Source organism: Ranitomeya variabilis, chromosome 2, assembly GCF_051348905.1.
Source record: "Ranitomeya variabilis isolate aRanVar5 chromosome 2, aRanVar5.hap1, whole genome shotgun sequence".
Lineage (NCBI taxonomy): Eukaryota > Metazoa > Chordata > Amphibia > Anura > Dendrobatidae > Ranitomeya > Ranitomeya variabilis.
In genome coordinates this window covers 175,925,762-175,997,850 of record NC_135233.1, presented here as the reverse complement: position 1 = coordinate 175,997,850, position 72,089 = coordinate 175,925,762, and the positions used below count along the sequence as shown (strand labels likewise).

The following is a 72,089-nucleotide window of genomic DNA, read 5'->3' as shown; positions in this document are numbered from 1 at the left end:
AGCGCGGCCGCACAGGCGCAGCCATCCTGACACCAAATGATGCCAGAAGACGGGCAGCGCTAAGTGTGCCTGGCCACGGGATAACATAACAGCGCAGGCTCCGGGACGGAATGAAACAACGCTGAGGAGGCGGTGCGCGGCGCCGGGGGGGTAGGAATGACGGCTGTGCTGCGTCACATTACGAAGGAAAGTCCCACCTCCGGGATGGTTTTACGGTTGCAGGGGACACATTTTATAAGTGTTTAGTTCTGTGTTTGCAAGGAGCATGATGAAAAGAGCCACCTTTTCCTTTTGCATCTTTTGTGCTGCACAAGCTGGCTCTTTCAGCTACAAACGCCTTGGGGGGGGGGGTTAAAGGTTCCCTTTCGACTTTCTCAGGCTTCGGCCTACATTGTGTTCCTCTGCTTTTCCACCTGTCCCTGGGCTCCAACACCGCCAGTTGCCGTCCAGAAGTGCTGTACGCACAGTCAACAGTCGCTCCTCTGTTATTGGGGTTCAGTAACGTCAGCTGTTCCCCTGCTGTGTGTGTGGCAATCCCTCCTACCTCCTCCAACCTCCTCCAACCTCCTCCTCCTCCACCTGTCCCTGGGCTCCAACACCGCCAGTTGCCGTCCAGAAGTGCTGTACGCACAGTCAACAGTCGCTCCTCTGTTATTGGGGTTCAGTAACGTCAGCTGTTCCCCTGCTGTGTGTGTGGCAATCCCTCCAACCTCCTCCAACCTCCTCCTCCTCCACCTGTCCCTGGGCTCCAACACCGCCAGTTGCCGTCCAGAAGTGCTGTACGCACAGTCAACAGTCCCTCCTCTGTTATTGGGGTTCAGTAACGTCAGCTGTTCCCCTGCTGTGTGTGTGGCAATCCCTCCTACCTCCTCCAACCTCCTCCAACCTCCTCCTCCTCCACCTGTCCCTGGGCTCCAACACCGCCAGTTGCCGTCCAGAAGTGCTGTACGCACAGTCAACAGTCGCTCCTCTGTTATTGGGGTTCAGTAACGTCAGCTGTTCCCCTGCTGTGTGTGTGGCAATCCCTCCAACCTCCTCCAACCTCCTCCTCCTCCACCTGTCCCTGGGCTCCAACACCGCCAGTTGCCGTCCAGAAGTGCTGTACGCACAGTCAACAGTCGCTCCTCTGTTATTGGGGTTCAGTAACGTCAGCTGTTCCCCTGCTGTGTGTGTGGCAATCCCTCCAACCTCCTCCAACCTCCTCCTCCTCCACCTGTCCCTGGGCTCCAACACCGCCAGTTGCCGTCCAGAAGTGCTGTACGCACAGTCAACAGTCGCTCCTCTGTTATTGGGGTTCAGTAACGTCAGCTGTTCCCCTGCTGTGTGTGTGGCAATCCCTCCAACCTCCTCCAACCTCCTCCTCCTCCACCTGTCCCTGGGCTCCAACACCGCCAGTTGCCGTCCAGAAGTGCTGTATGCACAGTCAACAGTCGCTCCTCTGTTATTGGGGTTCAGTAACGTCAGCTGTTCCCCTGCTGTGTGTGTGGCAATCCCTCCTACCTCCTCCAACCTCCTCCAACCTCCTCCTCCTCCACCTGTCCCTGGTGTCATGATCTCCATGGCCAGAGAACTAGCATAAGCCTCAATAGGAACAAGCTCTTGGAAGATGTAACTATACTGACCATGAACTAAACCTACCGCATCATCTAGAAGTAGCCAGGTAGCATGTCCTACTTTTTATCCCTATATGCCCAGCGCCGGCCGGAGAACTAAATAATGCTAGCAGAGGGAAATATAAGACCTGACTCACCTCTAGAGAAATGCCCAAAAAAAAGAAGACAGAAGCCCCCCACATATATTGGCGGTGATATGAGATGAAACAACAAACGCAGCAGGAAAATAGTTTTAGCAAATTTGAGGTCCGCTTTCTAGATAGCAGAAGACAGAAAGCATACTTTCATGGTCAGTAGAAAACCCTAACAAAACACATCCAGAAATTACTTTAGGACTCTGGCATTAACTCATAATACCAGAGTGGCAATTCCTGATCAACAAGAGCTTTCCAGACACAGTAACGAAACTGCAGCTGTGAACTGGAACCAAAATACAAAAACAAAACATGGACGAATGTCCAACTTATCTAGTAGATGTCTGGGAGCAGGAACAAGCACAGAGAGGCTTCTGATAACATTGTTGACCGGCAAGCATCTAACAGAGAAGCCAGGTTATATAGCGACACCCAGATCTAATCAGAACAGGTGAACAGGGAAGATGATGTCACAAGTTCAATTCCACCAGTAGCCACCGGGGGAGCCCAGAATCCAAATTCACAACAGTACCCCCCCCTCAAGGAGGGGGCACCGAACCCTCACCAGAACCACCAGGGCGATCAGGATGGGCCCTATGAAAGGCACGAACCAGATCAGAGGCATGAACATCAGATGCAGTGACCCAAGAATTATCCTCCTGGCCGTATCCCTTCCACTTGACCAGATACTGGAGTCTCCGTCTGGAAACACGGGAGTCTAGGATTTTTTCCACAACGTACTCCAACTCACCCTCAACCAACACCGGAGCAGGAGGCTCAACGGAAGGCACAACCGGTGCCTCATACCTGCGCAATAACGACCGATGAAAAACGTTATGAATAGAAAAGGATGCAGGGAGGTCCAAACGGAAGGAAACAGGGTTAAGAATCTCCAATATTTTATACGGACCGATGAACCGAGGCTTAAACTTAGGAGATGAGACCCTCATAGGGACAAAACGAGAAGACAACCACACCAAATCTCCAACACAAAGCCGAGGACCAACACGACGGTGACGGTTGGCAAAAAGCTGAGTCTTCTCCTGGGACAACTTTAAATTGTCCATCACCTGCCCCCAGATATGATGCAATCTCTCCACCACCGCATCCACTCCAGGACAATCCGAGGATTCCATCTGACCGGAGGAAAATCGAGGGTGGAACCCCGAATTACAGAAAAACGGGGACACCAAAGTGGCAGAGCTGGCCCGATTATTGAGGGCGAACTCCGCCAATGGCAAAAAAGCAACCCAATCATCCTGGTCAGCAGACACAAAACACCTCAGATATGTCTCCAGGGTCTGATTAGTCCGCTCGGTCTGGCCATTAGTCTGAGGGTGAAAAGCAGACGAAAAAGACAAATCTATGCCCATCCTAGCACAGAATGCCCGCCAAAATCTAGACACAAATTGGGTTCCTCTGTCAGAAACGATATTCTCAGGAATACCATGCAAACGAACAACATTTTGAAAAAACAGGGGCACCAACTCGGAAGAAGAAGGCAATTTGGGCAGGGGAACCAAATGGACCATCTTAGAAAAACGGTCACACACCACCCAGATGACAGACATCTTCTGAGAAACAGGCAGATCTGAAATAAAATCCATCGAGATGTGTGTCCAAGGCCTCTTAGGAATAGGCAAGGGCAACAATAATCCACTAGCCCGAGAACAACAAGGCTTGGCCCGAGCACAAACGTCACAAGACTGCACAAAGCCTCGCACATCTCGTGACAGGGAAGGCCACCAGAAGGATCTTGCCACCAAATCCCTGGTACCAAAAATTCCAGGATGACCTGCCAATGCAGAAGAATGTACCTCAGAGATGACTCTACTGGTCCAATCATCAGGAACAAACAACCTATCAGGCGGACAACGATCCGGTCTATCCGCCTGAAACTCCTGCAAGGCCCGCCGCAGGTCTGGAGAAACGGCTGACAAGATAACTCCCTCCTTAAGAATACCTGTGGGGTCAGAGTTGCCGGGTGAATCAGGCTCAAAACTCCTAGAAAGGGCATCCGCCTTAACATTCTTAGAACCCGGTAGGTACGATACCACAAAATTAAACCGAGAGAAAAATAATGACCAGAGCGCCTGTCTAGGATTCAGGCGCCTGGCGGTCTCAAGATAGATCAAATTTTTGTGGTCAGTCAATACCACCACCTGATGTCTGGCCCCCTCGAGCCAATGGCGCCACTCCTCAAACGCCCACTTCATGGCCAAAAGCTCCCGATTCCCAACATCATAATTCCGCTCAGCGGGCGAAAATTTACGGGAAAAGAAGGCACAAGGCCTCATCACGGCGCAGTCAGAACTTTTCTGCGACAACACTGCCCCAGCCCCGATCTCAGAAGCGTCGACCTCAACCTGAAAAGGAAGAGTCACATCAGGCTGACGCAACACAGGGGCAGAAGAAAAACGGCGCTTAAGCTCCTGAAAGGCCTCCACAGCATCAGGGGACCAATTAGCAACATCAGCACCCTGTCTAGTCAAATCGGTCAATGGCTTAACGACATCCGAAAAACCAGAAATAAATCGACGATAAAAGTTGGCAAAGCCCAAAAATTTCTGAAGACTTTTAAGAGAAGAGGGCTGCGTCCAATCACAAATAGCTTGAACCTTGACAGGATCCATCTCAATGGAAGAGGGAGAAAAAATATATCCCAAAAAGGAAATTCTCTGAACCCCAAAAACGCACTTAGAACCCTTGACACACAGAGAATTAGACCGCAAAACCTGAAAAACCCTCTTAACTTGCCGGACATGAGAGTCCCAATCATCCGAAAAAATCAGAATATCATCCAGATACACTATCATAAATTTATCCAAAAAATCGCGGAAAATATCATGCATAAAGGACTGGAAGACTGAAGGGGCATTAGAAAGACCAAAAGGCATCACCAAATACTCAAAGTGGCCCTCGGGCGTATTAAATGCGGTTTTCCACTCATCCCCCTGCCTAATCCGCACCAAATTATACGCCCCACGGAGATCAATCTTAGAGAACCACTTGGCCCCCTTTATGCGAGCAAACAAATCAGTCAGCAACGGCAATGGGTATTGATATTTAACCGTGATTTTATTCAAAAGCCGATAATCAATACATGGTCTCAAAGAGCCGTCTTTTTTTGACACAAAGAAAAAACCGGCTCCTAAGGGAGATGACGATGGACGAATATGTCCCTTTTCCAAGGACTCCTTTATATATTCTCGCATAGCAGTATGTTCAGGCACAGACAGATTAAATAAACGACCCTTTGGGTATTTACTACCCGGAATTAAATCTATAGCACAATCGCACTCACGGTGCGGAGGTAGTGAACCCAGCTTGGGTTCTTCAAAGACGTCACGATAATCAGACAGGAACTCAGGGATTTCAGAGGGAATAGATGATGAAATGGACACCAAAGGTACGTCCCCATGAGTCCCCTTACATCCCCAGCTCAACACAGACATAGCTCTCCAGTCAAGGACTGGGTTGTGAGACTGCAGCCATGGCAATCCCAGCACCAAATCATCATGTAGATTATACAGCACCAGAAAACGAATAGTCTCCTGGTGATCCGGATTAATACACATAGTCACTTGTGTCCAGTATTGTGGTTTATTATTAGCCAATGGGGTGGAGTCAATCCCCTTCAGAGGAATAAGAGTCTCCAAAGGCTCTAAATCATACCCACAACGATTGGCAAAGGACCAATCCATAAGACTCAAAGCGGCGCCAGAGTCGATATAGGCGTCCGTAGTAATAGATGACAAAGAGCAAATCAGGGTCACAGACAAAATAAATTTAGACTGTAAAGTGCCAATGGGAACGGATTTATCAAGCTTTTTAGTACGCTTAAAGCATGCTGATATAACATGAGTAGAATCCCCACAATAGAAACACAACCCATTTTTCCGTCTAAAATTCTGCCGCTCGCTTCTGGACAGAATTCTATCACACTGCATGTTTTCTGGCGTCTTCTCAGTGGACACCGCCAGATGGTGCACTGGTTTGCGCTCCCGCAGACGCCTATCGATCTGAATGGCCATTGTCATGGACTCATTCAGACTTGCAGGCACAGGGAACCCCACCATAACATCCTTAATGGCATCAGAAAGACCCTCTCTGAAAGTAGCCGCCAAGGCGCACTCATTCCACTGAGTAAGCACAGACCATTTACGGAATTTTTGGCAGTAAATTTCAGCTTCATCTTGCCCCTGCGATAGGGACATCAAAGTTTTTTCTGCCTGAAGTTCCAAATGAGGTTCCTCATACAGCAAGCCCAAGGCCAGAAAAAACGCATCCACATTGCGCAACGCAGGATCCCCTGGTGCCAATGCAAAAGCCCAGTCTTGAGGGTCGCCGCGGAGCAAGGAAATCACAATCCCAACCTGCTGTGCAGGGTCTCCAGCAGAACGAGATTTCAGGGACAAAAATAACTTACAATTATTTCTAAAATTCTGAAAGCTAGATCTATTCCCTGAGAAGAATTCCGGCAAAGGAATTCTCGGCTCTGATACCGGAGCATGAACAACAAAATCTTGCAAACTTTGTACTTTCGTGGCGAGATTATTCAAACCTGCAGTTACACTCTGTAGATCCATTATAGACAGGTGAACATAGAGCCATTCAAAGATTAGAAGGAGAGAGAAAAAAAAGAAAGACTGCAGCATAGACAGACTGGCAAGTGATCCAATCAAGAGCACAGAGGAAAAAAAAAAAAAAAAAAAAAAACTCTCAGCAGACTTCTTATTTCTCTCCTTTCTCAGCCAAGGATTTTAACCCTTTAGTGGGCCGGTCAAACTGTCCTGATCTCCATGGCCAGAGAACTAGCATAAGCCTCAATAGGAACAAGCTCTTGGAAGATGTAACTATACTGACCATGAACTAAACCTACCGCATCATCTAGAAGTAGCCAGGTAGCATGTCCTACTTTTTATCCCTATATGCCCAGCGCCGGCCGGAGAACTAAATAATGCTAGCAGAGGGAAATATAAGACCTGACTCACCTCTAGAGAAATGCCCAAAAAAAAGAAGACAGAAGCCCCCCACATATATTGGCGGTGATATGAGATGAAACAACAAACGCAGCAGGAAAATAGTTTTAGCAAATTTGAGGTCCGCTTTCTAGATAGCAGAAGACAGAAAGCATACTTTCATGGTCAGTAGAAAACCCTAACAAAACACATCCAGAAATTACTTTAGGACTCTGGCATTAACTCATAATACCAGAGTGGCAATTCCTGATCAACAAGAGCTTTCCAGACACAGTAACGAAACTGCAGCTGTGAACTGGAACCAAAATACAAAAACAAAACATGGACGAATGTCCAACTTATCTAGTAGATGTCTGGGAGCAGGAACAAGCACAGAGAGGCTTCTGATAACATTGTTGACCGGCAAGCATCTAACAGAGAAGCCAGGTTATATAGCGACACCCAGATCTAATCAGAACAGGTGAACAGGGAAGATGATGTCACAAGTTCAATTCCACCAGTAGCCACCGGGGGAGCCCAGAATCCAAATTCACAACACCCTGGGCTCCAACACCGCCAGTTGCCGTCCAGAAGTGCTGTACGCACAGTCAACAGTCCCTCCTCTGTTATTGGGGTTCAGTAACGTCAGCTGTTCCCCTGCTGTGTGTGTGGCAATCCCTCCTACCTCCTCCAACCTCCTCCAACCTCCTCCTCCTCCACCTGTCCCTGGGCTCCAACACCGCCAGTTGCCGTCCAGAAGTGCTGTACGCACAGTCAACAGTCGCTCCTCTGTTATTGGGGTTCAGTAACGTCAGCTGTTCCCCTGCTGTGTGTGTGGCAATCCCTCCAACCTCCTCCAACCTCCTCCTCCTCCACCTGTCCCTGGGCTCCAACACCGCCAGTTGCCGTCCAGAAGTGCTGTATGCACAGTCAACAGTCGCTCCTCTGTTATTGGGGTTCAGTAACGTCAGCTGTTCCCCTGCTGTGTGTGTGGCAATCCCTCCTACCTCCTCCAACCTCCTCCAACCTCCTCCTCCTCCACCTGTCCCTGGGCTCCAACACCGCCAGTTGCCGTCCAGAAGTGCTGTACGCACAGTCAACAGTCGCTCCTCTGTTATTGGGGTTCAGTAACGTCAGCTGTTCCCCTGCTGTGTGTGTGGCAATCCCTCCAACCTCCTCCAACCTCCTCCTCCTCCACCTGTCCCTGGGCTCCAACACCGCCAGTTGCCGTCCAGAAGTGCTGTACGCACAGTCAACAGTCGCTCCTCTGTTATTGGGGTTCAGTAACGTCAGCTGTTCCCCTGCTGTGTGTGTGGCAATCCCTCCTACCTCCTCCAACCTCCTCCAACCTCCTCCTCCTCCACCTGTCCCTGGGCTCCAACACCGCCAGTTGCCGTCCAGAAGTGCTGTACGCACAGTCAACAGTCGCTCCTCTGTTATTGGGGTTCAGTAACGTCAGCTGTTCCCCTGCTGTGTGTGTGGCAATCCCTCCAACCTCCTCCAACCTCCTCCTCCTCCACCTGTCCCTGGGCTCCAACACCGCCAGTTGCCGTCCAGAAGTGCTGTACGCACAGTCAACAGTCCCTCCTCTGTTATTGGGGTTCAGTAACGTCAGCTGTTCCCCTGCTGTGTGTGTGGCAATCCCTCCTACCTCCTCCAACCTCCTCCAACCTCCTCCTCCTCCACCTGTCCCTGGGCTCCAACACCGCCAGTTGCCATCCAGAAGTGCTGTACGCACAGTCAACAGTCGCTCCTCTGTTATTGGGGTTCAGTAACGTCAGCTGTTCCCCTGCTGTGTGTGTGGCAATCCCTCCAACCTCCTCCAACCTCCTCCTCCTCCACCTGTCCCTGGGCTCCAACACCGCCAGTTGCCGTCCAGAAGTGCTGTACGCACAGTCAACAGTCCCTCCTCTGTTATTGGGGTTCAGTAACGTCAGCTGTTCCCCTGCTGTGTGTGTGGCAATCCCTCCTACCTCCTCCAACCTCCTCCAACCTCCTCCTCCTCCACCTGTCCCTGGGCTCCAACACCGCCAGTTGCCGTCCAGAAGTGCTATACGCACAGTCAACAGTCGCTCCTCTGTTATTGGGGTTCAGTAACGTCAGCTGTTCCCCTGCTGTGTGTGTGGCAATCCCTCCAACCTCCTCCAACCTCCTCCTCCTCCACCTGTCCCTGGGCTCCAACACCGCCAGTTGCCGTCCAGAAGTGCTGTACGCACAGTCAACAGTCCCTCCTCTGTTATTGGGGTTCAGTAACGTCAGCTGTTCCCCTGCTGTGTGTGTGGCAATCCCTCCTACCTCCTCCAACCTCCTCCAACCTCCTCCTCCTCCACCTGTCCCTGGGCTCCAACACCGCCAGTTGCCGTCCAGAAGTGCTGTACGCACAGTCAACAGTCGCTCCTCTGTTATTGGGGTTCAGTAACGTCAGCTGTTCCCCTGCTGTGTGTGTGGCAATCCCTCCAACCTCCTCCTCCTCCACCTGTCCCTGGGCTCCAACACCGCCAGTTGCCGTCCAGAAGTGCTGTACGCACAGTCAACAGTCGCTCCTCTGTTATTGGGGTTCAGTAACGTCAGCTGTTCCCCTGCTGTGTGTGTGGCAATCCCTCCTACCTCCTCCAACCTCCTCCAACCTCCTCCAACCTCCTCCTCCTCCACCTGTCCCTGGGCTCCAACACCGCCAGTTGCCGTCCAGAAGTGCTGTACGCACAGTCAACAGTCGCTCCTCTGTTATTGGGGTTCAGTAACGTCAGCTGTTCCCCTGCTGTGTGTGTGGCAATCCCTCCAACCTCCTCCAACCTCCTCCTCCTCCACCTGTCCCTGGGCTCCAACACCGCCAGTTGCCGTCCAGAAGTGCTGTACGCACAGTCAACAGTCCCTCCTCTGTTATTGGGGTTCAGTAACGTCAGCTGTTCCCCTGCTGTGTGTGTGGCAATCCCTCCTACCTCCTCCAACCTCCTCCAACCTCCTCCTCCTCCACCTGTCCCTGGGCTCCAACACCGCCAGTTGCCGTCCAGAAGTGCTGTACGCACAGAGCCAAACACCTCGCCAATGTGTTAGTGGGGTTCAGCACCGCCAGCTGTTCCCCTGCTGTGTATACGGCAACGTGTACTGCGACCGCCACGCAGGCACAACAAGTTAAATTTAAGGGAACCTGTCCCCCCCCCCCAGGCGTTTGTTACTGAAGGAGCCACCTTGTGCAGCAGTAATGATGCAAAGGGAAAAAGTGCCTCTTTTCGTGGTGCTCCTTGCAGATGCTGAACCTAACACTTATGAAATGTGTCCCCTCACAGCGTTCAACCGTCCGGTAGGTGGAACTTTCCTTTGTCATGTGACGCCGCACAGCCGTCATTTTTACCCCCTTGGCGCCGTACGCCGCCTCCTCAGCGTTGTTTGAATCTGTCCTGGAGCCTGCGCTGTTAGGTTACCCCTTGGCCATGCACACATTTTGCGCTGCCCGTCTTCTGACATCATTTGCTGTCAGGCTGGCTGCGCCTGTGTGGGTGCGCTGTCCGAGATTCAGCCTCGCGGTGTCGTGTAATGTAATCCCACCGCGGGCCTGTGATCCGTGGCCATGCGCAGTGCATATCCTCGCCTCTCACTCCCCTCCCTACGGCTTCTAAAGACTGTTCGTTGTCAGCTGGTCCCTAATAGCATGCCACGGCCGTGACACCGCACAGTCTTAAGAAGCCGTAGGGAGGGGAGTGAGAGGCGAGGATATGCACTGCGCATGGCCACGGATCCCAGGCCCGCGGTGGGATTACATTACACGACACCGCGAGGCTGAATCTCAGACAGCGCACCCACACAGGCGCAGCCAGCCTGACAGCAAATGATGTCAGAAGACGGGCAGCGCAAAATGTGTGCATGGCCAAGGGGTAACCTAACAGCGCAGGCTCCGGGACAGATTCAAACAACGCTGAGGAGGCGGCGCACGGCGCCAAGGGGGTAAAAATTACGGCTGTGCTGCGTCACATGACAAAGGAAAGTTCCACCTACCGGACGGTTGAACGCTGTGAGGGGACACATTTCATAAGTGTTAGGTTCAGCATCTGCAAGGACCATAATTAAAAGAGCTAAGTTTACCTTTTCCAGCATTAGTGCTGTACACAATGGCTCTTCCAGCTACAAACGCCTGGGGGGGGGGGGGTTAAAGGTTTCCTTTCAACTTGCTCCAGTGCAGGCTTCGGCCTACACTCCGCTCCCCCTGCTCCTCCTGCTGACCCTGGGCTCTAACACCGCCAGTTGGGGCCCAGATGTGCTAGCTGCACAGAGAAAAACACCAGCCAATGTGTCAGTGGGGTTCAGCACCGCCAGCTGTTCCCCTGCTGTGCAGCCGGCAACGTGTCCTGCAACTGCCACGCAGGCACAACAGACCCAAAAGCTGCCGCCAGTGCAGGCTTCGGCCTACACTCTGCTCCATCTCCTCCTCCTGCTGACCCCGGGCTCCAACACCGCCAGTTGGGGCCCGGTACTGCTAGCTGCACAGAGAAAAACACCAGCCAATGTGTCAGTGGGGTTCAGCACCGCCAGCTGTTCCCCTGCTGTGCAGCCGGCATCGTGTCCTGCAAAAGCCACGCAGACACAAGAACTGAAATTGAAGGGAACCTGTCCCCCCTCCCCCAGGCGTTTGTACGTTTTAAAGGCCACCTTGTACAGCGGTAATGCTGCATGTGTGCAAGGTGGCTCATAAACGTATTCTCCTCGCACATGTGGAACTGAAAACACGTCTAAAATGTGTCCTCTGTGTGACCATTTAACCGTCCCGGTGGTGTGACTTTCCTTTGTAATGACACGCTGCAACCCCCTTGGTAGCGCTGCCCGTCTTCTGGCATCATTGTTTGGCTGCCTGCGCCTCTGCGGCCGCCCTGACCCACACAACGCCCCTCGTTGTCTTAGTTATTGGGACTGCGAGGGTGTGATTGATGGGCATGATCAGTGCATCAGTTCGCCTGTCCCTCATCTCCTTCCGCCTTCTGCGGACTGTGCGGCTTCATGGCCGTGGCATGCGATAAGGGATCAGATGACGCCGCACAGTCTGAAGCGGGTGTAAGGACCCGAGTGTGAGAGGCGAACATATGTGCTGCGCCAGGCCCTGAATCCCAGCCCCGCAGTGTTTTAACAATGTTAAGACACTGCGGGGCTGGGATTCATGGTCATCGCGAACCGCACCGGCCGACATTAAATGATGCCAGAACATGGGCAGCGCTAACAGCGCTAGGCCAGGGAATAACACGACAGCGCAGACTCCTGTACAGCAAATAACAACGCTCAGGAGGCTGCACCCAGCACCAAGGTGGGATTCTTGACATCTGTGCTGCGTCTCATTACAAAGGGAACTCGCGCCTCCAACACAGCTTGACTGTATAAAGGGCTAAATGTTATACGTGTTTCATTCAGCGTGTGCAAGGAGCGAAATTAAAAGAGCAACCTTTGACTTGTGCAGCACTACTGCTGCATAAGCTGTGGCTCTTCTACTTTGTAACCCCTGAGGGGGGGTTAAAGGTTACCTTTGAAATTGGTTCAATTAGGCTTCGGCCTACACTCTGCTCCCCCTGCAGAGCCCTGGGCTCCAACACCGCCAGTTGGGGCCCGGTACTGCTAGCTGCACAGAGAAAAACACCAGCCAATGTGTCAGTGGGGTTCAGCACCGCCAGCTGTTCCCCTGCTGTGCAGCCGGCAACGTGTCCTGCAACTGCCACGCAGGCACAACAGACCCAAAAGCTGCCGCCAGTGCAGGCTTCGGCCTACACTCTGCTCCATCTCCTCCTCCTGCTGACCCCGGGCTCCAACACCGCCAGTTGGGGCCCGGTACTGCTAGCTGCACAGAGAAAAACGCCAGCCAATGTGTCAGTGGGGTTCAGCACCGCCAGCTGTTCCCCTGCTGTGCAGCCGGCATCGTGTCCTGCAAAAGCCACGCAGACACAAGAACTGAAATTGAAGGGAACCTGTCCCCCCTCCCCCAGGCGTTTGTACGTTTTAAAGGCCACCTTTTACAGCGGTAATGCTGCATGTGTGCAAGGTGGCTCATAAACGTATTCTCCTCGCACATGTGGAACTGAAAACACGTCTAAAATGTGTCCTCTGTGTGACCATTTAACCGTCCCGGTGGTGCGACTTTCCTTTGTAATGACACGCTGCAACCCCCTTGGTAGCGCTGCCCGTCTTCTGGCATCATTGTTTGGCTGCCTGCGCCTCTGCGGCCGCCCTGACCCACACAACGCCCCTCGTTGTCTTAGTTATTGGGACTGCGAGGGTGTGATTGATGGGCATGATCAGTGCATCAGTTCGCCTGTCCCTCATCTCCTTCCGCCTTCTGCGGACTGTGCGGCTTCATGGCCGTGGCATGCGATAAGGGATCAGATGACGCCGCACAGTCTGAAGCGGGTGTAAGGACCCGAGTGTGAGAGGCGAACATATGTGCTGCGCCAGGCCCTGAATCCCAGCCCCGCAGTGTTTTAACAATGTTAAGACACTGCGGGGCTGGGATTCATGGTCATCGCGAACCGCACCGGCCGACATTAAATGATGCCAGAACATGGGCAGCGCTAACAGCGCTAGGCCAGGGGATAACGCGACAGCGCAGACTCCTGTACAGCAAATAACAACGCTCAGGAGGCTGCACCCAGCACCAAGGTGGGATTCTTGACATCTGTGCTGCGTCTCATTACAAAGGGAACTCGCGCCTCCAACACAGTTTGACTGTATAAAGGGCTAAATGTTATACGTGTTTCATTCAGCATGTGCAAGGAGCGAAATTAAAAGAGCAACCTTTGACTTGTGCAGCACTACTGCTGCATAAGCTGTGGCTCTTCTACTTTGTAACCCCTGAGGGGGGGTTAAAGGTTACCTTTGAAATTGGTTCAATTAGGCTTCGGCCTACACTCTGCTCCCCCTGCAGAGCCCTGGGCTCCAACACCGCCAGTTGGGGCCCGGTACTGCTAGCTGCACAGAGAAAAACACCAGCCAATGTGTCAGTGGGGTTCAGCACCGCCAGCTGTTCCCCTGCTGTGCAGCCGGCAACGTGTCCTGCAACTGCCACGCAGGCACAACAGACCCAAAAGCTGCCGCCAGTGCAGGCTTCGGCCTACACTCTGCTCCATCTCCTCCTCCTGCTGACCCCGGGCTCCAACACCGCCAGTTGGGGCCCGGTACTGCTAGCTGCACAGAGAAAAACACCAGCCAATGTGTCAGTGGGGTTCAGCACCGCCAGCTGTTCCCCTGCTGTGCAGCCGGCATCGTGTCCTGCAAAAGCCACGCAGACACAAGAACTGAAATTGAAGGGAACCTGTCCCCCCTCCCCCAGGCGTTTGTACGTTTTAAAGGCCACCTTGTACAGCGGTAATGCTGCATGTGTGCAAGGTGGCTCATAAACGTATTCTCCTCGCACATGTGGAACTGAAAACACGTCTAAAATGTGTCCTCTGTGTGACCATTTAACCGTCCCGGTGGTGTGACTTTCCTTTGTAATGACACGCTGCAACCCCCTTGGTAGCGCTGCCCGTCTTCTGGCATCATTGTTTGGCTGCCTGCGCCTCTGCGGCCGCCCTGACCCACACAACGCCCCTCGTTGTCTTAGCTATTGGGACTGCGAGGGTGTGATTGATGGGCATGATCAGTGCATCAGTTCGACTGTCCCTCATCTCCTTCCGCCTTCTGCGGACTGTGCGGCTTCATGGCCGTGGCATGCGATAAGGGATCAGATGACGCCGCACAGTCTGAAGCGGGTGTAAGGACCCGAGTGTGAGAGGCGAACATATGTGCTGCGCCAGGCCCTGAATCCCAGCCCCGCAGTGTTTTAACAATGTTAAGACACTGCGGGGCTGGGATTCATGGTCATCGCGAACCGCACCGGCCGACATTAAATGATGCCAGAACATGGGCAGCGCTAACAGCGCTAGGCCAGGGGATAACACGACAGCGCAGACTCCTGTACAGCAAATAACAACGCTCAGGAGGCTGCACCCAGCACCAAGGTGGGATTCTTGACATCTGTGCTGCGTCTCATTACAAAGGGACCTCGCGCCTCCAACACAGTTTGACTGTATAAAGGGCTAAATGTTATACGTGTTTCATTCAGCGTGTGCAAGGAGCGAAATTAAAAGAGCAACCTTTGACTTGTGCAGCACTACTGCTGCATAAGCTGTGGCTCTTCTACTTTGCAACCCCTGAGGGGGGGTTAAAGGTTACCTTTGAAATTGGTTCAATTAGGCTTCGGCCTACACTCTGCTCCCCCTGCAGAGCCCTGGGCTCCAACACCGCCAGTTGGGGCCCGGTACTGCTAGCTGCACAGAGAAAAACACCAGCCAATGTGTCAGTGGGGTTCAGCACCGCCAGCTGTTCCCCTGCTGTGCAGCCGGCAACGTGTCCTGCAACTGCCACGCAGGCACAACAGACCCAAAAGCTGCCGCCAGTGCAGGCTTCGGCCTACACTCTGCTCCATCTCCTCCTCCTGCTGACCCCGGGCTCCAACACCGCCAGTTGGGGCCCGGTACTGCTAGCTGCACAGAGAAAAACACCAGCCAATGTGTCAGTGGGGTTCAGCACCGCCAGCTGTTCCCCTGCTGTGCAGCCGGCATCGTGTCCTGCAAAAGCCACGCAGACACAAGAACTGAAATTGAAGGGAACCTGTCCCCCCTCCCCCAGGCGTTTGTACGTTTTAAAGGCCACCTTGTACAGCGGTAATGCTGCATGTGTGCAAGGTGGCTCATAAACGTATTCTCCTCGCACATGTGGAACTGAAAACACGTCTAAAATGTGTCCTCTGTGTGACCATTTAACCGTCCCGGTGGTGTGACTTTCCTTTGTAATGACACGCTGCAACCCCCTTGGTAGCGCTGCCCGTCTTCTGGCATCATTGTTTGGCTGCCTGCGCCTCTGCGGCCGCCCTGACCCACACAACGCCCCTCGTTGTCTTAGTTATTGGGACTGCGAGGGTGTGATTGATGGGCATGATCAGTGCATCAGTTCGCCTGTCCCTCATCTCCTTCCGCCTTCTGCGGACTGTGCGGCTTCATGGCCGTGGCATGCGATAAGGGATCAGATGACGCCGCACAGTCTGAAGCGGGTGTAAGGACCCGAGTGTGAGAGGCGAACATATGTGCTGCGCCAGGCCCTGAATCCCAGCCCCGCAGTGTTTTAACAATGTTAAGACACTGCGGGGCTGGGATTCATGGTCATCGCGAACCGCACCGGCCGACATTAAATGATGCCAGAACATGGGCAGCGCTAACAGCGCTAGGCCAGGGGATAACACGACAGCGCAGACTCCTGTACAGCAAATAACAATGCTCAGGAGGCTGCACCCAGCACCAAGGTGGGATTCTTGACATCTGTGCTGCGTCTCATTACAAAGGGAACTCGCGCCTCCAACACAGTTTGACTGTATAAAGGGCTAAATGTTATACGTGTTTCATTCAGCGTGTGCAAGGAGCGAAATTAAAAGAGCAACCTTTGACTTGTGCAGCACTACTGCTGCATAAGCTGTGGCTCTTCTACTTTGTAACCCCTGAGGGGGGGTTAAAGGTTACCTTTGAAATTGGTTCAATTAGGCTTCGGCCTACACTCTGCTCCCCCTGCAGAGCCCTGGGCTCCAACACCGCCAGTTGGGGCCCGGTACTGCTAGCTGCACAGAGAAAAACACCAGCCAATGTGTCAGTGGGGTTCAGCACCGCCAGCTGTTCCCCTGCTGTGCAGCCGGCAACGTGTCCTGCAACTGCCACGCAGGCACAACAGACCCAAAAGCTGCCGCCAGTGCAGGCTTCGGCCTACACTCTGCTCCATCTCCTCCTCCTGCTGACCCCGGGCTCCAACACCGCCAGTTGGGGCCCGGTACTGCTAGCTGCACAGAGAAAAACGCCAGCCAATGTGTCAGTGGGGTTCAGCACCGCCAGCTGTTCCCCTGCTGTGCAGCCGGCATCGTGTCCTGCAAAAGCCACGCAGACACAAGAACTGAAATTGAAGGGAACCTGTCCCCCCTCCCCCAGGCGTTTGTACGTTTTAAAGGCCACCTTGTACAGCGGTAATGCTGCATGTGTGCAAGGTGGCTCATAAACGTATTCTCCTCGCACATGTGGAACTGAAAACACGTCTAAAATGTGTCCTCTGTGTGACCATTTAACCGTCCCGGTGGTGCGACTTTCCTTTGTAATGACACGCTGCAACCCCCTTGGTAGCGCTGCCCGTCTTCTGGCATCATTGTTTGGCTGCCTGCGCCTCTGCGGCCGCCCTGACCCACACAACGCCCCTCGTTGTCTTAGTTATTGGGACTGCGAGGGTTTGATTGATGGGCATGATCAGTGCATCAGTTCGCCTGTCCCTCATCTCCTTCCGCCTTCTGCGGACTGTGCGGCTTCATGGCCGTGGCATGCGATAAGGGATCAGATGACGCCGCACAGTCTGAAGCGGGTGTAAGGACCCGAGTGTGAGAGGCGAACATATGTGCTGCGCCAGGCCCTGAATCCCAGCCCCGCAGTGTTTTAACAATGTTAAGACACTGCGGGGCTGGGATTCATGGTCATCGCGAACCGCACCGGCCGACATTAAATGATGCCAGAACATGGGCAGCGCTAACAGCGCTAGGCCAGGGGATAACACGACAGCGCAGACTCCTGTACAGCAAATAACAACGCTCAGGAGGCTGCACCCAGCACCAAGGTGGGATTCTTGACATCTGTGCTGCGTCTCATTACAAAGGGAACTCGCGCCTCCAACACAGTTTGACTGTATAAAGGGCTAAATGTTATACGTGTTTCATTCAGCGTGTGCAAGGAGCGAAATTAAAAGAGCAACCTTTGACTTGTGCAGCACTACTGCTGCATAAGCTGTGGCTCTTCTACTTTGTAACCCCTGAGGGGGGGTTAAAGGTTACCTTTGAAATTGGTTCAATTAGGCTTCGGCCTACACTCTGCTCCCCCTGTAGAGCCCTGGGCTCCAACACCGCCAGTTGGGGCCCGGTACTGCTAGCTGCACAGAGAAAAACACCAGCCAATGTGTCAGTGGGGTTCAGCACCGCCAGCTGTTCCCCTGCTGTGCAGCCGGCAACGTGTCCTGCAACTGCCACGCAGGCACAACAGACCCAAAAGCTGCCGCCAGTGCAGGCTTCGGCCTACACTCTGCTCCATCTCCTCCTCCTGCTGACCCCGGGCTCCAACACCGCCAGTTGGGGCCCGGTACTGCTAGCTGCACAGAGAAAAACACCAGCCAATGTGTCAGTGGGGTTCAGCACCGCCAGCTGTTCCCCTGCTGTGCAGCCGGCATCGTGTCCTGCAAAAGCCACGCAGACACTTGCTCTTGTACCTTCTGCTCCCCTTCCTGGTTCCAGTACCGTCAGCTGGTTCCGGGCAGAGCCTTTGGCTTAGGTGCCTCCCTCTGGGTATCCGAGTTCCACCAACGTCAGGTGGTCCTTGGTAGTGCTTTCAGGCACGGGTACCTCCTGCTTAGTAACCGGGTTCCAGTAACGTCAGCTGGTCCTCGGTAGTTCCATTGGCTCTTGGACCTTCGGCTACCCATCCGGGTTCCAGCACCGTCAGCTGGTTCTCGGCACTGTCTTTTGCTCTTGTACCTTCTGCTCCCCATCCTGGTTCCAGTACCGTCAGCTGGTTCCGGGCAGAGCCTTTGGCTTAGGTGCCTCCCTCTGGGTATCCGAGTTCCACCAACGTCAGGTGGTCCTTGGTAGTGCTTTCAGGCACGGGTACCTCCTGCTTAGTAACCGGGTTCCAGTAACGTCAGCTGGTCCTCGGTAGTTCCATTGGCTCTTGGACCTTCGGGTAGCCATCCGAGTTCCAGTTCCATCAGCTGGTTCTCGGCATTTTCTCAGCCTTCTTGTACCTTCTGCTACATTTCCAAGTTCAAGAGACTAAACACGATGACCCGGAAGAACACCCCTAAGATGACGACGACACCAGAGACGACAACCACCGTGATGACGACGACCCTGGAGACGATGACCCTGAAGACCACCGTGATGACGACGACCCCGGAGACGACGACCCTGAAGACCACCCCGATGACGACGACCCCGGAGACGACGACCCTGGAGACGACGACGACCTGGAAGACCGAGAAGCAGAAGAACAAGAGGCTGCAGAACAAAGAGCAGAAGAACATGAAGCATAACACTAAATATCAGAGCAAAAAATATTATCTAAATTATAAGCAGAAGAAGACTAAGCAGTGTATGGGGGTGAGTCCGTTCCTCCTCGTGGTGCCCCTGGATAAAGCCTGATGCTGCAGGCCAAACTGAACGCGGACAAATGTAACTGTTTTGTGACAGGCAGAACGGAAGGTGTAATCTTCAAACTTTTATAGATAACAACTACGGGAATGCCTGTCACTAGAGTTGAGCGACTTTCATTTTTTTAAGATCGAGGAGGGTTTTGGGAAACCCGATTTTGTCCAGGGTCGAGTCGAGTGCAGTCGGCCGATTATCGCTAAAAGTCGGGATCGACCGAAACACGAAACCCAATGCAAGTCAATGGGGAAGCATAGCCGGCAGTGAGTGGAGGGCAGGAAAACACCTACAGTGCCCATTTTACTGCCAAAAACATCCATTCTTGTTTCTCAAGCTTGTAATTCTTAATTAACGTTGTAATAATAGTTGGGCATAGGAAATTGGGGGTCATTTGGCTAAAGTTGTGGGGGGTAGGGCTGGTTCAAGCCTTTAGTGGGCCCAGGAAACGTGGACTACGTCACGGCGGTGGAGCAGGGAGAGGTAAGTATTTCAACGTTGCAAGTGCTGTGATCCTGAGCAAGCAGGGGGGGCCCACTCGTTCGCATTGGCACTGGCACAGGGCCCCTCAAAGTACGGCGGTGTGTTTGCATGGCGGGGGCGCCTCCCACCAGCAGCGACACTTTTGCGTACTCCGAGGGACCCTGTGCCAGTGACGTCTCCAACGAGTATGCCCCCCCCACCTGATGAAGGAACCTGCACTTTCATCTGCACCTTCCTCTTTGTCCCTGTGTAAGGTGGTATAACATGCGGGAAGGGGAACCTTACTTTCAGCAGGGTCAGATTCTGGCTGTGTAGAGTGCAAGGGGAATGTAGTGGTCTAGGTCAATGTACCGGCAGACTCATCTAGCAGTGGCTGGGCAATGGGCAGGATGAGGAGGAAACACAGATATAGGGCCAAAGAATAAAGTAGGCTAAATGCAGTTCTAAATTGGTAACAGGACTAAACAGGCGGCATTGCTTTGTTCATTGGAGTAGCAAACCCAGGAGCAGCAGACACTGTTTTAAGGGCCTAACCACACTAGTAGGCCAAATGCAGTTTAATATCTGCTACTATAGGCCAAAAGCCTAAAGACTGAAGCTCAGCTGTATTCGGTTGAGGGCAACACCAGGGAGGGGCAGACAGCGTTAGTAGGCCGGAACCACCATTTTGTTTTTAAAATAACACCAGTTAATGAGAGGCAGAAGGTTGAAGCTCAGCTGTATTCGGTTGAGGGCAACACCAGGGAGGGGCAGACAGCGTTAGTAGGCCGGAACCACCATTTTGTTTTTAAAATAACACCAGTTAATGAGAGGCAGAAGTTTGAAGCTCAGCTGTATTCAGTTGAGGGCAACACCAGGGAGGGGCAGACAGCGTTAGTAGGCCGGAACCACCATTTTGTTTTTAAAATAACACCAGTTAATGAGAGGCAGAAGGTTGAAGCTCAGCTGTATTCAGTTGAGGGCAACACCAGGGAGGGGCAGACAGCGTTAGTAGGCCGGAACCACCATTTTGTTTTTAAAATAACACCAGTTAATGAGAGGCAGAAGGTTGAAGCTCAGCTGTATTCCGTTGAGGGCAACACCAGGGAGGGGCAGACAGCGTTAGTAGGCCGGAACCACCATTTTGTTTTTAAAATAACACCAGTTAATGAGAGGCAGAAGGTTGAAGCTCAGCTGTATTCAGTTGAGGGCAACACCAGGGAGGGGCAGACAGCGTTAGTAGGCCGGAACCACCATTTTGTTTTTAAAATAACACCAGTTAATGAGAGGCAGAAGGTTGAAGCTCAGCTGTATTCGGTTGAGGGCAACACCAGGGAGGGGCAGACAGCGTTAGTAGGCCGGAACCACCATTTTGTTTTTAAAATAACACCAGTTAATGAGAGGCAGAAGGTTGAAGCTCAGCTGTATTCGGTTGAGGGCAACACCAGGGAGGGGCAGACAGCGTTAGTAGGCCGGAACCACCATTTTGTTTTTAAAATAACACCAGTTAATGAGAGGCAGAAGGTTGAAGCTCAGCTGTATTCCGTTGAGGGCAACACCAGGGAGGGGCAGACAGCGTTAGTAGGCCGGAACCACCATTTTGTTTTTAAAATAACACCAGTTAATGAGAGGCAGAAGGTTGAAGCTCAGCTGTATTCAGTTGCAGCTTCTTGGCAATAATATAAAGAAGACGCGACAGGACAACACTCGGTGGATGCCATATCTGAGTTTTCAATGGGAAAAAAAACTTTCAGTTAACTACTTGCAGTAGAAAGTTTTTGTAGCTGGTGGCCAATTTTGGTACAGTATCAGTTTTTGGTTGTATGTGTTTCTGTTTTAAATATTAAAATGTCTGCATTTGATATCTCTCCAGTATTTTCTTTTTTATAAGCAAAATTTTTTTTTTTTTTATATTTTCTAATGTTTTATACCGGAGTGTTCCTCGGGACACGCTTAGAAAGTGTCTTATAGGCGCATGCGTGGGACTTAGCTGAGTCGGACATGACTGACTGAGCTCCGCAACCCGATAAGCCGAAATAACCCCACACAGCACCGGGATCGCAGCGAAAACAACGGCTGCAGCGAGGGCTCACCACAGAACACTGCGGGAGTGATTATGCCGAAGAAAGGAGCCGGAGGTCAGTCGGCAAACCGCACAATAGAGGAGCTCCTCCTCAACAACAGCGCGGGCAAGATGGCCGCCGCAGTAGCTCCTTCACCAACCCCCATCACAGCGGTAAGCGCGGACATGGAAATAGAGGATCCAAACGCAGCAGGGGAGGCAGTAATTCCCACGGCAGCCTTAGTAAGAACATTACAAGAGACATTTCGCTCTGAACTGAAGGCTGCTATGCACAATGTCACCTCACAGATCCAGGAGATAGTGCAGCGCACCTCCAATCTTGAAAATAAATTGGAGGCAGCAGTAGAAGCCTTAGAGGAAGATCAGGAAAACATTAAACTCCACACAGAGCGCATAATGGAACTGGAATTAAAATGTGAGGACTTTGAGAACAGGTCCCGCAGAGGCAACATACGCATCAGAGGCCTCCCAGAGTCTATTCTAGCACTTAAAGACACGGCTGCAGCATTATTTAAAGCATTACTCCCAGATATAGATCCAACACTACTTCACATCACAAGGATTCATAGAGCCTTAGGCAGACCGAGAGCACCTGACGCCCCTAGGGATGTAGTGCTTAAAATGCATTATGAAGAATCAAGGGACCTAATCTTGTCAGCAACCAGGGAAATGTCATCCCTACCTGGACTGCCAAATTCAGTGAAACTTTTTGCGGATTTATCACCCTCTACGCTGGCGAGGAGAAGGTCACTTAAACCAATCACTGTGGCACTCCAGGCAGTAAACACCAAGTACCGATGGGGGTTTCCATTTGCTTTATTTTTTACCTATGGAGGTGAATCGTTTATTTGCCGATCCTTAGAAGAAGGAACAAAAGCCCTTGAACGTGCAGGAATACCAATCTCAGAAACCATGCCTCCCCAACCGAAGAGGAAACCACGCCCGCAAAAAGAATGGATGCAGGCTCCCAGAACCAGGAGCCAAAATGTGCGGATCACTTGAAACACCCCTGGGTCTCCATGATGATCTCCTTCATGAGGAAAACTGTATTGCTGCAGTCCGGAGGCCCTGGCCCTGAGATGGGCATCTGTAAACAGTTAATAGCAGAGTTAACCTGCTATAGTTGAAAGTTAGAATTGCAATTGATTGTAACCTAAGTATATGATCCTTCCATATTAGCTTTATAATTAGCAAGGGTTAGGCTGTTGGGTACCATTGCTTGCTGCCTGATCAGGCCGACTTCTAGGATCCCTTTTATTGTGGGACCCTGGTACTCTGCCTTCTACGGGTAATTTACCCGCATGTCTAATTGTTCATTGTTTAGTGTCTTTGTTTCCCCCTGTATCGTCCTTTCCCTCTGGTTTCTCTACAGGTTTCAATATACTCCCTTACTGCACCTATCTTGGGTACGAATGTATGGCGGATTGAAGAATTCGGGTACTGGATACTGGTGGATCATTAGCGGTAAAAATTTTTTACAACCATGTGTAGAGTAATGTCCCATAATGTACATGGGTTTAACTCGCCCATGAAGCGTAAAAAAGCCTTCCTAGACTATCACAAACACAAGCCTGACATTATATGTCTACAGGAAACCCACTTCTCTAAAACTTCTAGTCCTAAATACTTTGATTCCAACTACTCTCGTTTTTACTTAGCGACGTGGGAACATAAGACTAGAGGGGTCGCCATATTACTCAAAAATAGCCTCCCATTTCAAGTGGAGGGAACTATTGGGGATCCGGGGGGTAGATTTATCATTATATATGGAAACCTGCAAGGACAAAGCATCTGCATTATCAATAGCTACATGCCCACTGTAATTCAGACACTAACATTTAAATTAATATTGTCTAAGATATTGAGAATCTCATATCAGCATTTGATCTGGTGTGGAGATTTCAATTTTACTCTGAACCCCACCCTAGACTCTACTGCAACGAAGCGGTCAGACATGTCCAAGAGAGATAGACGAAGAATAATTAAATTGATGAGTGAAAATAGATTGGTCGATGTATGGAGGGAGATGAATGGTACCACAAGGGGATACACCTTTCTGTCTAATGTACATAAAACTTATTCAAGAATAGATTTACACATAACCACAGCAAATACACTGCCGGGGGTCCTCTTCTCCCGTCATGTACCGTCCTCGTGGTCGGACCACGACGCAGTCCTATCTGTATTTAAGTTTGATGTCAACACATCTAAACTATTCAGATGGCGATTAAATAACTCCTTATTGACAGACCCTGAAATAAAGACAGCCATAAGCAACGACCTTAAACTTTATTTTCAAATGAACGTTAATGAAGAAACATCCCCGGGAATCATATGGCTAGCGCACAAGAAGTATATTACGGGTACCATAATTAAACTAGCGACAGCTAAGAAAAAAAACAGATTGGAGCTACAAATCAAACTAGAAAATAAACTACAGAATCTTGAGCTAGCAAACCAGCAATCCCCTTCACGGTACCTAATTAAGCAGATACAAGATGTCAAACTCCAGCTAAATACCGTCCTTACACATAGAACAGAACGTGCCATGGCGTGGACAAAGGCCTCCTTTTATAGATTAGCAAATAAGCCGAGCTCGCTACTAGCACGACAACTGCGCCAGAAAGAGTCCTTAAATACTATCCACTCAATTAAAAAATGTAACGGACATATCTCTGCTCACCCTGAAGATATTTATAAAGAGTTCCATAATTTTTATCAAAAATTATATTCATCACCTAAGTCGCCTCCTCCACATCATATACAAACCTTCCTGCAACACCTATCACTCCCAAAACTTAATGAATCCTCTTCTCAGGCACTGCAGACTGAAATAACAGATGAGGATGTGGACCAAATAATCCAAAAGCTAAAGGCTGATAAAGCCCCTGGACCTGACGGACTTACTGCCCCATACTACAAAAAATTCAAAGAAATTCTCACGCCACACATCACAAAATTTTGTAATGCACTTTTAAATGGTACCCAGATGCCGCCAGAGTTCTATATAGCCCATGTTGCGGTGATTCCCAAGCCCAAAAAAGATCATCAATTAACTGAAAACTACCGCCCCATATCGTTACTTAATGTTGACCTAAAGATATTCACATCTATTATTACAGATAGAATTAATAAGATACTCCCATCCCTTATACATAGAGATCAAGTAGGTTTTATACCAAGGAGACAAGGGCCGGATAATATAAGGCGTAACCTGGATATCATAGACTCAGCAACCAAATCTCAGCGGCCTACTTTGCTTCTAGCTTTAGATATCGAAAAGGCTTTTGACTCTGTGTCATGGTCATACCTTTTCAAGATACTATCTTTATTCGGACTGCCTCACAGACTAATCAATTGTTTAACTTTACTATATGACAAGCCAACAGCATATTTGAAACTCCCATCATTGCATCCTATTCCGATAAATATAATGAGAGGAACTAGACAGGGATGCCCCCTTTCACCAGCTCTGTTTGCATTGGCAATGGAGCCTCTCGCCGCAGCCATAAGAAAGAACCCCGATATCTTAGGACCTGCCGATCTGGGAGACCAATATAAAGTCAGCTTGTTCGCAGATGATCTGCTCCTAACCCTCACCAATCCCCATACCACCCTCCCAAATTTATTTTCACTACTTCACGATTTTGAATTGATATCAGGACTTAAAATAAATATCGATAAGTCAGAAGCCCTTTTCCTGAACACATCTGAAAAAGAGCAAGAATATCTAGTGTCACAATTTGGGTTTGAAAAAAAAGAACACTATCTAACCTATCTGGGAATTAACCTTACATCTAACAGGTCTACACTATATAAATGGAATTATGCTCCCCTTATAAAGAACTTCCAGCAAGATCTAGCTAGGTGGTCGTCGCTGACACTCTCATGGCTGGGCAGAATACATGCCATAAAAATGGTTTCTCTCCCAAGATTTCTATACCTCTTCCGCTCCCTCCCCATTCCGGTCCCCACCAGAATATTTCGCGATATGCATTCCATGGTTTCTAAATTTATTTGGAAAGGGAAAAAGCCAAGAATCAAACAGCAGATTATGTTCATTCACCAAAAAAAGGGTGGACTCTCCTTACCTAATTTTATAAATTATTTTAAGGCAGCGCAAATTGCCCAGCTAACTGGAGTATGTTCGAGTGTGGATAAACCTAGATGGGTCCAACTAGAGTCATTTCTATTAAAACCCTACTCTTTGATGGGCTTGTTGTGGACTGAAGCTAAGCTTCCTAAACATATCACCAACATCTCGCCTTATGCGGCCCAATCTCTGCTCCTTTGGAGAAAAGAAAGGTTTAAGAGGGAACTGCAAACTAGGAATTCGCCGCTGAATTCACTGTTCTGCAACCCAGCTTTCCCCCCGGGTCTTGACCCACAACCCTACTCCTGGTGGATCCTGAAGGGTATAACTACAATACGGCATCTCTGTTCTCCGTTTAATATAGTCCTATCTAAACAGGAATTTATACAAAAGTATGAACCGCCAATTCGAGAAACCTTTAGTATTAATCAAATTTTTGATTTTATTAGAAAGAGTGTACAAAGTAGGAGACCTTTCCGAGTCACTGGATTTGAGCAAAAATGTTCAAGTGACCCATTAGGCAGAGGGGTTATTTCTTATTTATACTCTACCTTTGCCATTGTACGGGAGGAGAAAAAACTTCCATTTATGCAACAGTGGGAGGAAGACCTGGGGTTCGATATCTCGCTGGGGGACTGGCATAGCAGTTGTAACGTATTATCAAAAGGCTCACACCAGGTAGCCTTAGTAGAATCCTCCCTCAGAGTATTACATAGAACGTACCTGGTCCCTACGAGGTTGCATACCATATACCCTCAGATCTCCGAAAAATGTTTTAGAGGCTGCGATACTCCTGGAAACATGGGCCATATTTGGTGGAAGTGCCCGGTAGCAGCTGGTTTGTGGCGGGAAGTGGGGAATTTGGCCGATAGGTTATGCGGAAAAGAAATACCAGGAAGCCATCTGACTTTTCTTCTGGGATTAAAACCGCAGGGACTATCCAGAAACTTACACAGACTGGTGGTACTATTGGGAATGGCGACTAAAATACACATAGCGTCAAATTGGAAGTCTCCATCGCTCTTAATATCTACTGTCATAGATAGAATGAACACTATCTTGATATATGAGCGTATCCAAGCGACGAGAACTGATAGCTGGAACTCCTTTTTCCAAATTTGGTCGCCATGGCTGGACTTATTCCCGAATGACCAGATAAAGTTGGCTCTCACCCTCTCTCCGTGAGTGTTGACTCACTTCTTGTTCCATGGTGAACAGAAAGGGCCTGACCCGACCGGTGTTGGTGCCCGAATGATATTTGCTGATATAAGTAGAATCTTTCTTTTTGTAAATGTGTAGAATGGTTTTACATTGTATCTAATCTGAAATTTGTCCCCCTTTGTGTCTGTCCTGTCTCTGTCTTGTCTCAAACTGAAGTTCCCCCATACAAATTCATGTTAATGTTGATATTATTGTGACTTAAGTACACTTAACATTCCCAGAATGGGAAATGTTTGTATTATCTTTCAAATTAAAATTATTGAAACAAAAAAAAAGAAAGTGTCTTATATATGTGTTTCTAATGAGTCACATTATATTTTTTTTTTAATTGTGGCTCTAAGAGATCTCAAAGATTTCATGGTTTGGAAATTATTGTTATGCCTTGACTGTTATATATACTAAAAACTGAATGGAGTAGGCCTTAAACCAAAAATGTGGCTCACTGCAGTTTAAAAAAGCTTACAGGGGTACACAGGCAGCATTGTTCTGGTCAGTGGAGGACAATTTCAATAGTGTACCGCAGACAGACTTTGTGCGCCTACAATTAAAAAAGGATGCGCTAGGCAATTAAAAATAGGTTCCAGGGGTACACGGGCAGCAGTGGTCTGGTCAGTGGAGGCCTAGTGGAAGGAGGAACCCCAGACAGGCTTCGAAGGCATAAAATAATTAAATTGGGCTGGCTGTAGGCACTTTATAATAGGTTCCAGGGGTACACGGGCAGCAGTGGTCTGGTCAGTGGAGGCCTAGTGGAAGGAGGGACCGCAGACAGGCTTCGAAGGCCTAACATAAAAATATGGGCTGGCTGTAGGCACTTTATAATTGGTTCCAGGGGTACACGGGCAGCAGTGGTCTGGTCAGTGGAGGACTAGTGGAAGTAGGGACCGCAGACAGGCTTCGAAGGCCTAACATAAAAATATGGGCTGGCTGTAGGCACTTTATAATTGGTTCCAGGGGTACACGGGCAGCAGTGGTCTGGTCAGTGGAGGACTAGTGGAAGGAGGGACCGCAGACAGGCTTCGAAGGCCTAACATAAAAATATGGGCTGGCTGTAGGCACTTTATAATTGGTTCCAGGGGTACACGGGCAGCAGTGGTCTGGTCAGTGGAGGACTAGTGGAAGGAGGGACCGCAGACAGGCTTCGAAGGCCTAACATAAAAATATGGGCTGGCTGTAGGCACTTTATAATTGGTTCCAGGGGTACAAGGGCAGCAGTGGTCTGGTCAGTGGAGGCCTAGTGGAAGGAGGGAGCGCAGAAAGGCTTCAAAGGCCTAAAATAACAAACAGTAGGCAGTCATGGCAGTTTGACAGCGGTTACATGGATACACGGGCAGGCAGCTTGGTGGTCAGTGGAGGAGTAGGGACCGCAGACAGGCTCACAAAGGCCTAAAATAACAAACAATAGGCTCGTGGCAGTTTTACAGCGGTTACATGGATACACGGGCAGCTAGGTGGTGAGTGGAGGAGTATTTAAAGGAGGGACCGCAGACAGGCTATCAAAGGCCTAACATAACAAACAATAGGCTCATGGCAGTTTTACAGCTGTTACATGGATACACGGGCAGGCAGCTTGGTGGTCAGTGGAGGAGTAGGGACCGCAGACAGGCTATCAAAGGCCTAAAATAACAAACAATAGGCTCATGTCAGTTTTACAGCGGTTACATGGATACACAGGCAGCTAGGTGGTGAGTGGAGGAGTATTTAAAGGAGGGACCGCAGACAGGCTATCAAAGGCCTAACATAACAAACAATAGGCTCATGTCAGTTTTACAGCGGTTACATGGATATACAGGCAGCTTGGTGGTGAGTGGAGGAGTATTTAAAGTAGGGACCGCAGACAGGCTATCAAAGGCCTAAAATAACAAACAATAGGCTCATGGCAGTTTTACAGCGGTTACATGGATACACGGGCAGGCAGCTGGTGATGAGTGGAGGAGTATTTAAAGTAGGGACCGCAGACAGGCTATCAAAGGCCTAAAATACCAAACAATAGGCTCATGGCAGTTTTACAGCGGTTACATGGATACACGGGCAGGCAGCTTGGTGGTGAGTGGAGGAGTATTTAAAGTAGGGACCGCAGACAGGCTATCAAAGGCCTAAAATAACAAACAATAGGCTCATGGCAGCTTTACAGCGGTTACATGGATACACAGGCAGCTTGGTGGTGAGTGGAGGAGTAGTGCAAGCAGTGTCTGTCCCAGTACTCCCAAAATATAAATAGATGTTAATGTCTCGCAAAACAACCAAAACAAAAAAAAAGGTGGCATACTTAGGTACAGGGGTGGGCTCATCTGCTGAGTTTCTGACATAGTAATTTGGCAGTAACTATTTAATGGTGCCAATATAGGACACAGACACAGACTACTTTAAGTTGCATCATAGATGTGTACAAATTTGTATTGTCAGTGCCAGACATTGAATGATGTCAGCGAATAGACTAAAGATTGGTGGAGCTGTGCGACATAATTTTGCACGCGGTAGAGCACATTTTGAGCTGGGGTAGGGGGGAACTCTCTAGAGGCCGGCGGGACCGCCCCAGGGCCCCTCATGTTACAACGGTGTGTCTGACGTTGGGTGCGCACCACCACCGCCAGAGACACTACATTGTACTATGAGGGACCCAGTAGCAATGCCGTCAACCAAAAGCGAGCACACCCACCTCTTCAGACAAACAGCAGTCTCACGGGTGCTTGCGCCAAGTCGCGATACCACGGCCCCGTGTGGGGAGTTTGGCCATTTAGGGAGGTGTAAACATGTCGTATGCTGTACAATCAGCTGCAGCAAATTAGACATTAGAAAAGTAATTCACAGGCAAGAGCGTTTCATAGGAAAGCTAGGTGTCGGCCGGGCAAGGTGGGGCAAAAGATTTCGAAATCCAGTTGTGGTTCATTTTAATGAATGTTAGATCGTCAACATTTTGGGTAGCCAGACGAGTCCTTTTTTCGGTTAATATTGAACCTGCAGCACTGAATACTCTTTCTGATAGGACACTTGCTGCCGGGCAAGCAAGCTCCTGCAATGCATATTCTGCCAATTCTGGCCAGGTGTCTAATTTGGAGGCCCAGTAATCAAATGGGAATGACGGTTGAGGGAGAACATCGATAAGGGATGAAAAATAGTTAGTAACCATACTGGACAAATGTTGTCTCCTGTCACTTTCAATTGACGCAGCAGTACCTGTCCTGTCTGCGGTCATAGCAAAATCACTCCACAACCTGGTCAGAAAACCCCTCTGTCCAACGCCACTTCTGATGTGTGCACCCCTAACACTCCTAGTCTGCTGCCCCCTGGAGCTCGTGTGAGAACGATCACGTGCGCTGTGTGCTGGGAATGCCTGAAGCAAACGGTCAACAAGAGTTGATTGTTTGGTTGCTAATATTAGTTCCAAGTTCTCATGTGGCATAATATTTTGCAATTTGCCTTTATAGCGTGGATCAAGGAGGCAGGCCAACCAGTAATCGTCATCGTTCATCATTTTCGTAATGCGTGTGTCCCTTTTTAGGATACGTAAGGCATAATCCGCCATGTGGGCCAAAGTTCCAGTTGTCAAATCTCCGGGTGTGATTGTTTGAGGGGCAGTTGCAGGCAAATCTACGTCACTTGTGTCCCTCCAAAAACCAGAACCCGGCCGTGACACGCAACCAATTTCCTGTGCCCCCGGGAAAGTTTCCGCATTAAAAATATACTCATCCCCATCATCCTCCTCGTCCTCCACCTCCTCTTCGCCCGCTACCTCGTCCTGTACACTGCCCTGACCAGACAATGGCTGACTGTCATCAAGGCTTTCCTCTTCCTCTGGTGCAGACGCCTGCTCCTTTATGTGCGTCAAACTTTGCATCAGCAGACGCATTAGGGGGATGCTCATGCTTATTACGGCGTTGTCTGCACTAACCAGCCGTGTGCATTCCTCAAAACACTGAAGGACTTGACACATGTCTTGTATCTTAGACCACTGCACAACGGACAACTCCATGTCTGCCATCCTACTGCCTGCCCGTGTATCCTCCCACAAATAAATAACAGCACGCCTCTGTTCGCACAGTCTCTGAAGCATGTGCAGTGTTGAGTTCCACCTTGTTGCAACGTCTATGATTAGGCGATGCTGGGGAAGGTTCAAAGACCGCTGATAGGTCTGCATACGGCTGGCGTGTACAGGCGAACGTCGGATATGTGAGCAAAGTGCACGCACTTTGAGGAGCAGGTCGGAGAACCCAGGATAAGTTTTCAATAAGCACTGCACCACCAGGTTTAAGGTGTGAGCCAGGCAAGGAATGTGTTTCAGTTGGGAAAGGGAGATGGCAGCCATGAAATTCCTTCCGTTATCACTCACTACCTTGCCTGCCTCAAGATCTACTGTGCCCAGCCACGACTGCGTTTCTTGTTGCAAGAACTCAGACAGAACTTCCGCGGTGTGTCTGTTGTCGCCCAAACACTTCATAGCCAATACAGCCTGCTGACGCTTGGCAGTAGCTGGCCCATAATGGGACAACTGGTGTGCAACAGTGTCATCTGCCGATGGAGTGGTAGGCCGACTGCGTTCTGTGGAAGAGCTGTAGCTTCTGCAGGAGGACGAGGAGGAGGAGGAGGGGGTGCGAACGCCTACAGCCAACTGTTTCCTAGACCGTGGGCTAGGCACAACTGTCCCTAAATTGATGTCGCCTGTGGACCCTGCATCCACCACATTCACCCAGTGTGCAGTGATGGACACATAACGTCCCTGGCCATGCCTACTGGTCCATGCATCTGTAGTCAGGTGCACCTTTGTACTCACAGATTGCCTAAGTGCATGGACAATGCGCTGTTTAACATGCTGGTGCAGGGCTGGGATGGCTTTTCTGGAAAAAAAGTGTCGACTGGGTAGCTCGTATCGTGGTTCAGCGTACTCCATCAGGGCTTTGAAAGCTTCGCTTTCAACTAACCGGTAGGGCATCATCTCTAACGAGATTTGTCATGATCTCTACAGGCAGAGATCATAGCAAGCCTATAGAGGGACAAGCTCTCGGAAGATGGAACTATACTGACCATGAACTAAGCCTGCCGCGCAACTAGAAATAGCCAGGTAGCATTTCCTATTTATCGCTAGATGCCCAGCTCTGGCCTAAGACCTAAATAGCTAGCAGAGGGAAATATAAGACCTGGCTCACCTCTAGAGAAATATTCCAAAGAAGACAGTAGCCCCCCACATATAATGACGGTGAGTTCAGATGAAACAACAAACGCAGCAGGAAAATAGTCTTAGCAAATTTGAGGTCCGCTTACTAGATAGCAGAAGACAGATAGTATACTTTCATGGTCAGCAGAAAAACACTAACAAAACACCATCCAGAGATTACCTTAAACTCTGGCATTAACTCATAACGCCAGAGTAGCAATCCCTGATCAACGAGAGCTTTCCAGACACAGTAACAAAACTTCAGCTGTGAACTGGAACAAATAGGCAAAACGAAACATGGACAAAAGTCCAACTTATCTAGTAGTTGTCTAGAAGCAGGAACAAGCACTGAGAGGCATCAGATAACATTGTTGACCGGCAAGAAACCACCAGAGAAATGAGCTTAAATAGCGACACCCACTACTGATGGAACCAGGTGAAACAGGAAAGAGGATGACAAGTCCAATTCCACAAGCGGCCACCGGGGGAGCCCAGAATCCAAATTCACAACAGTACCCCCCCCTCAAGGAGGGGGCACCGAACCCTCACCAGATCCACCAGGGCGACCAGGATGAGCCCTATGGAAGGCACGAACAAGATCAGAAGCATGAACATCAGATGCATTGACCCAAGAATTATCCTCCTGGCCGTAACCCTTCCAGTTGACCAGATACTGGAGTCTCCGTCTGGAAACACGAGAGTCCAAAATTTTCTCCACAACGTACTCCAACTCACCCTCAACCAACACCGGAGCAGGAGGCTCAACTGAAGGTACAACAGGTACCTCATACCTGCGCAATAACGACCGATGAAAAACGTTATGAATGGAAAAGGACGCAGGGAGGTCCAAACGGAAAGAAACAGGATTAAGAATCTCCAATATTCTATAAGGGCCGATGAACCGAGGTTTAAACTTAGGAGAAGAGACCCTCATAGGGACAAAACGAGAAGACAACCACACCAAATCTCCAACACAAAGCCGAGAACCAACACGACGATGACGGTTGGCAAAACGCTGAGTCTTCTCCTGGGACAACTTCAAATTGTCCATAACCTGCCCCCAGATGTGATGCAATCTCTCCACCACCGCATCCACTCCAGGACAATCCGAGGATTCCACCTGACCGGAGGAAAATCGAGGGTGAAACCCCGAATTACAGAAAAACGGGGACACCAAGGTGGAAGAGCTGGCCCGATTATTGAGGGCGAACTCTGCCAATGGCAAAAAAGCAACCCAATCATCCTGGTCAGCAGAGACAAAACACCTCAGATATGTCTCCAGGGTCTGATTAGTCCGCTCGGTCTGGCCATTAGTCTGAGGGTGAAAAGCAGATGAAAAAGACAAATCTATGCCCATCCTAGCACAGAATGCCCGCCAAAATCTAGACACAAATTGGGTACCTCTGTCAGAAACAATATTCTCAGGAATACCGTGCAATCGGACAACATTCTGAAAAAACAGAGGAACCAACTCAGAAGAAGAAGGCAACTTGGGCAGAGGAACCAAATGGACCATTTTAGAGAAACGGTCACAGACCACCCAGATGACAGACATCTTCTGGGAAACAGGCAGATCTGAAATAAAATCCATCGAGATGTGTGTCCAAGGCCTCTTAGGAATAGGCAAGGGCAACAGCAGTCCGCTAGCCCGAGAACTACAAGACTTGGCCCGAGCACAAACGTCACATGACTGCACAAAGACTCGCACATCTCGTGACAGGGAAGGCCACCAGAAGGATCTTGCCACCAAATCCCTGGTACCAAAAATTCCGGGATGACCTGCCAATGCAGAAGAATGTACCTCAGAGATGACTCTGCTGGTCCAATCATCCGGAACAAACAGTCTATCAGGCGGACAACGATCCGGTCTATCCGCCTGAAACTCTTGCAAGGACCGCCGCAGATCAGGAGAAACGGCCGACAAAATTACTCCCTCCCTAAGGATACCTGTGGGTTCAGAATTACCAGGAGAGTCCGGGTCAAAACTCCTAGAAAGGGCATCTGCCTTAACATTCTTAGAACCCGGTAGGTATGACACCACAAAATTAAAGCGAGAAAAAAATAAAGACCAGCGCGCCTGTCTAGGATTCAGGCGTCTGGCAGTCTCAAGATAAATCAAATTTTTGTGGTCAGTCAATACCACCACCTGATGCCTAGCCCCCTCGAGCCAATGGCGCCACTCCTCAAACGCCCACTTCATGGCCAAAAGCTCCCGATTCCCAACATCATAATTCCGCTCTGCGGGCGAAAATTTGCGAGAAAAGAAGGCACAAGGCCTAATGACGGAGCAGTCGGAACCTTTCTGCGACAACACTGCCCCAGCTCCGATCTCCGAAGCGTCAACCTCAACCTGAAAAGGCAGATTAACATCAGGCTGACGCAACACAGGGGCAGAGGCAAAACGGCGCTTAAGCTCCTGAAAGGCCTCTACAGCATGAGGGGACCAATTAGCAACATCAGCGCCTTGTCTGGTCAAATCAGTCAGTGGTTTAACGACATCCGAAAAACCAGCAATAAATCGGCGGTAAAAGTTGGCAAAGCCCAAAAATCTCTGAAGACCCTTAAGAGAGGAGGGCTGAGTCCAGTCACAAATAGCTTGCACCTTGACGGGATCCATCTCAATGGAAGAGGGAGAAAAAATATACCCCAAAAAGGAAATTTTCTGGACCCCAAAAACGCACTTAGACCCCTTCACACATAAAGAATTAGACCGCAGAACCTGAAAAACTCTCCTGACTTGCTGGACATGAGAGTCCCAGTCATCAGAAAAAATCAGAATATCATCCAGATATATTATCATAAATTTATCCAGAAAATCGCGGAAAATATCATGCATAAAAGACTGGAAAACTGAAGGGGCATTAGAAAGACCAAAAGGCATGACCAAATACTCAAAGTGGCCCTCGGGCGTATTAAATGCGGTCTTCCACTCATCCCCCTGCCTGATCCGCACCAAATTATACGCCCCACGAAGATCAATTTTAGAGAACCACTTAGCACCCTCTATACGAGCAAACAAATCAGTAAGCAATGGCAATGGGTATTGATACTTAACAGTGATCTTATTCAGAAGCCGATAATCAATACATGGTCTCAAAGAGCCGTCTTTTTTTGAGACAAAGAAAAACCCAGCTCCCAAGGGAGAAGAAGATGGACGAATATGTCCCTTTTCCAAAGACTCCTTTATATATTCCCGCATAGCAGCATGTTCCGGCACAGACAGATTAAACAAACGACCCTTTGGATATTTACAACCCGGTATCAAATCTATGGCACAATCGCACTCACGGTGCGGAGGTAACGACCCAAGCTTGGGTTCGTCAAAGACGTCTTGATAATCAGAGAGGAACTCAGGGACTTCAGAGGGAATGGACGACGAAATAGAAACCAAAGGTAAGTCCCCATGAATACCCTTACATCCCCAGCTCAACACAGACATTGCTCTCCAGTCCAAGACTGGGTTGTGAGACTGCAACCATGGCAATCCCAGTACCAAATCGTCATGTAAATTATACAGCACCAGGAAACGAATAATCTCCTGGTGATCCGGATTGATACGCATGGTTACTTGTGTCCAGTATTGTGGTTTATTATTAGCCAATGGGGTGGAGTCAATCCCCTTCAGAGGAATAAGAGTCTCCAAAGGCTCTAAATCAAAACCACAACGATTGGCAAAGGACCAATCCATAAGACTCAGAGCGGCGCCAGAGTCAACATAGGCGTCCGTAGCAATGGATGACAAAGAGCAAATCAGGGTTACAGACAAAATAAACTTAGACTGAATGGTGCCAATGGAAACAGACTTATCAAGCTTCTTTGTACGCCTAGAGCATGCTGATATAACATGAGTAGAATCCCCACAATAGAAACACAATCCATTCTTCCGTCTAAAATTCTGTCGCTCGCTCCTGGACAGAATTCTATCACACTGCATACTTTCTGGCGTCTTTTCCATAGACACCGCCAGATGGTGCACCGGTTTGCGCTCCCGCAGACGCCTATCAATCTGAATAGCCATTGTCATGGACTCATTTAGACCTGCAGGCACAGGGAACCCCACCATAACATCCTTAACGGCATCAGAGAGACCTTCTCTGAAAGTTGCCGCCAAGGCGCACTCATTCCACTGAGTAAGCACAGACCATTTACGGAATCTTTGGCAGAAAACTTCAGCTTCGTCTTGCCCCTGAGATAGTGCCATCAAAGTTTTTTCTGCCTGAAGTTCCAAATGAGGTTCCTCATAAAGCAAGCCCAAGGCCAGAAAAAACGCATCCACATCGCGTAACGCAGGATCCCCTGCTGGCAATGAGAAGGCCCAATCTTGAGGGTCACCCCTGAGCAAGGAAATCACAATCCTAACCTGCTGAGCAGGGTCTCCAGCTGAACGAGACTTCAGGGACAAATAAAGCTTACAATTATTTCGGAAATTCTGGAAGCTAGCTCTATTCCCTGTGAAGAACTCCGGCAAAGGAATTCTCGGGTCAGATACCGGAGCATGTACCACAAAATCTTGTAAATTTTGTACTTTAGTGATGAGATTATTCAAACCCGCAGTTACACTCTGGAGATCCATTATTGTCAGGTGCACACAGAGCCATACAGAGATTAGGAGGAGAGAGAGAAAAAAGACTGCAGCAAGGCAGACTGGAGGGAAAGAAAAAAAAAAAAAAAAATTTCCAGCAGACTTCTTATAACTCTCCTTTCTCAACCTGGGTCTTTAACACTTTATAGGCCGGTCAAACTGTCATGATCTCTACAGGCAGAGATCATAGCAAGCCTATAGAGGGACAAGCTCTCGGAAGATGGAACTATACTGACCATGAACTAAGCCTGCCGCGCAACTAGAAATAGCCAGGTAGCATTTCCTATTTATCGCTAGATGCCCAGCTCTGGCCTAAGACCTAAATAGCTAGCAGAGGGAAATATAAGACCTGGCTCACCTCTAGAGAAATATTCCAAAGAAGACAGTAGCCCCCCACATATAATGACGGTGAGTTCAGATGAAACAACAAACGCAGCAGGAAAATAGTCTTAGCAAATTTGAGGTCCGCTTACTAGATAGCAGAAGACAGATAGTATACTTTCATGGTCAGCAGAAAAACACTAACAAAACACCATCCAGAGATTACCTTAAACTCTGGCATTAACTCATAACGCCAGAGTAGCAATCCCTGATCAACGAGAGCTTTCCAGACACAGTAACAAAACTTCAGCTGTGAACTGGAACAAATAGGCAAAACGAAACATGGACAAAAGTCCAACTTATCTAGTAGTTGTCTAGAAGCAGGAACAAGCACTGAGAGGCATCAGATAACATTGTTGACCGGCAAGAAACCACCAGAGAAATGAGCTTAAATAGCGACACCCACTACTGATGGAACCAGGTGAAACAGGAAAGAGGATGACAAGTCCAATTCCACAAGCGGCCACCGGGGGAGCCCAGAATCCAAATTCACAACAGAGATTAGTCTAGCTATGTGGGCGTTAAAACCCTGTGTACGCGGATGCGAGGATAAGTACTTCCTTTTTCTAACCAGAGTCTCATGTAGGGTGAGCTGGACTGGAGAGCAGGAGATCGTGGAACTTTCGGGTGTGCCGGTGTACATGGCAGACTGAGAGACGGTTGGAGACGGTATTGTTTCTGCCGGTGCCCTAGATGCAATATTTCCTCCTACAAAACTGGTGATTCCCTGACCCTGACTGCTTTTGGCTGGCAAAGAAACCTGCACAGATACTGCCGGTGGTGCGGAAAATGGTGGCCTTACAGTGACGGAAGGGATGTTGCGTTGCTGACTAGCTTCATTGGCCGAGGGTGCTACAACCTTAAGGGACGTTTGGTAGTTAGTCCACGCTTGAGAATGCATGGTGGTTAAGTGTCTATGCATGCAACTAGTATTTAGACTTTTCAGATTCTGACCTCTGCTTAAGCTAGTTGAACATTTTTGACAGATGACTTTGCGCTGATCTGTTGGATGTTGTTTAAAAAAATGCCAGACTGCACTCTTCCTAGACTCGGATCCCTTTTCAGGGATTGCAGACTGAGCTTTAACCGGATGGCCACGCTGTCCTCCAACAGGTTTTGGCTTTGACACGCGTTTTGGGCCAGATACGGGCCCGGCAGATGGAACCTGTTGCGATGTTGATGCCTGCTGCGGACCCTCCTCCACCTCCGCTTCTGAACTACTGCCGCCTGCACCCTGTTCCCCCAATGGCTGCCAATCGGGGTCAATAACTGGGTCATCTATTACCTCCTCTTCGAGCTCGTGTGCAACTTCGTCTGTGTCACTGTGTCGGTCGGTGGTATAGCGTTCGTGGCGGGGCAACATAGTCTCATCAGGGTCTGATTGTGGATCTGTACCCTGAGAGGGCAATGTGGTGGTCTGAGTCAAAGGAGCAGCATAGTACTCTGGCTGTGGCTGTGCATCAGTGCACTCCATGTCAGAATCTACTTGTAATGGGCATGGCCTGTTAAATGTTTCACTTTCTAACCCAGGGACGGTATGTGTAAAGAGCTCCATGGAGTGACCCGTTGTGTCGCCTGCTGCATCCTTCTCTCTTGTTGTAGTTTTTGCTGAGGAGGACAAGGAAGCGACTTGTCCCTGACCGTGAACATCCACAAGCGACGCGCTGCTTTTACATTTACCAGTTTCTGAAGAGGAGGCAAAAGAGCTAGAGGCTGAGTCTGCAATGTAAGCCAAAACTTGCTGTTGCTGCTCCGCCTTTAAAAGCGGTTTTCCTACTCCCAGAAAAGAGAGCGTTCGAGGCCTTGTGTAGCCTGACGACGAAACTGGCTCCACAGCTCCAGACTTAGGTAGAATATTTTTATCCCCACGACCACCTGATGCTCCACTACCACTACCATCATTACCAGCTGACAATGAACGCCCACGACGACCTCTTGCACCAGACTTCCTCATTGTTTTAAAATCTTAACCAAAGTAACTTTATTTCTTGCTGTCAAACAACTTACACGGTGAGCTATAACTTCAGTATGATTTCTATATCCCTTAACAGGTTGGTGAGACCACAAGGAAAATCAGGCACAATGTTACACACTCTGTTTTCTGTGGCACCAAATCACAGAGATGACACACACGCAGGACTGTAACTCAAGCACTAATGTCAATATTAATCTCCCATCTAATTAATTTATTTTTTTTTCTCAGAGAGACTTTAGAAACCAAATAATATTAAAAAAAAAAATAAAAAATAAATAGCCTTTCTATGGCCCACTGAATGAGAGAGAGAGGTGGGCACACCCAGGAGTCAAGACTGGCACACAAGCTGAAAGGGCAATATTACTCTCCCACTGTTTTTTTAGGTATTTTTTTTTTTTTGGCAGGGACACTTTAGAAACCAAATAATATTAAAAACAAAAAAAAAAATAAATAGCCTTTCTATGGCCCACTGAATGAGAGAGAGAGGTGGGCACACCCAGGAGTCAAGACTGGCACACAAGCTGAAAGGGCAATATTACTCTCCCACTGTTTTTTTAGGTATTTTTTTTTTTTTGGCAGGGACACTTTAGAAACCAAATAATATTAAAAACAAAAAAAATAAATAAATAGGCTTTCTATAGCCCACTGAATGAGAGATAGCACACACAGCAGTGGCACACAAGTCCTGACTGAGGCCAATATTTTTCTCCCACTGATTGATGTAGTGTTTTTGTGTTGAGGTAGAATTTAGAACACAAATCACGGAAAAAATAAATAGGCTTTCTCTGGCCCACAATTAGAGAGAGAGAGGTGGCACACCCAGGAGTCAAGACTGGCACACAAGCTGAAAGGGCAATATTACTCTCCCACTGTTTTTTTAGGTATTTTTTTTTTTTTGGCAGGGACACTTTAGAAACCAAATAATATTAAAAACAAAAAAAATAAATAAATAGGCTTTCTATAGCCCACTGAATGAGAGATAGCACACACAGCAGTGGCACACAAGTCCTGACTGAGGCCAATATTTTTCTCCCACTGATTGATGTAGTGTTTTTGTGTTGAGGTAGAATTTAGAACACAAATCACGGAAAAAATAAATAGGCTTTCTCTGGCCCACAATTAGAGAGAGAGAGGTGGCACACCCAGGAGTCAAGACTGGCACACAAGCTGAAAGGGCAATATTACTCTCCCACTGGTTTTTTATGTTTTTTTTTTTTTTTCAGGGAGACTTTAGAAACCAAATAATATTAAAAACAAAAAAAAAAAATAAATAGGCTTTCTATGGCCCACTGAATGAGAGGGAGAGAGGTGGCACACCCAGGAGTCAAGACTGGCACACAAGCTGAAAGGGCAATATTACTCTCCCACTGTTTTTTTAGGTATTTTTTTTTTTTGGCAGGGACACTTTAGAAACCAAATAATATTAAAAACAAAAAAAAAAATAAATAGGCTTTCTATAGCCCACTGAATGAGAGATAGCACACACAGCAGTGGCACACAAGCCCTGACTGAGGCCAATATTTTTCTCCCACTGATTGATGTAGTGCTTTTGTGTTGAGGTAGAATTTAGAACACAAATCACAGAAAAAATAAATAGGCTTTCTATGGCCCACTCACTGAGAGATGGCACACACAGGGATGGCACTGTAGCAGAAATGCCAATCTTAATCTCCCACAAAAAAAAAAAAAAAAAAAAAACAGGGACTGTCCTACAATTACTATCTCCCTGCAGTAATCTAAGCCAGGTATGGCAGGCAGCAATAGGAGTGGACTGATGCACAAATTAAATAAAAAGTGTGGACAAACAAAAAAGATAGCTGTGCAGAAAGGAAAGAACAAGAGGATATGTGCTTTGAAAAAAGCAGTTGGTTTCCACAGTGGCGTACACACATCAATACAGCTATCACGGAGCCTTCTAGGGCAGCCCAATGAGCTACAGCGCTGAGGGGAAAAAAAAAAAAAAATAGCTTCCACAGTCCCTGCACACCGAAGGTGGTGTTGGACAGTGGAAATCGCTGCAGCACAAGCGGTTTGGTGGTTAGTGGACCCTGCCTAACGCTCTCCCTGCTTCTGACGAAGCGGCAGCAACCTCTCCCTAAGCTCAGAGCAGCAGCAGTAACATGGCGGTCGGCGGGAACGCCCCTTTATAGCCCCTGTGACGCCGCAGACAGCAAGCCAATCACTGCAATGCCCTTCTCTAAGATGGTGGGGACCAGGATCTATGTCATCACGCTGCCCACACTCTGCGTTCACCTTCATTGGCCGAGAAATGGCGCTTTTCGCGTCATTGAAACGCGACTTTGGCGCGAAAGTCGTGTACCGCATGGCCGACAAGCACAGGGGTCGGATCGGGTTTCATGAGACGCCGACTTAGCCAAAAGTCGGCGACTTTTGAAATTGATCGACCCGTTTCGCTCAACCCTACCTGTCACAAATAAGAATATGATGAAGAAGTAGAATATGATGAAGATAATAGTAAAATAAAAAGAATATGAACAATGTAACCCAAAAAATAATAGGTAGAAGATGAAGAAGAAGATGAATAAGGTGAAGAAGTTGATGTCAAAGAAGCTGATGATGAGGATAATGAAGAAGAAAGCGTGGGAGAAGTAAAAAAGAAGGTGAAGGGCGTTGAAGTAGTGAAACATCAATATGTGACATAAAAAAAAAAAAAATTAACATAGTCAAATTCTTTCTAACGCCGAACGTCATAAAAAAAAAAAAAAATCCTGCTATTCTATTACATTGGGCTAAACCTCTGTGCCTTTAATGTCTCCGCCACGTCCCCCAATACATCCTACATTATTCTTAGTTGTTTTCCTTCATGTAGAATGAACCTACAAGTGTATAAAGGGTTTATTTTAATTCCGATATTTTCGTCCCATTGACTTGCATTGGGATCGGGTATCGGTATCGGATTGGATCCGATATTTTGACGGTATCGGCCGATACTTTCCGATACCGATACTTTCCGATATCGGAAAGTATCGCTCAACACTAGTCATAAATACTCTTAGGTCACCAGAGCGTGCTCGAGAAAACCCGAGCAACGAGTATACTCGCTCATGACTAGTAAAGACTGAATTCCTTTGCCTCCTTGCTTCTTTCTGCTGCACTGCTCACTACACCTTCCATCACTACCCCAGGGGTATGCTCCTGCTGAGGGGCATGATCCATCTTGCTGCATTACCATCTATCCCCTGGGGACCCCACTTGCTGCGCTAGCCATCCCTGGCTAGATACCTCAGCTGGCATCACGATACAACCATAAACTATTATTCCCTGTAAATATTCCCCTTTTATTTGTCAATCGCCACTGTGAAATCCCTGATAGACTGCCTGCCTGGCTACCGAGTACCCCAGCCCGCCCGACCGCAGCACAACCAATTTTAATCAAAGTCAGCAACAGTCAGTCACAGTTTGGTAAATCATCGCATTTCCACTATGACTTTGGCTAGCATAGTGGTGCTGTATGATGAGCGGGGTGGACGGGGGACGTGTTTGAGGGGAGATGATGTGGAGATGATAAAGGAGGGTCTTAAGAGATTACAGGAGTGGGGCGCCCTTTTTTTTCTGCTTAACTTTGTGTGTTGATTCCAGCAACCAATCAGGGCACAGAAACCATCCGAAACGTCATGACACAAGATCTTCTGTGATTGGTTGCCAAAGTCACATGTTCCTGGCCATATAAAAAGCAGACCTCTTGTTTTGCTGGCAGTGTACTTGTCCTGTGTGAAACTGATCTTCCAGCATGGATATAGATTGTGCAAAAACTGTGTGGCAGTCTCCAGAAGCCCCATTAGCTACTCCAAATTGTTTGTGCTAAAACTTTGTTACAGTGGCAATTCAAAAGGCCAGATTTCAACTTAAAAATCATTAGGCCTAACATTGTGTTGCAGCCACGAGGCGCAATTAGCTACTCCAAATCGTTTGTGTTAAAGCGGTGTTTCAATGGCAATCCAGAAAGCCAGACTTCCATGTAAAAATCATTAGGCCTATACATAGTATCATAGTTTTTAAGGTTGAAGGAAGACTTTAAGTCCATCTAGTTCAACCCATATCCTAAGGCTTCTTTCACACTTCCGTTTTTACAATCTGCACAGGATCCATCAAAATATTGAAATGACGGATCCTGTGCAGATTGTAAAAAACGGGTGCACTGGGCCCGTTTTTCTGATGGACCCATAGAGGCTATGTGCACCTGTTGTGTATGCATCTTTGCAGCAGTTTTCCGCTGCGACAACGCATACACTACACAACCCAGGTTTAAAAATAATTAAAAAAATTAAAAATCATAATATTCTTACCTTCCAGCATCCCGCACAGTGTTACCGATGCTCCCGGCAGCTAGCTTTCTCAGTAATGCCTTGCGTGCAATGACCTCTGATGACGTAGCGGTCTCGTGAGACTACGACATCATCGAGTCATTTTGCAATGCATTACTGGGAACGCTAGCCGACGGGAGCATCGGTAACGCTACGCTGGACGCAAGAATGTAAGAATATTGCGATTTTTTATCATTTTTTTAATTTTTAACATTATATCTTGTTACTATTGATGCAGCATCAATAGTAAAAAGAGAGAGAAAGCAAGCGAGAGAGAATTTCCCTTATGGGAAATTCTTCCACGCATGCTCAGTTTCAAAAGACGGAACCGTTGCTGGATTCCTGCTTTTCACAGTCAGCGACGGATCCTGCGCCCATAGGCTTCCATTATAGCCAACGACGGGCAGCACAAGACCCGTCGCTCAGCGATTTTCCGACATGCAAAAAAAATGTTCCTCTGAACGTTTTCTCCACCCGACGGACAGCAGTTTTCCGACGGATCCAGTTTACGACAGCAGAAAAATTAGCTGGATCCTGTTTTTTTAGAGTTCGACTGGAGCTATAAGATGGAAGTGTGAAAGAGGCCTAACCTAACATGCCCTAACATGTTGATTCAGATCTATAGTTCAGCGAATGACACGTGACAGATCAGAAAGAGCTAATTATTGTACCACGTCTGGAAAAGGAGCCAGCAGAAAGAAGTTCCTCTCTCATAGTCCTAAGATTATATCTGGATGTGAGAGTGCAGAATAAGTTTTGTTCTTGTATATGAATTCCAGAAACTGAACATTTACATACATATACAGTAAAAGTCAATATTACTTGTTTGTAGGAAAAAGATAACATCATGCAATCCATCTGAGTGTCTGGTGCTCATGTAAAGAAATTCAATGGTGCATGTTAAGAAATATGAATTCTCCTCACATGTAAACTTTCAATTTTATCTAATTGGTCCTTTGTGTTATGGATGTTTGATGTAAACCTTCCAGTAAAGGTTTGAGCATCAACGTATTTACTGACATTCTCCATTAGGCTTCTCTACCTGAAATGATATGTCTTACTGGAGGCACGTTTGAATTCTTATGGATTTTCTTTTAAGTAGGTATGAGGTTAGGTCTGTTGGTTCAGTACTGATCAATGCATCCAGTAGAGCTTTTATAAGGATTTCATTACTGTAGGCCACTTGGAGGATCTTTAGCAATTCAGAACTGAAAGATAATAAAGGGTTATACATTTTTTATAACGTGTTTTGTCTTTAAGTTGATGATAGGTTTATGATTCATGCATCTGTCTGGGCCGAAAAATAATTTTGTCTCCAGGCTTGTATACTACATTCTACTGACCTTTCAGTTTGTTAAGACAAGGACGTTCTTAATGGGTAAAGTTGTCATACGGGACACCTGGCATTATCTGCTCGAGTTCTTTTGTGACCAATTGTACAAAAAGCTCAACATTAGGACAGGTGGATAATGGAGGAAATTATTTAGAATATGGAAGTATAGTTGAAGGAATCTTGCCTATATTACCTATACTGGATGGGTATAGGGAAATTTTATTCACATTGCATTTATTCTTCTCAAATTGAATATCCCACAATTTGAGACCCCAGAGAATAATAAAAATAAGCAGTATGAAAAAATGAAACTCACCTCCATGGCTCAGTGTTCCCCAAACGGGCTTCAGGGCCTCTTCTTACATTCGCCAAGTGCTGAAACCCCAGGCATCTTCAAGCTATGCTAGGATTTCCACCCATATTAGGCATGGGACGTCCCTGTGCATGCTAGAATACTCATTGTAATGGCAAGGCATCATGACCTTGCTGAGATATTATGTTGCGCACGCACTGTTAGATGAGGGATTTCTAACCTATTCAGGTGTTCTGTCTTAGGTAAACACTTGTCAGGCTTAATAAAGCCCAAAGTCCTGGCCTACATTGCATGTTATAAGGTCACATTACACGTGAGTGCATTACAAAAAAATTACTTTCTGGAAAATTCAAGTAAAATTCAAGTAAATTAGCCCAACTTTACCAGCTACATTCATAATGCCTCTTGTTCAGTTGCTGTAGGAAATAAATTATGCAACTCCTTGGTATGATTTTTTTTTTTCAAATTTAATGATGTAGCAAAAATGTTAAGATCTTCAAAAAGCAGTTAAAACATCAAAATTGACACTCGGGAAAAATGTAAGACCCTTTTCTAGAACAGACAGTTCAGTTTGTGATATATGTCGATTAGGGTTGAGCGACTTTCATTTTTTTAAGATCGAGTCTGGTTTTGTGAAACCCGATTTAGTCCAGAGTCGAGTCGAGTGAAGTCGGCCGATTATCGCTAAAAGTCGGGGATCGACCGAAACACGAAACCCAATGCAAGTCAATGGGGAAGCATAGCCGGCAGTGAGTGGAGGCCAGGAAAACACCTACAGTGCACATTTTACTGCCAAAAACATCCATTCTTGTTTTCTGAAGCTTGTCAATCTTAATTAACTTTATAATAATAGTTGGGCACTGGAAATTGGGGGTCATTTGGCAAAAGTTGTGGGGGTAGGGCTGGTTCAAGGTTTTAGTGGGCCCAGGAAACATGGACTACGTCATGGCGGTGGAGCAGGGAGAGGTAAGTATTTCAACGTTGCAAGTGCTGTGATCCTGAGCAAGCAGGGGGGGCCCACTCGTTCGCATTGGCACTGGCACAGGGCCCCTCAAAGTACGGCGGTGTGTTTGCATGGCGGGGGCGCCTCCCACCAGCAGCGACACTTTTGCGTACTCTGAGTGGCCCTGTGCCAGTGACGTCGCCAACGAGTATGCCCCCCCACCTGATGAAGGAACCTGCACTTTCATCTGCACCTTCCTCTTTGTCCCTGTGTAAGGTGGTATAATATGCGGGAAGGGGAACCTTACTTTCAGCAGGGTCAGATTCTGGCTGTGTAGAGTACAAGGGGAATGTAGTGGTCTAGGTCAATGTACCAGCAGACTCATCTAGCAGTGGCTGGGCAATGGGCAGGATGATGAGGAAACAGATATAGGGCCAAAGAATAAAGTAGGCTAAATGCAGATCAAAATTGGTAACAGGACTAAACAGGCGGCATTGCTTTGTTCAGTGGAGTAGCAAACCCAAGAGCAGCAGACACTGTTTCAAGGGCCTAACCACACTAGTAGGCCAAATGCAGTTTAATATCTGATAGTATAGGCCGAAAGCCAGAATGTGGAAGCTCAGCTTTGTTCAGTTGAGGACAACACCAGGGAGGGGCAGACACCGTTAGTAGGCCCTAACCACCATTTTGTTTTTCAAAAAACACTTAATGAGAGCCAGAAGGTTGAAGCTCAGCTTTATTCAGTTGAGGGCAACACCAGGCAGGGGCAGACACCGTTAGTAGGCCGGAACCACCATTTTGTTTTTTAAAAAACACTTAATGAGAGCCAGAAGGTTGAAGCTCAGCTTTATTCAGTTGAGGGCAACACCAGGCAGGGGCAGACACCGTTAGTAGGCCGGAACCAGCAATGTGTTTAAAAACAGCAGTTAATCAGAGCCGGAAGGTAGAAGCTCAGCTTTATTCAGTTGAGGGCAACACCAGGGAGGGGCAGAAGCCGTTAGTAGGCCCTAACCACCATTTTGTTTTTTAAAAAACACTTAATGAGAGCCAGAAGGTTGAAGCTCAGCTTTATTCAGTTGAGGGCAACACCAGGCAGGGGCAGACACCGTTAGTAGGCCGGAACCACCATTTTGTTTTTTAAAAAACACTTAATGAGAGCCAGAAGGTTGAAGCTCAGCTTTATTCAGTTGAGGGCAACACCAGGCAGGGGCAGACACCGTTAGTAGGCCGGAACCAGCAATGTGTTTAAAAACAGCAGTTAATCAGAGCCGGAAGGTAGAAGCTCAGCTTTATTCAGTTGAGGGCAACACCAGGGAGGGGCAGAAGCCGTTAGTAGGCCCTAACCACCATTTTGTTTTTTAAAAAACACTTAATGAGAGCCAGAAGGTAGAAGCTCAGCTTTATTCAGTTGAGGACAACTTGAATTAGGGACTGCATACAGACTTAGCAGGCTGTCCCCTGTGTGGACCATGCATCCAATACATTAACCCATTGAGCCACAAAGGACACGTAACCTTCCGTGGCCATGCCTACAGGTCCATGTGTCTGTTGTCAGGTGTACCTTTGTCAGTGTAGGCCTATTGGAAGGAGGGACTGCAGACAGGCTTCGAAGGCCTAACACAATAAAATGGGCTGGCTGTAGGCACTTTAAAATTGGTTCCAGGGGTACAAGGGCAGCAGTGGTCTGGTCAGTGGAGGCCTAGTGGAAGGAGGGACCGCAGACAGGCTTCGAAGGCCTAACACAATAAAATGGGCTGGCTGTAGGCACTTTAAAATTGGTTCCAGGGGTACACGGGCAGCAGTGGTCTGGTCAGTGGAGGCCTAGTGGAAGGAGGGACCGCAGACAGGCTTCGAAGGCCTAAAATAACAAACAATAGGCTCATGGCAGTTTTACAGCGGTTACATGGATACACGGGCAGGCAGCTTGGTGGTGAGTGGAGGAGTATTTAAAGTAGGGACCACAGACAGGCTATCAAAGGCCTAAAATAACAAACAATAGGCTCATGGCAGTTTTACAGCGGTTACATGGATACACGGGCAGGCAGCTTGGTGGTGAGTGGAGGAGTATTTAAAGTAGGGACCGCAGACAGGCTATCAAAGGCCTAAAATAACAAACAATAGGCTCATGGCAGTTTTACAGCGGTTACATGGATACACGGGCAGGCAGCTGGTGGTGAGTGGAGGAGTATTTAAAGTAGGGACCGCAGACAGGCTATCAAAGGCCTAAAATAACAAACAATAGGCTCATGGCAGTTTTACAGCGGTTACATGGATACACGGGCAGGCAGCTTGGTGGTGAGTGGAGGAGTATTTAAAGTAGGGACCGCAGACAGGCTATCAAAGGCCTAAAATAACAAACAATAGGCTCATGGCAGTTTTACAGCGGTTACATGGATACACGGGCAGGCAGCTGGTGATGAGTGGAGGAGTATTTAAAGTAGGGACCGCAGACAGGCTATCAAAGGCCTAAAATAACAAACAATAGGCTCATGGCAGTTTTACAGCGGTTACATGGATACACGGGCAGGCAGCTGGTGATGAGTGGAGGAGTATTTAAAGTAGGGACCGCAGACAGGCTATCAAAGGCCTAAAATAACAAACAATAGGCTCATGGCAGTTTTACAGCGGTTACATGGATACACGGGCAGGCAGCTGGTGATGAGTGGAGGAGTATTTAAAGTAGGGACCGCAGACAGGCTATCAAAGGCCTAAAATAACAAACAATAGGCTCATGGCAGTTTTACAGCGGTTACATGGATACACGGGCAGGCAGCTGGTGATGAGTGGAGGAGTATTTAAAGTAGGGACCGCAGACAGGCTATCAAAGGCCTAAAATAACAAACAATAGGCTCATGGCAGTTTTACAGCGGTTACATGGATACACGGGCAGGCAGCTTGGTGGTGAGTGGAGGAGTATTTAAAGTAGGGACCGCAGACAGGCTATCAAAGGCCTAAAATAACAAACAATAGGCTCATGGCAGTTTTACAGCGGTTACATGGATACACGGGCAGGCAGCTGGTGATGAGTGGAGGAGTATTTAAAGTAGGGACCGCAGACAGGCTATCAAAGGCCTAAAATAACAAACAATAGGCTCATGGCAGTTTTACAGCGGTTACATGGATACACGGGCAGGCAGCTTGGTGGTGAGTGGAGGAGTATTTAAAGTAGGGACCGCAGACAGGCTATCAAAGGCCTAAAATAACAAACAATAGGCTCATGGCAGTTTTACAGCGGTTACATGGATACACGGGCAGGCAGCTGGTGATGAGTGGAGGAGTATTTAAAGTAGGGACCGCAGACAGGCTATCAAAGGCCTAAAATAACAAACAATAGGCTCATGGCAGATTTACAGCGGTTACATGGATACACGGGCAGGCAGCTGGAGATGAGTGGAGGAGTATTTAAAGTAGGGACCGCAGACAGGCTATCAAAGGCCTAAAATAACAAACAATAGGCTCATGGCAGTTTTACAGCGGTTACATGGATACACGGGCAGGCAGCTGGTGATGAGTGGAGGAGTATTTAAAGTAGGGACCGCAGACAGGCTATCAAAGGCCTAAAATAACAAACAATAGGCTCATGGCAGTTTTACAGCGGTTACATGGATACACGGGCAGGCAGCTGGTGATGAGTGGAGGAGTATTTAAAGTAGGGACCGCAGACAGGCTATCAAAGGCCTAAAATAACAAACAATAGGCTCATGGCAGTTTTACAGCGGTTACATGGATACACGGGCAGGCAGCTTGGTGGTGAGTGGAGGAGTATTTAAAGTAGGGACCGCAGACAGGCTATCAAAGGCCTAAAATAACAAACAATAGGCTCATGGCAGTTTTACAGCGGTTACATGGATACACGGGCAGGCAGCTGGTGATGAGTGGAGGAGTATTTAAAGTAGGGACCACAGACAGGCTATCAAAGGCCTAAAATAACAAACAATAGGCTCATGGCAGTTTTACAGCGGTTACATGGATACACGGGCAGGCAGCTTGGTGGTGAGTGGAGGAGTATTTAAAGTAGGGACCGCAGACAGGCTATCAAAGGCCTAAAATAACAAACAATAGGCTCATGGCAGTTTTACAGCGGTTACATGGATACACGGGCAGGCAGCTGGTGATGAGTGGAGGAGTATTTAAAGTAGGGACCGCAGACAGGCTATCAAAGGCCTAAAATAACAAACAATAGGCTCATGGCAGTTTTACAGCAGTTACATGGATACACGGGCAGGCAGCTTGGTGGTGAGTGGAGGAGTATTTAAAGTAGGGACCGCAGACAGGCTATCAAAGGCCTAAAATAACAAACAATAGGCTCATGGCAGTTTTACAGAGGTTACATGGATACACAGGCAGCTTGGTGGTGAGTGGAGGAGTATTTAAAGTAGGGACCGCAGACAGGCTATCAAAGGCCTAAAATAACAAACAATAGGCTCATGGCAGTTTTACAGCGGTTACATGGATACACGGGCAGGCAGCTGGTGATGAGTGGAGGAGTATTTAAAGTAGGGACCGCAGACAGGCTATCAAAGGCCTAAAATAACAAACAATAGGCTCATGGCAGTTTTACAGCGGTTACATGGATACACAGGCAGCTTGGTGGTGAGTGGAGGAGTATTTAAAGTAGGGACCGCAGACAGGCTATCAAAGGCCTAAAATAACAAACAATAGGCTCATGGCAGTTTTACAGCGGTTACATGGATACACGGGCAGGCAGCTGGTGATGAGTGGAGGAGTATTTAAAGTAGGGACCGCAGACAGGCTATCAAAGGCCTAAAATAACAAACAATAGGCTCATGGCAGTTTTACAGCGGTTACATGGATACACAGGCAGCTTGGTGGTGAGTGGAGGAGTAGTGCAAGGAGTGTCTGTCCCAGTACTCCCAAAATATAAATAGATGTTAATGTCTCGCAAAACAACCAAAACAAAAAAAAAGGTGGCATACTTAGGTACAGGGGTGGGCTCATCTACTGAGTTTCTGACATAGTAATTTGGCAAATATAAAATAGGTCAATGGCCAAACTCATCTGTGCTAAAAAATAGGAAAATGTGAAATATGTGAAGTGTGAATAGCATACTGGCTTATGAACTTAATGAACAAACACATGAGATTTTTAGCACAAGATTTGCAAATATTGTGAGCCCATTCACCAAAACGTCAAGGTAATCTCAGATCGAATGGGTAACTACACTGACTGTCTAGTGTGAACACTTACCTATGGTTTCTGAGCTGAATGCCTAATGTGAACACTTACTTGTGGCTAATGAAAGGGTAAAGCCATTTATATAGGAGGCTCAGAACCAATAGTGTTGAGATGTAATTAAAACATGGAGAAGGGCAGGGCGTTCAAGTCAGAAAATAATACATAGTAAATAGATCAACTGACCGAACAATATATATATATATATATATATATATATATATAAATAGTTTGTAGCCAAAAAAAAGTCAAATATAAAATAGGTCAATGGCCAAACTCATCTGTGCTAAAAAATAGGAAAATGTGAAATATGTGAAGTGTGAATAGCATACTGGCTTATGAACTTAATGAACAAACACATGAGATTTTTAGCACAAGATTTGCAAATATTGTGAGCCCATTCACCAAAACGTCAAGGTAATCTCAGATCGAATGGGTAACTACACTGACTGTCTAGTGTGAACACTTACCTATGGTTTCTGAGCTGAATGCCTAATGTGAACACTTACTTGTGGCTAATGAAAGGGTAAAGCCATTTATATAGGAGGCTCAGAACCAATAGTGTTGAGATGTAATTAAAACATGGAGAAGGGCAGGGCGTTCAAGTCAGAAAATAATACATAGTAAATAGATCAACTGACCGAACAATATATATATATATATATATAAATAGTTTGTAGCCAAAAAAAAGTCAAATATAAAATAGGTCAATGGCCAAACTCATCTGTGCTAAAAAATAGGAAAATGTGAAATATGTGAAGTGTGAATAGCATACTGGCTTATGAACTTAATGAACAAACACATGAGATTTTTAGCACATTTTGAGCTGGGGTAGGGGGGAACTCTCTTGAGGCCGGCGGGACCGCCCCAGGGCCCCTCATGTTACAACGGTGTGTCTGACGTTGGGTGCGCACCGCCACCGCCAGAGACACTACATTGTACTATGAGGGACCCAGTAGCAATGCCGTCAACCAAAAGCGAGCACACCCACCTCTTCAGACAAACAGCAGTCTCACGGGTGCTTGCGCCAAGTCGCGATACCACGGCCCCGTGTGGGGAGTTTTGCCATTTAGGGAGGTGTAAACATGTCGTATGCTGTACAATCAGCTGCAGCAAATTAGACATTAGAAAAGTAATTCACAGGCAAGAGCTTTTCATAGGAAAGCTAGGTGTCGGCCGGGCAAGGTGGGGCAAAAGATTTCGAAATCCAGTTGTGGTTCATTTTAATGAATGTTAGATCGTCAACATTTTGGGTAGCCAGACGAGTCCTTTTTTCGGTTAATATTGAACCTGCAGCACTGAATACTCTTTCTGATAGGACACTTGCTGCCGGGCAAGCAAGCTCCTGCAATGCATATTCTGCCAATTCTGGCCAGGTGTCTAATTTGGAGGCCCAGTAATCAAATGGGAATGACGGTTGAGGGAGAACATCGATAAGGGATGAAAAATAGTTAGTAACCATACTGGACAAATGTTGTCTCCTGTCACTTTCAATTGATGCAGCAGTACCTGTCCTGTCTGCGGTCATAGCAAAATCACTCCACAACCTGGTCAGAAAACCCCTCTGTCCAACGCCACTTCTGATGTGTGCACCCCTAACACTCCTAGTCTGCTGCCCCCTGGAGCTCGTGTGAGAACGATCACGTGCGCTGTGTGCTGGGAATGCCTGAAGCAAACGGTCAACAAGAGTTGATTGTTTGGTTGCTAATATTAGTTCCAAGTTCTCATGTGGCATAATATTTTGCAATTTGCCTTTATAGCGTGGATCAAGGAGGCAGGCCAACCAGTAATCGTCATCGTTCATCATTTTCGTAATGCGTGTCCCTTTTTAGGATACGTAAGGCATAATCCGCCATGTGGGCCAAAGTTCCAGTTGTCAAATCTCCGGTTGTGATTGGTTGAGGGGCAGTTGCAGGCAAATCTACGTCACTTGTGTCCCTCAAAAAACCAGAACCCGGCCGTGACACGCAACCAATTTCCTGTGCCCCCGGGAAAGGTTCGGCATTAAAAATATACTCATCCCCATCATCCTCCTCGTCCTCCACCTCCTCTTCGCCCGCTACCTCGTCCTGGACACTGCCCTGACCAGACAATGGCTGACTGTCATCAAGGCTTTCCTCTTCCTCTGGTGCAGACACCTGCTCCTTTATGTGCGTCAAACTTTGCATCATCAGACGCATTAGGGGGATGCTCATGCTTAATACGGCGTTGTCTGCACTAACCAGCCGTGTGCATTCCTCAAAACACTGAAGGACTTGACACATGTCTTGTATCTTAGACCACTGCACACCTGACAACTCCATGTCTGCCATCCTACTGCCTGCCCGTGTATCCTCCCACAAATAAATAACAGCACGCCTCTGTTCGCACAGTCTCTGAAGCATGTGCAGTGTTGAGTTCCACCTTGTTGCAACGTCTATGATGAGGCGATGCTGGGGAAGGTTCAAAGACCGCTGATAGGTCTGCATACGGCTGGCGTGTACAGGCGAACGTCGGATATGTGAGCAAAGTGCACGCACTTTGAGGAGCAGGTCGGAGAACCCAGGATAAGTTTTCAATAAGCACTGCACCACCAGGTTTAAGGTGTGAGCCAGGCAAGGAATGTGTTTCAGTTGGGAAAGGGAGATGGCAGCCATGAAATTCCTTCCGTTATCACTCACTACCTTGCCTGCCTCAAGATCTACTGTGCCCAGCCACGACTGCGTTTCTTGTTGCAAGAACTCGGACAGAACTTCCGCGGTGTGTCTGTTGTCGCCCAAACACTTCATAGCCAATACAGCCTGCTGACGCTTGGCAGTAGCTGGCCCATAATGGGACAACTGGTGTGCAACAGTGTCATCTGCCGATGGAGTGGTTGGCAGACTGCGTTCTGTGGAAGAGCTGTAGCTTCTGCAGGAGGACGAGGAGGAGGAGGAGGAGGGGGTGCGAACGCCTACAGCCAACTGTTTCCTAGACCGTGGGCTAGGCACAACTGTCCCTAAATTGATGTCGCCTGTGGACCCTGCTTCCACCACATTCACCCAGTGTGCCGTGATGGACACATAACGTCCCTGGCCATGCCTACTGGTCCATGCATCTGTAGTCAGGTGCACCTTTGTACTCACAGATTGCCTGAGTGCATGGACGATGCGCTGTTTAACATGCTGGTGCAGGGCTGGGATGGCTTTTCTGGAAAAAAAGTGTCGACTGGGTAGCTCGTATCGTGGTTCAGCGTACTCCATCAGGGCTTTGAAAGCTTCGCTTTCAACTAACCGGTAGGGCATCATCTCTAACAAGATTAGTCTAGCTATGTGGGCGTTAAAACCCTGTGTACGCGGATGCGAGGATAAGTACTTCCTTTTTCTAACCAGAGTCTCATGTAGGGTGAGCTGGACTGGAGAGCTGGAGATCGTGGAACTTTCGGGTGTGCCGGTGTACATGGCAGACTGAGAGACGGTTGGAGACGGTATTGTTTCCGCCGGTGCCCTAGATGCAATATTTCCTCCTACAAAACTGGTGGTTCCCTGACCCTGACTGCTTTTGGCTGGCAAAGAAACCTGCACAGATACTGCCGGTGGTGCGGAAAATGGTGGCCTTACAGTGACGGAAGGGATGTTGCGTTGCTGACTAGCTTCATTGGCCGAGGGTGCTACAACCTTAAGGGACGTTTGGTAGTTAGTCCAGGCTTGAAAATGCATGGTGGTTAAGTGTCTATGCATGCAACTAGTATTTAGACTTTTCAGATTCTGACCTCTGCTTAAGCTAGTTGAACATTTTTGACAGATGACTTTGCGCTGATCAGTTGGATGTTGTTTAAAAAAATGCCAGACTGCACTCTTCCTAGACTCGGATCCCTTTTCAGGGATTGCAGACTGAGCTTTAACCGGATGGCCACGCTGTCCTCCAACAGGTTTTGGCTTTGACACGCGTTTTGGGCCAGATACGGGCCCGGCAGATGGAACCTGTTGCGATGTTGATGCCTGCTGCGGCCCCTCCTCCACCTCCGCTTCTGAACTACTGCCGCCTGCACCCTGTTCCCCCAATGTCTGCCAATCGGGGTCAATAACTGGGTCATCTATTACCTCCTCTTCGAGCTCGTGTGCAACTTCGTCTGTGTCACTGTGTCGGTCGGTGGTATAGCGTTCGTGGCGGGGCAACATAGTCTCATCAGGGTCTGATTGTGGATCTGTACCCTGAGAGGGCAATGTGGTGGTCTGAGTCAAAGGAGCAGCATAGTACTGTGGCTGTGGCTGTGCATCAGTGCACTCCATGTCAGAATCTACTTGTAATGGGCATGGCCTGTTAAATGTTTCACTTTCTAAGCCAGGGACGGTATGTGTAAAGAGCTCCATGGAGTGACCCGTTGTGTCGCCTGCTGCATCCTTCTCTCTTGTTGTAGTTTTTGATGAGGAGGACAAGGAAGCGACTTGTCCCTGACCGTGAACATCCACAAGCGACGCGCTGCTTTTACATTTACCAGTTTCGGAAGAGGAGGCAAAAGAGCTAGAGGCTGAGTCTGCAATGTAAGCCAAAACTTGCTGTTGCTGCTCCGCCTTTAAAAGCGGTTTTCCTACTCCCAGAAAAGAGAGCGTTCGAGGCCTTGTGTAGCCTGACGACGAAACTGGCTCCACAGCTCCAGACTTAGGTGGAATATTTTTATCCCCACGACCACCTGATGCTCCACTACCACTACCATCATTACCAGCTGACAATGAACGCCCACGACGACCTCTTGCACCAGACTTCCTCATTGTTTTAAAATCTTAACCAAAGTAACTTTATTTGTTGCTGTCAAACAACTTACACGGTGAGCTATAACTTCAGTATGATTTCAATATCCCTTAACAGGTTGGTGAGACCACAAGGAAAATCAGGCACAATGTTACACACTCTGTTTTCTGTGGCACAAAATCACAGAGATGACACACACGCAGGACTGTCACTCAAGCACTAATGTCAATATTAATCTCCCACCTAATTTATTTTTTTTTTTTTCTCAGGGAGACTTTAGAAACCAAATAATATTAAAAAAAAAAAAAAAAAAAAGGCTTCCTATGGCCCACAATTAGAGAGAGAGAGAGGTGGCACACCCAGGAGTCAAGACTGGCACACAAGCTGAAAGGGCAATATTACTCTCCCACTGTTTTTTTATGTATTTTTTGTTTTTTAAGGGAGACTTTAGAAACCCAATAATATTTAAAAAAAAAAAAAAAAAAAGGCTTTCTATGGCCCACTGAATGAGAGAGAGAGGTGGCACACCCAGGAGTCAAGACTGGCACACAAGCTGAAAGGGCAATATTACTCTCCCACTGTTTTTTTATGTATTTTTTGTTTTTTAAGGGAGACTTTAGAAACCAAATAATATTAAAAAAAAAACAAAAAAAAAAAGGCTTCCTATGGCCCACAATTAGAGAGAGAGAGGTGGCACACCCAGGAGTCAAGACTGGCGCACAAGCTGAAAGGGCAATATTACTCTCCCACTGTTTTTTTATGTTTTTTTTTTTTTCAGGGAGACTTTAGAAACCAAATAATATTAAAAAAACCAAAAAAATAAATAGCCTTTCTATGGCCCACTGAATGAGAGAGAGAGGTGGCACACCCAGGAGTCAAGACTGGCACACAAGCTGAAAGGGCTTACTCTCCCACAAGCTGAAAGGGCTTACTCTCCCACTGTTTTTTTATGTATTTTTTGTTTTTTAAGGGAGACTTTAGAAACCAAATAATATTAAAAAAAAAACAAAAAAAAAAAGGCTTTCTATGGCCCACAATTAGAGAGAGAGAGAGGTGGCACACCCAGGAGTCAAGACTGGCGCACAAGCTGAAAGGGCAATATTACTCTCCCACTGTTTTTTTATGTATTTTTTGTTTTTTAAGGGAGACTTTAGAAACCCAATAATATTAAAAAAAAAAAAAAAAAAAAGGCTTTCTATGGCCCACTGAATGAGAGAGAGAGGTGGCACACCCAGGAGTCAAGACTGGCACACAAGCTGAAAGGGCAATATTACTCTCCCACTGTTTTTTTATGTATTTTTTGTTTTTTAAGGGAGACTTTAGAAACCCAATAATATTTAAAAAAAAAAAAAAAAAAGGCTTTCTATGGCCCACTGAATGAGAGAGAGAGGTGGCACACCCAGGAGTCAAGACTGGCACACAAGCTGAAAGGGCAATATTACTCTCCCACTGTTTTTTTATTTATTTATTTTTTTTTCAGGGAGACTTTAGAAACCAAATAATAAGAAAAAAAATAAATAAATAAATAGGCTTTCTATAGCCCACTGAATAAGAGATAGCACACACAGCAGTGGCACACAAGCCCTGACTGAGGCCAATATTTTTCTACCACTGATTGATGTAGTGTTTTTGTGTTGAGGTAGAATTTAGAACACAAATCACGGAAAAAATAAATAGGCTTTCTATGGCCCACTCAGTGAGAGATGGCACACACAGGGATGGCACTGTAGCAGAAATGCCAATCTTAATCTCCCACAAAAAAAAAAACAAAAAAAAAAACAGGGACTGTCCTACAATTACTATCTCCCTGCAGTAATCTAAGCCAGGTATGGCAGGCAGCAATAGGAGTGGACTGATGCACAAATTAAATAAAAAGTGTGGACAAACAAAAAAGATAGCTGTGCAGAAAGGAACAAGAGGATATGTGCTTTGAAAAAAGCAGTTGGTTTCCACAGTGGCGTACACACAGCAATACAGCTATCACGGAGCCTTCTAGGGCAGCCCAATGAGCTACAGCGCTGAGGAAAAAAAAAAAAAAATAGCTTCCACTGTTCCTGCACACCGAAGGTGGTGTTGGACAGTGGAAATCGCTACAGCACAAGCGGTTTGGTGGTTAGTGGACCCTGCCTAACGCTCTCCCTGCTTCTGACGAAGCGGCAGCAACCTCTCCCTAAGCTCAGATCAGCAGCAGTAAGATGGCGGTCGGCGGGAACGCCCCTTTATAGCCCCTGTGACGCCGCAGACAGCAAGCCAATCACTGCAATGCCCTTCTCTAAGATGGTGGGGACCAGGATCTATGTCATCACGCTGCCCACACTCTGCGTTCACCTTCATTGGCTGAGAAATGGCGCTTTTCGCGTCATTGAAACGCGACTTTGGCGCGAAAGTCGCGTACCGCATGGCCGACAAGCACAGGGGTCGGATCGGGTTTCATGAGACGCCGACTTAGCCAAAAGTCGGCGACTTTTGAAAATGATCGACCCGTTTCGCTCAACCCTAATGTCGATAAAATAACTACATTGGGATTGTTTTATGCATGGACAGAGAATGTTCCTGCTTCCATTTACTGGTAGGCTGTCTTTGAATCCCCATTTGGTTTTTGTCAGTTCACTAAAGTGGGTGTAAATACTGCAACTGGAAGAATAAGATTGATCTCACAATGACATCACTGAAAATACTGATGATGAACTGCTGATATTGATCCAAAATTCTGGTAATTTCCATCAGTGATATATTGTCTTGTATTGTAGATCTTTATAATCTCCAGCAAATTATGTCATTTCAATCTCATCAAACATTTTTACCCTGATGTACTACTGTTTATCCATCTGCTGGTTAAACAATTGGAGGCTCTCAGTTGTCACCTTTATCTTAAAGAGAATCTATCACCTACTTTTTCGTATATAAGCTGTGTCCATCGCCTTTAGGGGCTTGTCTACAGCATTCTGTAATGCTGTAGATAAGCCCCCCCCCCCCCCCCGATGTAACCTGAAAGATAAGAAAAACAAGTTAGATTATACTCACTTGGGGGGGGCGGTCCGGTGCGGTCCGGTCCGATGGGCGTCATGGTCTGGGTCTGGCGCCTCCCTTCTTCATGCGATGACATCCTCTTCCTTGCTTCCTGTTGCAGCTTCTGCGCAGGCGTACTTTATCTGCCCTGTTGAGGGCAGAGCAAAGTACTGCAGTGTGCAGGCGCCAGGAAAGGTCTGAGAAGCCCAGTGCCTGCGCACTGCAATGCTGTAGATAAGACCCTAAAGGCGATGGCCGCAGCTTACAGTGCCTACAAGTAGTATTCAACCCCCTGCAGATTTAGCAGGTTTACACATTTGGAATTAACTTGGCATTGTGACATTTGGACTGTAGATCAGCCTGGAAGTATGAAATGCACTGCAGCAAAAAAGAATGTTATTTCTTTGTTTATTTTTTTTTTCAATTGTGAAAAGTTTTTTCAGAGGGTCATTTATTATTCAACCCCTCAACCCACCATAATTCTGTTTGGTTCCCCTAAAGTATTAAGAAGTAGTTCAGGCAGAAAGAACAATGAGCTTCACATGCTTGGATTAATTATCTCTTTTTCCAGCCTTTTCTGACTATTTAAGACCCTCCCCAAACTTGTGAACAGCACTCATACATGGTCAACATGGGAAAGACAAAGGAGCATTCCAAGGCCATCAGAGACAAGATTGTGGAGGGTCACAAGGCTGGCAAGGGGTACAAAACCCTTTCCAAGGAGTTGGGCCTACCTGTCTCCACTGTTGGGAGCATCATCCAGAAGTGGAAGGCTTATGGAACTACTGTTATCCTTCCACGGCCTGGACAGCCTTTGAAAGTTTCCTCCCGTGCCGAGGCCAGGCTTGTCCGAAGAGTCAAGGCTAATTCAAGGACAACAAGGAAGGAGCTCCGGGAAGATCTCATGGCAGTGGGGACATTGGTTTCAGTCAATACCATAAGTAACATACTCCACCGCAATGGTCTCCGTTCCAGACGAGCCCGTAAGGTACCTTTACTTTCAAAGTGTCATGTCAAGGCTCGTCTACAGTTTGCTCATGATCACTTGGAGGACTCTGAGACTGACTGGTTCAAGGTTCTCTGGTCTGATGAGACCAAGATCGAGATCTTTGGTGCCAACCACACATGTGACGTTTGGAGACTGGATGGCACTGCATATGACCCCAAGAATACCATCCCTACAGTCAAGCATGGTGGTGGCAGCATCATGCTGTGGGGCTGTTTCTCAGCCAAGGGGCCTGGCCATCTGGTCTGCATCCATGGGAAGATGGATAGCACGGCCTACCTGGAGATTTTGGCCAAGAACCTCCGCTCCTCCATCAAGGATCTTAAGATGTGTCGTCATTTCATCTTCCAACAAGACAACGACCCAAAGTACACAGCCAAGAAAACCAAGGCCTGGTTCAAGAGGCAAAAAATCAAGGTGTTGCAGTGGCCTAGTCAGTCTCCTGACCTTAACCCAATTGAAAACTTGTGGAAGGAGCTCAAGATTAAAGTCCACATGAGACACCCAAAGAACCTAGATAACTTGGAGAAGATCTGCATGGAGGAGTGGGCCAAGATAACTCCAGAGACCTGTGCCGGCCTGATCAGGTCTTATAAAAGACGATTATTAGCTGTAATTGCAAACAAAGGTTATTCCACAAAATATTAAACCTAGGGGTTGAATAATAATTGACCCACACTTTTATGTTTAAAATTTATAAAAATTTAACTGAGCAACAAAACTTTTTGGTTTGTAAGATTTATGCATCTGTTAATAAATCCTGCTCTTGTTTGAAGTTTGAAGGCTCTAACTTATTTGCATCTTATTAAACCTGCTAAATATGCAGGGGGTTGAATACTACTTGTAGGCACTGTATATATGAAAAAGTAGGTGACATATTCCCTTTAAGGCTTATATATGCATTAAGGATTAGCAAACGTGTTCTTGATACTTGCTTATCACTTGGGTATCTGGAAGCTTGGATGTGCTCTGCACTCGACGAGCATTGGCTGATGCTCAGATTTGAAGCTCAAATACCCACCCCGCATGTTTGGCTCCTGTTACACAGCCAATAAACATGCGGGAATTGCCTGCAAATCACTGTAAAGACATAGTCATCTTGGTAGTGGTGTTACGGTGGTTGGCTGGCCACATTACCTCATCAGTGGTTATATAAAAGAACAGTCACCACCATATTAGGCTCACTGACACCCTTGCACAACTCAGGGACTCAGTTGTGATTAGGGGGAGAGAGCAGTTACCCAGGCCTGTGTATGTACAGTTTAACTAATCAGAGTCCTCTAGTGTTGATAGTGGTGCTGATGCTGAACCCTCATACTAACAGTCCTTCTAAGGACTAGTGTTGAGCATTCCGATACTGCAAGTATCGGGTATCGGCCGATACTTGCTGTATCGGAATTCCGATACCGAGATCCGATATTTTTGTGATATCGGGTATCGGTATCGAAACAACATTAATGTAAAAATGTGTAAAAGAGAGAATTAAAATAAAAAATATTGCTATACTCACCTCTCCGACGCAGCCTGCACCTTACCGAGGGAAGCGGCAGCGTTCTTTGTTTAAAATTCGCGCTTTTCTTTCCTTTACGTGAGTCCCGGCTTGTGATTGGTTGCGTGCCGCCCATGTGACCGGGACGCAACCAATCACAGCAAGCCGTGACGTAATTTCAGGTCCTTCAGGATTTTAAAATTACGTTCCGGCGTTGTGATTGGTTGCGTCGCAGTCACATGGGCGACGCAACCAATCACAGCAAGCCGTGACGTAATTTCAGGTCCTTAAGGATTTTAAAATTACGTCCCGGCTTTGTGATTGGTTGCGTCGCAGTCACATGGGAGACGCAACCAATCACAAGCCGGGACGTCACGGGAGGCTGGACACGCGCCCATTTTAAAAAGCGCGCGTGTCCAGCCTCCCGTGACGTCACGGCTTGTGATTGGTTAATGGCGGCCATGTTGCCGGGACGCGGACCAATCACAGCAAGCCGTGACGAAATTACGTCACGGCTTGCTGTGATTGGTCCGCGTCCCGGCAACATGGCCGCCATTAACCAATCACAGCAAGCCGTGACGTAATTTCGTCACGGCTTGCTGTGATTGGTCCGCGTCCCGGCAACATGGCCGCCCTGACCAATCACAAGCCGGGACTTCACATAACCAAGTAAAAGCGCGAATTTTAAACAAACAACGCTGCCGGTTCCCTCGCTGAGGTCCAGGCTGCGTCGGACAGGTGAGTATAGCGATATTTTTTATTTTAATTCTTTCTTTTACACATTTATATGGATCCCAGGGCCTGAAGGAGAGTTTCCTCTCCTTCAGACCCTGGGAACCATCAGGAATACCGTCCGATAAATGAGTCCCATTGACTTGTATTGGTATCGGGTATCGGTATCGGATTGGATCCGATACTTTGCCGGTATCGGCCGATACTTTCCGATACCGATACTTTCAAGTATCGGACGGTATCGCTCAACACTACTAAGGACTAATTCTGTGATTTGCAAAAAAGAGTTACAATTTTTTTCTGGATTGGATTTGTCATCCATAAAGTATTACGTGGTTTGTGCTACATTTGTGTGGTGCATAACACTGCAATAAAGTGTGACAAACATTCTGGATTGAATTTGTCATTCATAGAGTATTATATGGTTTGTGCTACATTTCAGTGGTATATAATACTTTAAAAAACATTCAAAATTTTTTCTGGATTCAATTGGTCATTCATAGAGTATAACCCCTTTCCTACATCGGGAGTAATAGTATGCCGATCTCAGACTCCCTCTCTTTGATGTGGGCTCTAGCGCTGAGCCATATCTATTCCAGCACATTTCAGCTGTTTTGAACAGCTGACATGTGCCTCTAACAGCCGCGGGTGGAATCACGATCCACCCACGGATGTTAACTAGTTAAATGCTGTTGTCAATCTCTGACAGCAACATTTAACACGTGCTTCCGGCAAGCACACCAGAAATCCCGCCCATCGGCACCCATGTCACATGACTGCGGGTCACCGATGGGTTGGCATGACAACCAGAGGTCTTTAGTAGGCCTCTATGGTTGTCACTGCTGGATTGCTATCAGCGCCACTCGGTGGTAAGCACTCATAGCAAGAGACCAATTCTGCTACATACAGGCGATCTGATCATCGCCTGTATGTAGCAGAGCCAATCAGGTTATGGCAGCTTCTAGTCTCCCATAGAAGCTATAGAAGAAAAAAAATTAAAAGCATTCAAATCACCCCCATTTAGCCCCATTCAAAATAAAACAATAAAAAAATCAAACACACATATCTGGTTTCACAGCATTCAGAATCGCCTGATATATCCATAGCAAAAAAGAATTAACCAGATCACTAAACGGTGTAACGACAAAAAAGTAAAAATGCCAGAATTATGTATTTTTGGTCGCCGCAACATTGCATTAAAATGCAATAACGAATGATTAAAAGATCATATCTGCACCAAAATGGTGTCATTAAAAAAGTCAGCTCGGTGCACAAAAAATAAGCCCTCACTCAACCTGAGATCACAAAAATGGAGACGCTATGGCATAAAAATATGGGGCAATTTTTTTTTGTTTGTTTTTTTAACAAACTTTGGAATTTTTTTTTCACCCCTTAAATAAAAAAGAACCTTGACATGTTTTGTGTCTATGAACTTGTAATGGAGAATCATAATAGTAGATCAGTTTTAGCATTTAGTGAACATGGTAAAAAAAAACAACAAAAAAAACACTGTGAAATTGCACTTTTTTTGCAATTTCAATGCACTTGGAATTTTGTTTCCGTTTTCCAGTACACGATATGTTAAAACCAATTTTACAAATTGTCACTGAAAAAACAAGCCCTCACAAGGCAATATTAACTGAAAAATAAAACAGTTATGGCTCTGGGAAGAAGGGGAGCTAAAAACAAAAACGCAGAAATAAAAATACCTCCGAGGGTTAAGGAGTTAAAGTGGTTAGTGTTACATTACAGTGGTATACAAATCTCCAAAAACCATTCCAAATTTTTTTCTGAATGGAATTAGTAATACATACAGTTTAACGTGCTTAGTGGATGACAAGGCGACAAAGATGGCAGAATCCCGTGAAACTCCCAAGGGATTGACAGGAGGAATATGGTAGCCAGACCAAACTGGCAAGGCAGCAGAGGTGACAGGAAGCCTGTGGTCTGGAACCAGCCAATTTCCCAGAACCACCACCGCTGCGGTTCTTGCGGACTGCCAGGATCCAGAAACTGGTGAGCAGTCTGCAGGACCTAGGCTGGTTAGAAAAGAGAAGGAGGTGAACCAGTGAAAGGAGGTGGAACACAAGAAGAGTCCAGGGGCGGTTACCATCTCTGCTCCATGCCTGGAACCATTGAGCTGTGCTACAGGTTCCCTGGGGGGCAGACTTAGAGACTGGGACAGGAAGGAAGCCAGGCAAAGAGCAGGAAAGGCGCGCGCGCAAGTGGCAGAGCAGTGTGTGCAGCGGTCAGGGCAGGACGCAGCTGCGCTCCGGGGAGGAGAGAGGGCTCCCGGTCAGAGGACAAATGCAGGGAGATTGCCCAGAACGATTGCATCTTGTGAGTACATGAAAGCGGACTCTGCTGTGACTGGAGAGGGGCACCTTGACACCCGTGCAGAGACTGTGACACCTGGTACCCACGGTATCAGTGCAGAGCCCCTGATTCCTGTTAAGAGACTTAATAATAGACTGAGCATTGTTTTCCCGGGATAGGCTGTGCTGCAAAAGCTAAAGACTCAGATCCGGTGTATATCACATTAACTGCCGAAACCCCAGGCAGCGGGTTTTTAGAGACTACTCAGCCCACGGACAACAGAGGGACGACAAGTGCCGCTGTTTCTCGGTGCCTACGTTGGAGAAGATGACCCTTCAAGCAAGTCCTCATCAGACTAATAAGTGTTCGTTTTCTCAAGGAATCCCGCTTAATTCTGTTACTCTGTTTGACTCCCATATTTTGCACCTTTATCTTTTCAATTCATTCTTGTTTTCTCCCTGCGAGGAGAATATTGTCCCTGTTAATAAATTCCCCCTAACAGTTGGTCTGTCTGTTCCGTGGTGACATACTCAACCCTGCACTCTATTACACTAGGACCAGGGCTAGAGACATGCTAGCAGGCCGCTAGCCGCAAGGTACCGAAAAATTGAATCCTAGGGGGAGGTCGGTATTGTCATGTCGGACGCTGTTCAGACCAGGTCGTTCGACAGACAGCGGTAATTCCGCTTTTGACCACTATGTGCTCATTGGCGTCGGCTAGATTTTATCTAGCTGTTCCGGGGTTAATTTACCTTATGCTCGGATTGGAAGCTGGGCCATGCCCATTGCCTTTAAATAGTTCTCCTGAACATTGGGCGTTGCCGATTATAGCTTCTGTCTTGTGCGTTGTTATCTCGGTCTGGAGTGGAGAGCTGGTAGTTGGAGATTCGTTGCTGGTGGTATATTTTCCTTTGTCTTATTTACTCCTTCCTATATTTGTATTTATTTTGCCCTGCACATTTATAGTGTATTCCTGAGTGACTGCGGCGTGGTGTATATTTTCCTTTATCCTTGTCTGTGCTAACTGTGGGTATTGGTGTATAACCTCTTCACTGGGTGGTGGGCGGTGGTTTCAGCCTAGGGTTGAAACAGGAGACAGGGTGAGGTTCGAGGCCTGGACATGCACACCATCAGTGTAAACTCCAGGTAGAGGGTCAGTCAGAATTTCCCTAGTCTGAAGGAAATTGCAGGGGCCCGGGTTATTAGCTCTTGCCCACCTAGTCTCCCCGTGACAGGTATGTATAATCTATAATGATAGTGGAGATGGGGGTCCGTAGAAGAACTTGTGACCTGTCATCACTTCTTGTTCAACCAGCAGGAAGTAGAGATGGAACACTTGCCTTGAAGTCTGCAAGAGTTGATGACTGGAACCATGGTCATTTTCCTCAAAATGGAGGGGCTACATCACTGGTGTACAGAGCGTGTGATCTGAGAAAGAATGGAACAGGATGAACATTTATTACAAAATTATCAGACTGTCATCCCACATCCTTTGTGGGAGCAGTCGATGATGCAGGTGACAAAGGGGGCTGTCGCCCATAGCAACATATCAGGGGATCCAGCACTACCCGAAGCCAGGTCACTTACAGTTCAGACACCTGGGAATCAGGCTCCAGGAAGGAGGTGGAGGCAGCCCCACAGTTTCCCAAAGAAGGAGAAGAAGCAGACACCTGAAGAGGATTGCTGTATTACCCTCCTTATCATTTTCTTCTGGCATTCATTCACTTTTTGCAAAGCCTTTGAGTGTAGGAGTACATCAACTACACTTTCAAAATAATTGAATGAGGCTTGCTGTCAAGGCTCCTGGGTGTAACTACTGCTGGAAGGCTACTCGCTGCAGTAAGGGAGCCCAGAGCAGAATGGCGGAGAACTCACCCGATAGCAAGCAGGGCCTTAACCATGTGACACAAGGGGGAGTGGCCATGGGCGGAGCCAGGCACCATGGTGCAAAGGAGGTGAACGGCGCCGGAGAGTAGTCAAACATGCTGAGGTCAATAACTAGGGGACAAGCGAGGTACTGGATGGTGAGAGAGAAGGATAATCAGGTGGAAGCTGGAGGTCAGAAAGTCGAGTAAGCAAATTAATAGAAACACAAAGCAGGGAAGCTTTGAGAGGATCAAACAGACCAGATAAAGCATGGAGAGCAAATAAACAACTCAGTTTGCACACGTACACCAGGGGGTCATGCACACAGACCAAACGAAAGTATAACAGAGAATCCTAGTCCAGTGTGGGTATAAATATCCCTCCCAGATCCAAAAGGAGGCCACAACAATTAACTCTGAGAGGGCAGGGCATTAACACTGTCCAAACCATGACAGTACCCCCTCTTAACTGCGGCCACTCGACCCCCAGGCTTCTCTGAATATCTGGCATGGAAGGCCTGCACCAGACGATCGGCCTGCACCGAACTGGTCGGGACCCATGACCGATCCTCAGGAGAATACCCTTTTCAATGTATCAGATACTGAAGCTCCGGCGCACCCACTGAGAGTCAATGATGCGCCCTACCTCGTACTCCAGCTGTCCCTCTACCAAAACTGGCGGAGTATTGGATTAGGAAATCTTCCCTAACCCTCCACACTGGCTTTAATAGGGACCTGTGGAAGACATCAGATATTTTGAATAAGGTGGGCAGTTGTAGTCTGTAGGCCACTGGGTTGACTACCTCCACAATTTTATATGGACCAATAAACTTGGGGCCCAGGTTCATAGAGGGTATCTTAAGCTTAATATTACAGGTGGATAATCACACCTTCTCCCCTACTAGAAACGCCGGACCTGGCTCCCTCCTCCTGTCTGCAAATCATTTGTACCTTTTCTGGGCTTTAGAAATGTTCGTCTGAACCTCCCTCCAAAGAGTTTTCAAGTGTTGTACCATGTTTCAGCTCCAGGGCAACCTGAATCCATGCGGGAAAATTCCCCAAAATGTGGGTCAAACCCATACTTGACCTGAACGGGAGACTTTCCAGTGGACTGACTCACATGAGAGTTGAACGCAAATTCTGACATGGGCAATAACTCACACCAGTTCTCCAGTCTGGAAGAGGCCAGGCTTCTCAAAATTTGCTCTAAGGATTGGTTCTTGCGTTCAGTCTGTCCATTAGTCTCCGGGTGATAAGCAGAGGAGAAAGACAGCGTAATCCCCATGTTGTTACAAAAAGCCCTCCAAAACCTGGCCACAAACTGCATACCACTGTCTGACACCACATTCACAGGCACTCCATGCAACCAAACAACATGCTGTATAAATAAGTGGGCCAAGGTTTCAGAAGATGGTAATGCGGGTAGGAGTACAAAGTGGGCTTGTTTGGAGAACCTATCCACCACCAACCATACCACTGAGTTGCCCCTGGAAGGAGTGATATTTGTTATAAAGTCCATGGACAAATGTGTCCATGGCCTATCCGGAATTGGCAAATGCACAAATTTCCCGGCCAGCCAGGTATGAGAACTCTTGGAATGGGTGCACACCCCACATGCAGTCACAAACTTTTTAAGATCTGAAATCATAGAAGTGCAGCGCCCCAGAGTCCTGGTTGCTGCAGTAATGTCGTTCTTCCACCAGGGGGAGTGATATTACGTCTGAAGGTAATAAAGTAGTTCATCTGTCCAGGTATCACGGCATCACAACACACTTCACACTCCAGACCACCAGGGGGAGCCATGCTCCTATCTAGTAGGGCACTCCTCACAGAAGGGTAAAACTGGTGGGCTGGATAGAAAGTTAGGGAGAAGCTGGCTGGGCTTTGCCCAGGCAACACCTGTCAGGCAGACAGGGGGAAAGGAGGAACATCTGAGCTGCAGACAGAGGGTCCCTGTGTCAGGGGTGGGATCCTGGCAGAGGCCTAGCATGAGATAGAAAGCTACGGAGCTGCGCCTGCCCCACGTGCGGCAGTATCCTAAGAAAGGACACGAAAAGAGGTGTATTGTAGAGAGTGAGAAACGAAGTCACAGCACAAGGAGAAAACACCGGGAGGAGTTCTGCCCCAAGACAGGCAGCCTCCTTCTGAGGCGCGTAGCCGGTGGCTGGAACACCGAGGGAGTAATTGACTCTACGCATTACTTCAACCGGCAGGACAGTCAATTCCAAGTTGGATGCCCAACCTTAATACCTAAGAAGACACGGTGGCAAATTGTGGGGGGTCGGGGCATCTCCAGGGTCCCTATAAACAAGCCTCAGGCCATCCCAATCAAACGGGTTTGTCCTATCCATACCATCTGGGGGACAGAGAGGAAGAAATAACATCTAGAAGATCTACAAAGGTTGTGAGGACTATCCCGTGGTGCTCAGCAGGGAAGTACTACAACACACAGGCGCTAGTAGGAAGGCTACTGATTTCCACCTGGATAAGAGAGTTCTGGATTTGCCTTCAGACTGGCCGGACTCTGCCTACCTTGTGAACGGTACTCTGGGCTGTGGATGCTGAAGTCTTCAGTAAAAGGTAAAGAGACTGCAACCTTGTGTCCTCGTTATTCATTGCACCTTACATCGTCCACCTGAAAAGGACCTGGGAAAGCCTATGCATAAATATGTGCACACCTTTTATATGAAAAAATGCAAACTTTATTACAGCAAAAATACACCAACCAATTTAAAATTTACATCGTCCACCATCACCACCTACACATCTTTGAAGCCCTGGGGACTTACTTCACCTGTGGGAAGGTATACCATCTAGCTGCCATTCCATCACCCCAGCGGACCCCTAAACAGCATCGGTCACCCTGACCGAACAGCACAGGTGGCGTCACGAACACTAGACAAGCTCCACCTTTAATTGGACGCCCCTCACAAGGGCCACGGACCGGGTCAGGCCACCGTGACATCCCCAGAACCAAGAGGGACCCGGTACCGAGTACCCCATTGCCCTACCCTGGGGGCGATCCAGAGGGCCACCGGAGACCTCTAGTATCTGCCCCCTACGTAGCTGCAATCCCAGGATGGGCACTTAACACAGAATCTTGAAACTCCTGTTCCGGTACAAACAATTTACCTGGAGGTTTACTACCAGGACCCCGGGTTTGAGCCTCTAAAATCTGCAAATCTGTAAATCTGTCTGCAAATTGGATGAGATTTCAGCAACCACTACACCTGACTGAAGAATGGAGGAGGGAGGTTCTGGAGGGGAAACAGAAACAAAGCTGTGGGATAAAGCATAAGCCTTAATATTTTTTGATCCTGGGAGGAATATGATGGTAAATTGAAATCGAGAAAAAAAATCATCATGGCCTGTCTGGGGCCAATCTCTTGGCAGACTCGATATAGGCCATATTTTTATGATCAGTGATGACTGTAATGGGGTGGACAGCCCCTTCAGGAAATGCCTCCATTCTCCAAAAGCCAACTTAACTGCCAATAATTCCCTATTGCTGACATCATAACTTCTCTCGACCGGAGAGAATTTTTTAGAAAAGAAGGTGTAAGGCTTCAGATTAGTGAGTGTGGAAGGACCCTGAGACAAAACTGCCCCCACCCCCATCTCAGAAGCATCAACCTCCATAATAAAGGGTCTTGACGGATCGGGTTGTACCAACACAGAAGCTGAAGTAAAACATTTTTTTAGTGTCATGATGAAAGAATTTTTTGCAGCCATGGACCAATTTTTCACATCGGCCCCTTTGAGGGTGAGATCCGTCAAATCCTTTACCACCTGTGAAAAACCCTTAATGAACTTCCTATTGAAGTTAGCAAAGCCCAAAAAACGCTGCAACCCCTTCAAGTCATGACGATGCACCCAAACTGTAATGGCCTGGACCTTTTAAGGATCCATGCGGAATCCCTCCCCTGACACAATTAAACCCAGAAAAGACAATTCTTGCACAAAAAATTTACATTTTTCCAGTTTAGCATGTAAATGATTCTCCCTGAGTCTCCTAGGAACCATGCGAAGATGGTACAAGTGGGTTTGGCTGTCCACTGAGTACACTAAAATGTCATCCAGGTAGATGACCACATGATGCCCAATTAGGTCAGAGAAAATAACATTAATGACATTTTGAAAAATGGCAGGAGCGTTAGTGAGACCAAAGGGCATAACTAAGTTTTCAAACAGCCCCTCAGTCATCAGGAACGCTGTTTTACATTCATCCATTTCATTATTTTTTACCATAATCTTGTTCAGCTCCCGAAAGTCGAGGCACGGCCGCAAGCCACCATCTTTCCTTTTTACGAAAAAGAACCTCGCTGCCACGGGTGAAACAGAAGGCTGAATATGCAACTTGCAGAGATTCTCTGCTATGTACTCCTTTATGGCTTGATGCTCAGGTCCAGACAAATTAAACAGGGAGCCTCGGGTAACTTGGCTCCCGGGACTAAATCAATGGCACCATCGAAAGATCTATATGGTGGAAGCACCTCGGCCTCACTTTCAGAAAACATATCTTCACAGTCCTTCAGGTATTCTGGACCAACAGATGGCACAGTTACAGATTTTACAGGGGTGACAAGACGAACCAGGTTATAACATATACAGTTTTCCTTACATCCCCACTGAGTGATCTCCCCCATTACCCAATCAATAATAGGATTATGATGTTGAAGCCAAGGCATTCCTAGTACCAGTCCAGCAGGCAAATTTTCTAGAAGAAAACAACTTAATTTTTCCACATGAGTAGAACCCACTTTAAGAGAAAAAACTTCAGACATGAAACAAATTCCATCCCAGGTGAGAGGAGATGAGTCAATAGCCACAATTTTAACAGGATCCTTAAGCCTGACTGTCCCTATCTTATTAAGAGTCGCCACCTGGGCATTGATCAGGTTAATGGTAGAATCGCAGTCAACAAAGGCGGTGGTCATGACAGGACCGCCAGCAAGTTCCAATTCCACCTGAAGCAAAATTTTAGCAAGTGAGGAAAAATGTACCTGGTAGTCTGGGTAACTTCCTCGATCGTTACCCAGACTTAGGCATTTCCCGATGGCTTAGCAGAAGAAGGACAAGAGGGACAGTCCTTTTCCAATGTCCAGAGGTTCCACAGTAGAAGCATAGTTGGTTGTCTCTGCGGTGTCTTCTCTCTCTTTCCATCATCGAGATAGCCCCAACCTCCATGGCCTCAGGGATGGACGCAGTGTCACACAGGTTGGAGTATAATGAGGTCTCCTGCTGCATCACTCCTCAAGCATGGAGCCTACGGTCCATACAGACCACCTGTGTCATGCATCCTCCAGGGTATCGGGTTAATGCCAGAGCATCCTGTAAATGGTCAGACAGGCCCCTGCAGAACAAACCCCTCAGGGCAGCGTCATTCCAGGATACTTCAGCAGCCCAGCATCTAAACTCTAAGCAGAATCATTCGGCTGAGTGCCTCCCCTGTGTCACACTTATCACCTTATCCTATGTCTGATGCCCTCTATCAGGCTTGTCATAAAGGTGCCCAAAAGCCTCAAAGAACAGGTTCATTGACACACGTTCAGGAGCAGAGGGAAAGAGAGAAAAAGCTCATGCCTGTGGAACCCCCCCTTAACAAGGACATAACGATCCCCACCTTCTGCCTATCATTACCAGAAGATCGGGGACATAGCTCAAGAAACAACTTGCACCCCTCTTTAAAAATCCTAAACAATTTTGTATCCCCAGAAAAATTGTCAGGTAGCTTTACAGGTGGTTCGGGGTCCACTATGGATACATCAGTGGGGCCCCCATCCCAAGTCCCCAACGGAACAGGACCCTGTAGAGCGCCCGTCACATCTCTCTGCAATTACTGGTGAGAGTAAACCAGGACTTGCTGCTCAGACAGCTTTTGCATAAATTGGGAGAGCTCATTAACCTGCTCCGTGAAAGCCTGTACCGGATCCATAATAAACTCTCACCTAACCACCTGAAAGAGACTGTATGGTCAG

General features: G+C 47.6%; 1 protein-coding gene across 1 annotated transcript; it reads right to left on the bottom strand.

The window, feature by feature from the left end:
* Positions 1-31,330: 31,330 nt before the first annotated feature.
* On the bottom strand, positions 31,331-39,805 carry LOC143804788 (uncharacterized). The gene is made up of 2 exons (XM_077283226.1): positions 37,396-39,805; positions 31,331-31,722 (listed from the first exon to the last, which is right to left on the bottom strand). Exons 1-2 carry the CDS (start codon positions 38,854-38,856, stop codon positions 31,717-31,719), a joined length of 1,467 nt encoding a protein of 488 aa, XP_077139341.1. The 5' UTR covers positions 38,857-39,805; the 3' UTR covers positions 31,331-31,716.
* Between the last annotated feature and the right edge of the window lie 32,284 nt (positions 39,806-72,089).

What these genes read in the sequence shown, in the direction of transcription:
- LOC143804788 (XM_077283226.1), bottom strand. Translation starts at nt 38,856, where the DNA reads ATGAGGAAGTCTGGTGCAAGAGGTCGTCGTGGGCGTTCATTGTCAGCT.